The sequence below is a fragment of the Polypterus senegalus genome, chromosome 15 (assembly GCF_016835505.1).
Source record: "Polypterus senegalus isolate Bchr_013 chromosome 15, ASM1683550v1, whole genome shotgun sequence".
Lineage (NCBI taxonomy): Eukaryota > Metazoa > Chordata > Cladistia > Polypteriformes > Polypteridae > Polypterus > Polypterus senegalus.
This window is the reverse complement of record NC_053168.1, coordinates 34,153,245-34,223,087: the sequence shown is the minus strand read 5'-3', so window position 1 is coordinate 34,223,087 and position 69,843 is coordinate 34,153,245. Positions and strand designations below refer to the sequence as shown.

The 69,843-nt window shown below is 41.1% G+C and overlaps 2 protein-coding genes across 2 annotated transcripts in view; one reads left to right on the top strand and one right to left on the bottom strand.

The window, feature by feature from the left end:
* The first annotated feature begins 12,874 nt into the window (after positions 1–12,874).
* On the top strand, positions 12,875–55,921 carry LOC120515734 (CCN family member 4-like). Its single transcript, XM_039736999.1, has 5 exons — positions 12,875–13,186; positions 36,313–36,595; positions 37,071–37,325; positions 42,098–42,291; positions 55,090–55,921. The coding sequence occupies exons 1-5, from the start codon at positions 13,139–13,141 to the stop codon at positions 55,387–55,389; spliced, it is 1,080 nt and encodes a 359-aa protein (XP_039592933.1). The 5' UTR covers positions 12,875–13,138; the 3' UTR covers positions 55,390–55,921.
* A 13,290-nt stretch (positions 55,922–69,211) lies between these two features.
* LOC120515599 (protein NDRG1-like) overlaps positions 69,212–69,843 on the bottom strand; it is a gene marked incomplete at its 5' end in the record, with an annotated part of 9,577 nt that continues 8,945 nt past the window's right edge. Inside the window, one exon of the mRNA XM_039736709.1 lies at positions 69,212–69,843. This exon is cut by the window's right edge and continues 842 nt beyond it.

The following is a 69,843-nucleotide window of genomic DNA, read 5'->3' as shown; positions in this document are numbered from 1 at the left end:
CTGCTGGATCTCACACTCCAGCCCTGTAATTTTAATAAAGGATTACTTGTATGTATTCCATTTTTGTAAATTTCCAGTTTTTTTATGAATGTACAGGAGAAATGTATAACCAAAAGCTATAATATATTATGTGTTTTCACATATTCAGTTTTTATATACAGCGTATTCAGTTTATTTGATGCACAGAGCTGAGTGCCACTACAGATCAGATAACTGATCTGCTGATTGGCTAATTGGCACTTCATTTGCATGAGTGGGCTGAGCCATGTAGTTACATTTTTAAGAATAATTTTCCGAAATGGCTGAAGTTTGTCAGGGGCTCCAACCTACAGAGCTAAGTCTTTAAATAGATCTCTTAAAATAAATACAATGAACAGTAGAGAATATATTATGATAAGCACTCACTTGGCTATGCCTGTTGCATTTCTTTTTCTTTCAGGATCTGCAAATAAAAAAAGTGAAAGGTAATTTACACACACAACAGGAAAGAAGGTAAGAAACACTATTGTTTTGTCAGTACATCAGGTGTGTCACTGAGATATTGTCTGTTTTACCTTCTTTTCTCTTCAGTATGGAAATAACTTTTAACTTTTTTCTTATGAGAAATGCATGACTCAGCATGGTTTGTCATACTAGGGTCATATGCTCACCCTATTCACCCCTTTGTTCCCTTTATTACGTAGACCTTAACAAAATGACTCAAATCCCATACTCTTACCACTCTTTCAAGTACTGTAGTCCAGCACTGTCCCATCCATAACTCCAGGCAAACAGAGTAAAAGAACACATGTACTCATGTATTATAGATAATGAGATTTAATAGAAATGGTGCCATATAAAAGCAAAGAGAGTGTGGCATTACTGACCATACAACCTGATAGTGCTATATGTGTAGTTTCGGGTGCCATGTAAACTTGCATACATTTGATTCCTTCTGGTGAGCTCATTTCTAGTCAGTTGTCTTCAGATCATCATCTGCATAGGGCCAAGCAGCCTGTCTGAATGTGGTCACCAAGAGAGGGGTCTTCTCCAAATGGAGAAATGGCAGAGTGACAGACAGAGAGGCAAAGAGACCAAACAAATGCCAGTTGTGGACCAGTGGGGCATTGTGGTATAATTTGACTGCCCACATTCATCAAACAATCCATATTGCATCCGACTTCAAGCCAGTATTTATGTATGTGGTTCAATACCTCTGATTGCTTGTGTATGTGATTCAGTATATGCACCTGCATTTCAGTAGATCTGTACTCAAACAAGTACTATATTGAATTGCTCCTTCTGTCTTTACAAAGAAAGCCAAATGTTTATTCCTGCATTTGCATACCGTATATACTCATGTATAAGTTGAGTCTTGAAACACGAAAAATCGATCATAAAATCAGACCCTGACTTATACACCCGACTTTTACACATCTTCTTGTCTCCTTCAGTCTCGTATCAGTTTCTTAGGCGCATCGAATTTTGTTGTAGCAGCGCAGTTACCAATTTCTTTTGCTACTTCAACGATGTTTAATTTAAAACCAGCTTCATATTTTCTCCTGATCAAACGCTCCATCGTAGATAAGGGATTCTCTTACGATAAAGGTGTATGAGGGTGTGAGATACAAATTACTAAAATCAGTGCAAATGTCACTTCAGAATAGTTTGGATATTACCGTGAGGTCATGTAGGCAGAGAGAGAGGTTAGGAACAAACCCTGATACAGTACATTGCCGCACCCACATAGAAAAAAAAGGCTGTGTGCTCTGTTGTTACTCTCTCAGGTGGGTGTTAGAATATCATAATCCCTTGTACCAATAGCGTGAGTTTTCTGCATTCGAGTTTTCGCAAGCGACAATATAAAATACCAGAAATTCTACTGTAAAATCAAGTTATCAGTAATCAGTATATACAGTACATTATTCAGTCCACTGTGTTAGTGAAAATGTGAGCAGCCTGCCTTCCAGGGCTGTGCTCTTCTCTCATGGTTTGCTCCATTCACGATGTGCCGTTTCGCATGTTCTCCTTTTCCTATGACATAATGGAGCTGGCTGTGTACTTCATATTCCAGCTTGTGTGAAAACACATTGTTTTCAGGCGAGTTATATGGTTTTTTTTAATGTAATGGGGATAACTGGAGTGCCACCATTTTAAAGATCACACATAATGAAGCAATGCACATAATTTTACGTGTGCCATTTTTTTCTGCTGAAGAGAGACAGAAGTTTACATTTAGGCAGATATGCCCCGTAATGTTGATAGCAGCAGCAGGAGATGATTTGTTGAGGTATAAAGGATTTGCAAATACGGTCACCATTGAGCCAAAGAAGGTAAGTACCAATTTACACTTAGTGTACCGATGTTCTGCACCATTGCTTTTGGTGGAAATAAAGAGGTCTTTCACGTTTAAAAAAAAAAATCTACGATGGTTTCTGAATTGAATTTCAGAGCAACAAATGCACAGAACTTTTACAGTTTAGCTGTTTAGGAAAATTTAAGGAAGGACAAGAGGGTGACACACAAGCTGATGAGACAATTAAACATTCCAGTGGCGATTCCAGTGCTAAGCAGTTAGGTGGGCACAAAAATCTCCAGCCACTGCAGCCCTCCAGGCCTAAACTTGAGGACCATTTAAATGATGACTCTGTGCCTCAGCTTCAATGTTTTAATAAGGTGTGATTTCTCTTGTATATAGCACTCACACTGGAATCAGGGGGTCTCCTTGGTACAACTTAACAAGAACACTTCTTTCCGTTGAACTAGACACTTTGGGGTCGGCTGACCAACACGCAAGCACTTTTCAATCAGGGCTTCAACACTCCTGCTAAGAGGGAAGTGTCAAAGTAAATTGCATGCCAAACTAGAGAATGAGTTCAAATAGGAAAAGAGTGAAAACCCACCAGGCAAACTGGAGCCTCGTGGCAAAGCCTTTAGTTGGCTCATGGCGGCTTGCCCAGTCATAAGTTATCATTGAGAGTTAATCATTTAAAGAAGTTAGCAAGTCAGGCTGTGGCACGATACATTCTGTGACAGCAAAAGTCACAAATGGTCCTAATTACCTACATCAGTTTACTACTAGCAGAGCTTAGAAATCTCACAGATGAGATCTGAACAGCATAGACTCCTAATACAGCTCAACTAAATCATGTTAGTTACTTCCCCGTTATTGGTATGCACTTAAAAATGCACAGCATATTCATAAATATTTACAAAGAGATATTTTTACATAATATTGAATTTTTTTGTCTAATGCTGTAACTTGGGAAGTCATTGACTGGCACTGGAAATGGAAGCATGCCATAGTCACCATTACAGTGTAACACAAGCTCTCCTTTGGGAGTACTCCCCGCTTGATCAGCAAATGACTTGACATGAGAATACAAGCGAAACTGTTACCCAACACGTCTTGTTTGACAAGTTAGGAGAAATCAATCTGCACGTAGCTTTTACTCTAGTAACTGGAAGCTTGAAAATGGTTGGATCAGGAAGTTTGCAGCATCACAGAATAATATTTATGTGGGATTGAGAGTAAGCAGGCTCTCTAAACATATTGGCAACTACTGCATGTCGACCACCTAGGTGGTAAGACTTGATAATGACATCCCACTCACAGATCAAAAACACCAACAGTCATAGCTACCCATCAGTTGAGGGTCGGAACAGAAAAAAGAATGAAAACTCTCATTAGAAACAACTTGACTGACATGGGGCTCTTTATAGTGCATTAGCAAAATGCAGGAGCTCGCCGACTACGCCATCAGGTCAGACGATAGCACTAGAGGTCATTTTTAAGTCTTCCTCAGTGATGCCGTGTACTTTCATGTGTTCCCTTTTATTTTTCTTCACTTTTTTAGAGATAGTGTCACTGCCCACATACTTTCCAAACTCTCATTTCATCACAATTCACTGATAAGCTGTACCAGGTTGTTTCTGATAACAGATTTCTATCATCCTCATCTAATTTAACTATTTAGCTGCTGTAGTACATTAATAACAACGTGATAAAGGAGACTTGATTCAAAGACAAGCCTGGTCACGGTCTGTGTGAAGTTTTCACATTCTCTCTCTCTCTGTATTAATTTTCCTTTTTGCATATAGAAGACACACATCTGTGACTTTGAATGGACCAAATATGAGTAAGAATGTGTGTGTGTGTGTGTGTGTAGGCAAATCATCAGTCCCACTTCTATACTTAATAATTGATATGAGGTTCTCTGGTCAGTTCCCTCTGGGTTTAGTTCCTGCCTTTCTACTTGATGCTACTGGAATAGGCTCTGCTCCCCTGCAACCAAATTAAATGGTTTTAATAATAAATGGATAAATGAACGTTACTGGAGATATAAGAATTAGAGCTGCAGTCTCACAGATTCTGAGTTCTTGAGTTGCAATCTTGGCACAGTCACTGTCCTACCTGAAGTTAGCATGTTCTCATTACGTCTACATGTGTATCCTTAAGGCTCCCTAGTTTTCTTCATCCATTAAAATGACTTTGACTGGCAAAATTAAACTGGTGAATAAGTATGGATGTATGAGTAAGTATGCTCTGTGACGGACTGACACATTCTTCACAGTAAGTTCCTACCTTGGGCCCAACATGACGTGGGTAGGACAGCAACCCCCACACCTCCCCCAATCCACATAAGCAACCCTAATACTGTAATAACTGGTAATACTGTAATAACTGGTAATACTGTGATAATTGGTTTCTTTGAATAAATGAATGAATGAATTGGAGTGACATGATGGTTGATTGTCTCACAAAGACTGGGCTGGTAAACTTCCTCCTACATACTTAGCATAGTAAGTGACAGTTTAATTAGCAGCTCTCTGGGTTTTTGTGTATGAATCCACCCTGTGATGTTCTGGTGTCCCATCCAAGCTTGGTTTGAGGGTAACGGCCCCTCTTTATCGAAGTCTGAGCTGACATCTTCTGGTTTCTGTTGTTCCTGAAGCCGCCTCTGTTCAACCTGAGCTGTTGCATTGGTGTAAATCATACAAATACAATATGTAGCTAATGATTTTTCTTATTATACCGCAAGATTATGGCATTTCAACCAGAGCGTGAAAACTCCACAGTAACTAAGGGACAAATTACTGCTCAGTGAGCACTGAAATCTACTAAGGAAAATGCAATAATTCAGCAATGGAGAACATTAGTACTTAGGATATACAGTACTTATCTTAAATAGACAAATCAAATTATACACAGATGCACACTAAGCAGAAAAAATCCAAGCTACCTCGTATTGTATAAACATCAAGTGGAGCATCCGCTTCTTGTAACATATGCATACCGAGATATTGTGTATGAAAGACCACTGCAGCTCCACTCTAATCCTTATCTCCTGCTGAACAGCAGCTCCTTGTAAACTCTCAGCTTCCTCACGTCAAACCCCTGCACACTCTTACTGACTGATGGGCATCCTCTTGGTAGCTCTGCTGTGGGTTCATCAAAATAACAGGCTTGTCCTCGTATAGATAGAACTTCCTTCAATAAACTTTGCCACAGTCTCCACATTTCTTTTTTATGAGACAATCAGCTTTATCTGGTTTAATTGTTGAACATTTCACTTTTTATGGCACATGTCTGTTTTGTCTACCCACTTGGCTGGACGAAGGTGTCCTTTTCACTAAAATAATACTCTTTTGGTCTAATGGACCCATTTCTAACCTGCCTTTCTTAAGTAAAATTCTAGAGAAGGCAGTCATTTTGCAGCTATATGACCACCTCAATAAACCTGCTATTCTTGATAAGTTTCAGTCAGGCTTCAGAACAAATCATAGCACAGAAACTGCACTCGTTAAAGTAGTAAATGACTTGCGATTAAATGCAGACAGAGGCGATTTATCTGTTCTCATCCTCCTAGATATGAGTGCCAAATTTGACACCACTGATCACAGTATTCTTAGAAATCACCTTAGTCAGTGGGTGGGCCTCTCTGGCAGTGTCTTAAATTGGTTTGAATCCTACCTGGCAGGGAGAAAATTCTTTGTTAGTTGTGGTAATCAAATCTCAAAGACACATGATATTCTATATGGTGTTCCACAAGGCTCTATCCTGGGTCCGCTGCTCTTTTCGATTTACATGCTTCCGTTGGGTCAGATTATCTCGGGGCACAACGTGAGCTACCACAGCTATGCTGATGACACACAGCTGTATTTATCAATAGCACCTGATGACCCCAATTCTATTGTTTCCCTAACACAATGTCTGACTGGTATTTCTGAATGGATGAATAGTAATTTTCTCAAGCTAAATAAAAAGAAAACAGAAATTTTAGTGATTGGCAATAATGGATATAATGAGGTTATTAGAAATAAACGTGATGCATTAGGATCAAAAGTCAAGACAGAGGTAAAGAATTTAGGGGTAACCGTTGACTGTAATCTGAATTTTAAATCGCATATTAATCAGACCACTAGGACAGCATTTTTTCACTTAAGAAACATAACTAAATTTATATCACTGAAAGATGCTGAGAAAATAGTTCACGCGTTTGTTTTCAGTCAGCTAGATTACTGTAACGCACTTCTCTCAGGACTACCCAAAAAAGACATAAATCAATTATAACTCGTGCAGAATGCAGCTGCTAGAATCCTAACTAGGAAAAGAAAATCTGAGCACATCAACCCTGTTTTGATGTCACTACACTGGTTGCCTGTGTCATTCAGGATTGACTTTAAAATACTGCTTATGGTATATAAAGCCTTAAATCTTATATATCAGAATGCCTGACACCTTATATTCCAAATCGTAACCTTAGATCTTCAAATGAGTGTCTCCTTACAATTCCAAAAGCAAAACTTAAAAGAAGTGGTGAGGCGGCCTTCTGCTGTTATGCACCTAAAATTTGGAACAGCCTGCCAATAGGAATTCGCCAGGATGACACAGTAGAGCACTTTAAAAAACTGCTGAAAACACATTACTTTAACATGGCCTTCACATAACTTCACTTTAACTTAATCCTGATACTCTGTATGTTCAGTTCATCATAATAACTATTCATGGTGGCTCTAAAATCTGAACTGACCCCTACTCTCTCTTCTGTTTTTTTTCCCAGTTTTCTGTGGTGGCGACCTGCTCCACCACCACCTAATCAAAACACCGTGATGTTCCTACAATGATGGATTAAAACCAAGAAGTCTACATGACTATCATCATCAAGTCCTTCCATGAGAACCCTAACTACAAAGAGGACTGTTTCATTTATGTGAGGTAGAATGTCCCAGTGGGGACTGGGTGGTCTCATGGTCTGGACCCCCTGCAGATTTTATCTCCAGCTGTCTGGAGTTTTTTTTTTGTTTTGTTTTTTCTGTCCTCACTGGCCATTGGACCTTACTTCTATTCTTGTTAATGAGTTTTGTCTTATTTTTCTTATTTATTTATTTTGTCTTTTTTCTCTTTCTTCATCATATAAAGCACTTTGAGCTACATAATTTGTATGAAATTGTGCTTTATAAATAAATGTTGTTGTTGTTGTCTGATTGACTAATGAAAAGTACATTGAGTCGAATCAGGAGATGTGGAATCAATAATCACAGGGTGCTGTTAATGGATGCCCTAGCAGCAAAGGGAGATAACAAGATGCAGATTCTCACTGTGTCAGTGATGTTTACATTTTAATTCTTTTTTTGAAAAACAACCTAACTTTTGCTCAGCACATCATTAAACATATTCTAAAACAATCAAAATGCATTCTATTTATTTCAAAACTTATTTTTTGCTGATAAAAGCAAGTGTGTCAGAGTCATGATGGATACATGTCACTGGTTCCATATGTTTACCTGTAAGCCTTACAGCAAACAGATTAAGACCCTCACAGGCCCCAAGGTTTCAAAGCTCAAAAGGCCCCTCCTCATTTAACCTCCACACCCCCAGCAGGCACACACAAGCTCATGCTCAGTCGGGACGCCTGGAGAATGAAAGGACCGGGAGAGGAGCCGTACCTCCCCTGGAACATGACAAGGCAGCCACCGTGGTGGATGTTGGGGCCACGGGAACACGGCTTGGAAGCTCAACCTTGTGGGGACCTGTGGCCACCGCCAGGGAGTGCCTGGCTGGATCAGAAGCCATGGCATGCAGCACTTCCACCACACCAGGAAGGTCATCAGGGAGCACCTGGAGCACATCCGTGTGCATTATGAAAGGGGCCGCCTCACTCCATTCAGGGAGCCGGAGTCGGGAGGAAGAGGATGGAGCTTGCGAGTGGAGGAGTAGAGGCGGCAGAAGACTTGGGAAAAGAGAAAGGAAGGACTGAGCCTTGTGAGTTTGAGCATTGTGTATTGTGCCGAAGAAGAAAATAAAAACGTCAACTTGTGTAAGTGGGCCTCTTGTGTCTGTCTGTGCCGGGTTAAGCGCTGGTATAGCGCCATCTACTGTCACAAAGGACACTCTTAAAAATGAATGTCCCAAAGTGGATCTTCACAGGGGTGCTGTAGGGGAACCATTTTTGGCTCCCAAACGAACCATCCACATGAAGGTTCCAGAAAGAACATTTAATTATTTAGATTCGTAACACACTCCATACATCCATAGATGATAACAGATTTGTCAAACATCAATGGGTTCCTGATTTTAACAGGACTCTTGCTGCATACAGTTCAGGTTTTTCTGATCTGTTAATACCCTGCTAGGAAGCCTACCACCCATTAAAGATTCTGTTTTATGCACGTATTAGGAATCTTTCAAATCCCAAAGAAGCCTTTCCCAGGATGAAATCATTCTGCAAGGGACCATAACACACAGTAAAATATTATTAAGAAACCAGTGCTTTTAAGAGTGTAGTCACAAATGATGAACATCACGTATGTAAAAATAAATCAGGTACAGGGCTGAAGTAGGTAAAAGTCCATCCATTATCCAACCCGCTATATTCTAACTACAGGGTCACGGGAGCCAATCCCAGCCAACACAGGGCACAAGGCAGGAAACAAACCCCGGGCAGGGTGCCAGCACACCACAGTAGGTAAAAGTCCAAAATTTTATATTAGGTCAGCTTCACCTTCCCTGTTTGTTCATTTGTGTATTGCAATGAATGTAACAAATGTAATTCATGAGCGCAACATCACCTCTCCGAATAATCAACTCTCTTCTAATGCCATAGTTAATGAATGTCAATTCAATATTTTTAAAAGGCAGATGTGTCAAAAAATGATATGCAACTGAAAGTTTTGGGACCAAAATAAAAAGAAATAAAAGACCACAGAGGAATCCTTCAGTCATGGTTGCCGTTGTTGGGTGCGTCTCGTCGTCTGCTCCTTTCTCGTTGGTGACCCTGTAGTGGAGATATCAGCCCTCTCCTATCTTTAAGGTCACTCTCATTAGTCTCAACTGCAGTATTTACAGATTGTTCAAAGTTCTTGTTCAAATCATTATGTTGGAAATATTTTTCAGGAAAAACAGCATCTTTTGCTTCTTTCTTTTAAAATTTTTCATTTTGCTGCATTACTGGGCTCTCATTTTGAATGACCATCCTTTGTGCACTTTTCCTTTTTCTGCCACACGGTAACACAGTCCATGTACAGTTTCATAAACGTGACCCATTAGATGTGTGCTCTGATTGCGCCTTTTCTGCGTCAACCAGCCAGGGCTCATATTTTTCTTTTGAAAACTTTCTACTGGGGTTTGATTGGACAAGTTTATGACTGTGAGGATCGAAGTAGAATTGGGTTGTGTGCTGGATGGCAGAGTGCTGTGAATGCCAGTCCTGTCAGTGAAAACTCAAACTTTTCCGGTGATTAGGCATTTTTTTCCTTACATATGTGAAGGACTGCAGTGGGCTGGCACCCTGCCCGGGGTTTGTTTCCTGCCTTGTGCCCTGTGTTGGCTGGGATTGGCTCCAGCAGACCCCCGTGACCCTGTAGTTAGGATATAGCAGGTTGGATAATGGATATGTGAAGGATAACTTTGTAAGGAGGGCCACAGGGTGCACACACAAGTCACGCTGATGGCAGATAAAGTGCTTGTTCTCCCAAAAGTGGGACTATACACTGCCACACACGTGCACATGGAAGGCAGCTAAAGGGCTCAAATGAGGGTAAGTCCACACCAGACCAGGGGGTGGCAGAGTGCACTAACTCCTTCTCTCTTTCCTCTGCTGGCACTGATGACGTCACTTCTAGGTCTGATAACATTACTTCAGGGCCCGGACCCGATCACCTCATTTCTCATTTCACCTCACTTCCTCTGTCTAATCATAAAACCGCCATTTTGTTTCCTGCAAGTGAGTTCTGTTTTGAACTCAATGCCAATGATTGCTCATATTTTTGCAATTTTAAACCAACCTATATTATATGGGGCGGCTGCCCCAAACCTTTTTTGCAGTGTTTTGTCTCCTCGTTTGACAACACTTACTGAGAAAATTATTCTGAACACCTGTACACCCGCTTACCCATGCAATTATCTAACCAGCCAATCACGTGGCAGCACCATAATGCATTAAATTATGCAGACAGAGGTCAGGAACTTCAGTTAATGTTCACATCAAACACCTAAACTGGGGAAAAAAATAGGATCTTGTTGATTGTTGTTGCCAGACAGGCAGGTTTGAGTATTTCTGCAACTGCTGATCTCCAGTGAGGCCATTCTCCTCTGATCTCTCTCATTAACAAGGCATTTCTGTCTGCAGAACTGTCACTCTCTGGATGTTTTTTGGTTTTTGCCCCATTCTAAGTAAACTCTAGAGTAGGCGTCTCCAACTCCAGTCCTGGAGAGCTGCTGTGGCTGCAAGTTTTCATTCCAGCTCTTTTCTTAATTGGTGACCAGTTTTTCCTGCTAATTAACTCTTTCCCTTTATTTTATTTAACTTTTCTTAAATGGCACCTAAACATAAATTTAATGTGAAGTGAGCCAACAGATGACCAACTAAGTTTGGGCCTCAAACTCCAACCTTCATTCAGTTTCTTGATTTGAAGCCAATTCTCGTTGCTAATTAAACCCGTTATTTAATTCCATGGTGCCCATTCCGCCATGGCAAATGTTTCCAAAACTGTTGATTTTCTTCTTTAAAAATTTTTTGTGGTCCTGAGCAGATCAGCATTACTGAGGCCTTCACCTTTCTTTATTTTCAGTTATTGTGTGATGGACACAGGTTTTGTTTATGTGTTGGTACATTTTGTGTCTTAATATTGTTTGATTGCTAATTAAGGGGCCTGAGTCTTAAGTTGTGCATCAATTAAAATTAATGCAAATAGTTAATTAGCAGCAAAATCTTGTCAGTAATTAAGAAAAGGGTTAGAATGAAAACCTGCAGCCTCAGTAGCTCTCCAGGACTGGAGTTGGAGACCCCTGCTCTAGAGTTTACTTTGAATGGGGCAAAAACCAAAAAACATCCAGCGAGTGACAGTTCTGCAGACAGAAATGCCTTGTTAATGAGAGAGATCAGAGGAGAATGGCCTCACTGGTTTGAGCTGACAGAAAGGCAAAGGTAACTCAGATAACCACTCGGTGTGACTGTGGTGAGAAATAAGGATGAGGCTGATGGATGGAAGAAAGAGCCCACACAAAGGAGTTGTTGATATCAGTGGTAGTGAGCGTGTTCAGGCCTCAATCACACCACTTCACCTCCTATTGGGAATCCACGTTGCAAACCATGTGCAGGATGACGAGGCCTGGAACGAAGTTGCACCTCGTTGGTGGAACTATAGGTTGAGTCATTCTTAGTCACTTCTGACCTTTATGCCATAGGTGCTCTACCTATGATATGATATGATTCTGGATGGGATCATTTATCATGCAAACCATTATGCCATGTTAAAGCTCTGACTCTGTGGAGGCTGGTGACCAGAAAAACATCTCAGAATGCACAACACGTCTAACCTTGAGGCAGATGGGCTGCAACAGCAGAAAGACCACTCCAATCACAAACAAAAAACCAAGGCTGCAGTGGTCACAGGTTCTCCAAAACTGGACAGTTGAAGACTGGAGAAAATGTAGCCTGGTTTGATGAATCTGGATTGATTAAGAGGCACACAGATGGTGTTAGGGCCAGATTTTGGCACCAACAATATGAATCTGTGCACCCAACCTGCTCAACAGTACATCCAGGTGGAGGTGGTGTAATGGTGTGGGAAATGTTTTCTTGGCACACTTTGGACATGTTACATTGTTACGCCTATATGAGTATTATTGCTGACCATGTGCATCCCTTCATGGCTGTAATTTCCAGTTTTTCAGCATGATGATACACCAGGTCCTAAAGCAAAAGTCATTTCAGACTGGCTTCGTGAACAAACAATGAGTTCAGTATTCTTTGGCGGCCTTTCAGTCACTGGGTCCGAGTAAATTAGAACACCTTTGAGCTGTAGAACGGGAGAAACTCCGTTTGAACAAATCAGATCTGCAGAAATGATGTGACGCAATGTTGTCAACATGGACCGGAATCATCATCTTGTCAAAACCACGCAACAAAGAAATGAGGTTGTTTTGACTGCAAATCGAGATCCTAACCAGTTTTAGTACTGACTTCCTAATAATGTACTCTGTGAGCGTATCATGCAACTTGGGTAAAGAAGGGGATGGAAAAGAAAAGGAATAGAAAGATGGACTCAGCCTTACAGAAAGCAGCTTCGTTTTACGGCAATCGCAATTTGTGTGCCTCTTCAAATTGTGTCCTTTCTACACCACGCGACTGACGTTACCTTAAAGTTTTGAAATCCAGAAAATGCGCGCGTCTTTACGCCAATTAAAAGACACTCGCGTCGCAAATCGCGCCAGTTCATCGTCCGCGTTTTCGGGATGTGTTAAGCCAACACACTTTCTACCGGCGTCTTCATCACTTCCATGCTGTCAACACAGCCCTGCAGTCCACGTCGGTAAATCAGATCGTTTTCGTGTGCCACCCTCACCTCGCGTTGAACACTTCTGGCCCTTTAAAGTTTCAGCACCACTCGCTGCCGCAAATCTTTGCGGGGAACAGAGCAGGAGCAGGAGGAGGAGGAGGAGGAGGAGGAGGCGACAGGACAGGACTGGAATGGGAAAATCCGCGGCTTGTCTGGCCAGCCTGACGTCAGGAGCAAGTTTAATAAAGAGCCCCGCAGAGCCGCTCGCAGGCTGACAGTCCGTCTGAGGTGCGCCGAGCCTTGCGCCCCGCGGCACGTTTCATCTGAGTGGGACTCTTATTTCGGGGTTCAATGCATTTCATATTACGCTCCAGTTATGAGGCTTTACATGCCCTGGATTTTAATCATTGCCGGAATTCTGCAGGTGAGTGGATGTCAGCCTTATCACTTCTGTTGCTTTACAAAGCAAACGTTTTAACCAGCTGTTTTTTTTAAATATTTGCGCACTATCTCTCTGTATACATCAAAATCGGAATGATCGAGTTAAGAAAACCATTTGTCCTCTCAAAATTGAAATCCATTTTCCAAAACAATAATCAATGATTGGCTCCAGCAGACCCCCGTGACCCTGTAGTTAGGATATAGCGGGTTGGATAATGGATGGATGGAAAATCAATGAATGTAAATATGAATGAATCTGAATATCCGAAGAATACTTCTAGCAGCGTGACTTAATCGAGTGGTCCTGACACGAAGCCAAACTGCTGCACATTTTGGATCTCAGGACAACTGCTTTCATCACAGCTTGGTCTGTAAACGCCGAGTACATTTTTGTTTCAATGTCAGGAGACAGAGAATGCAACCTGAAACTGCACGACTGCCGCGACCTGCAGCTACAACTGCAGGGAGACCCTCACGCAAAACAAGTAGCCACGTGCGTCTCAGCCTCGCCAGCCTAAAGCCCCCAGGATTTAAGACCCGCTAAACGTATCGGCCTTTGAAGTACTGTGCTAGTGACATTAAAATATTAGAAAGAACGGTCCAAATTAGTTTATAAGTCAAGTTTGATTTTCCTAATCAGTCACATTACTGCCTGTCTTTACTTACTTGCTGTGGCTTTTTATACAGTAAATATCCATCAAGATGCTGCACAAGACGTTCATATGCCTGTCCCAGCCGCATCGGCTCAAGGCACAAAGCCAGCCAGCCAGGACAGGGAGCTAATCCATCCGTGCTTAATTAACCCGCCTGTTCTGTACAGACAGGGATGCAGGGTACGATAAACTGGCATCCTTGCACGTTTCGGCTATTCCTCCACTGCTTCCCCACTCTGGAGTTAAATTTAGAGATTCAGTCTGCAATATTCACTCACTTCAAGACCCTTAATAGACTTCTTTAGCAGTTTATTATCTGGTCATTAATTGTAGTCTCATGCCCTCTCTAAACGAGTGTGCCCAATAATGTAAAGATTTATGGATTCAACACGTCACCTGCTGCAGCCCCAGATGTTGTTACCAGCTGTAAAGAAATGTCACCTTGTATTAGTTTCATTTATACATTTATTAATGTATAAAGAAAAGGCTATGGATAGTTTATTATCTTACAGACAGACTAATTTATTTTGAAAAGAAAATAAGACCATTCGACCAGGTAACTTATCAGATTGGAGACTGCACGTTCTCCTTGGCTCTGCTTTCACTTTTGTCCAGATGTTATTCTCCGACATTAAAAGGGGATCGTGTCAGGTTAATTGAAGGCTCTCTATTACTGCGTGGGGGCGGGTATTGGCAAATTGACGGAGCCGTGACAGTTGATTTGACGGCGCTCCATCCACGTGTGATTTCCGATTTGAGCCCAATGGTCCGGTTCGCTACAACTCGGAAAATGGATGGATGAATGGAGGAAGAAATTGGTCGATTTCAAGCTGATAGCAATCCCCCGAAACACCGACAATCATTTCGGGGACAGGACAAAAATGAGTATGTTCAAAAACGCTCATTGGTCACGCGAATTAGTCAAACCTGTGAATGCCTAATCGGTCCGTCTTTTGTGTGCCTGAAATCAAGTTTAGCAATACTAATCACTGATAAAGATTTATGTTAACATATTTATTTCCATCAAAATAATATGAGTAAAAACTGAAAAAGTCATCAAATATATGGATTAAACTAATTGTGACTTTGGGGGATCAGCCAATTTTATTTATTTATAACATATTTCAATTGATCTGCATCCTTTTTGTTTTACGCACTGTCTTCCTTTCACCTGGGACAGCAATGCAGTTTTTCAGCTATTCGTTTCTTTTAAAGTAAACGTTATGTTTTGAACTACTACACTGTTGACCCCGATGGTGGAGTTGTCCAGTTGTTCGGAGTCTCAGTCTCAGATAACTGGCGGCATGGTGGCGCAGTGGGAGCCTTGCTGCTTTGCAACAAGAAGACCAGCATTCAGTATGCATCTTCTCCCTTTGTTCACGTCCAAGGCATGCAGGTTAGGAGGACTGATGATGCTAACTTTACCCTGTTGTGCGTGCGTGCGTGTGTGTTCTAATTATTCCTGCCTTGCGCATAATGCTGACTGGGATAAACAGCAGCTTCCCCGCGACCCTGCCCTGGATAAGTGGACATGGAAGATGAATGGGTGAATTCTCAGAGGGCTCTAGGCAGGGAGACAACCCTACTGTCCGCTCATCTGTGCAGTGAACATTCATGCAGGCACCTTCCACTATTCACAGGTATGCCAATTATGTTAAAAGAACAAACATACTCCATCTACAATGAAACGCCAGTTCGTAAGTCTGTGCGGCAGAGTCTGTACATCGTAAGAGTAGAAGAGTGAATAAATACGCAGTTAAGATAATAATTCTGATATGCGCGTGCAGACACGTTGCGCACCGTGAAAGGCGCTATATACCACGGCAGACCTATAAACACCTGCGTTATTGGAAGCACTCGTGCCGTTTGCACCCTCTCATTGTTGGTTTTGTTTGTCTGGCCAGCGGAGTTTCGATCTTGAGCTGTTTACTGTTGAGGCTTGCCAGAAGCTATAAAGGGCCGAAGATCTTTTGGTAATGATAGAGCTTGTCTGCCAAAATTGAAGTTAGCTAAAGCTGGGAATTAGTGAATTGGTAAACATTAAATGTTGCCATTCTTTAGATCCAGAAGCAACCTCGTACGGTGTACTCGTGCACCGTTAAATCCGAATGAAACACTATTTTAGACTTTGGCTAATCGGTTTATCCCAGACGTTTATATCAGAGCGCCCTGCATTGGAGGTGTCCGCTTTATCCGAGAGCGCTACGTGGCACTTACGACGCTGACTGAACACATTTGAACTGCTTCTGGCTTTTTATGTGTTGGCTCGCCGGTGCTCTGAACTTACAGTGTTGCTATTCGGCATTTGTTTTCTTTTTTTCCTGCAGTAAATTGTCACAATGGAATCATGATCCCAAGTCTAGCTCGGACGGGACAGATTCAAAGGAATCCGTACGCGTGTGCACAAAAAATAGCGATAAACTTACTGGAAATTGATGGGGGAAAAACAGATCTTGTGGAAAATGTGCGAACCTCACACGAAACGACACCCAAGATCGTTACATAACTTCACTAATCATTTTATAGATTCACTTTGAAATAGTGTATATATATATAATAGAGAGAGGGAGAGAAGTTTCTTTTTTTTGTTGTTGTTTTTGGTCGAATCTTGACTTGTGGGCTGTTATTAGCGGATTGTTTTCAATGCTTTTGCTACATTGTACTTGTCTGTCATTATGGGTCTGGCGGTGAGAAGCGCCAGCGTAGTGTAGAAAATGCTTTTGTGTTGCATTAGACACTGCAACTGAGAGTCTCTTCATTAAGCATCCGCAAGAGAAATGTGCAAATACGGTCCTGGCAGGCTATCGTGACAGTGACATCATGTACAGTTCAGCTTCTGATCAATGGCAAATACACATAGCAGCAGCCATCAAGGCTACTAGCACTGTCACTATGAGAGCCATGAAGTCACTGGATAACTGGTGACTCATACACTAGGAGCTCTTAATTTTAAATAGATAAGGAACTATATAAAAAGAAACTATAAAATAGATACTGTAGATTTGAAAGGCACTGTATAAATTAGGTAATATATATGAAATACTCAATATAAGATAGGCAGTCATGAAAGGCAAAATATAAAATACTGTACTGTATAAAGAGCACCATATAGATAGACGTGAAAGAAACTATAAAACAGATAACAAAGAACACTACATAAAACAAATATGAAAGGCACTACACAGTAGATTAATAGAAATATACTGTAGATTTGAAAGACACAAAATTAATTAGGTTGATAGGTACAAAGGGCTCTATATAAGACAGACAGACAATCATGAAAGCCACAATATAAAATAGATGTTGTATAAAGGTCAGGGTATAGATAGATAGATGTGAAAAGAACTATACAAAGTATAACACTTTACAAAACATCTGAAGAGCACAACATAGTAAAAAATATCGATAGATACCTTACTGCACAAATTAGGCTGATATGAAAGGCACTATATGAGATATTGTAGGTGAAAAAATAAACCATATAAATGGATATAAAAAGCATTATATAAAATAAACACGATATGCATGATAAACCTGGATTGATAGATGTGAAAGGAGCTATGTGAAGTAGAGCACTATACAAAACATATGGAAGGCACTGTATAATAGAAGATTGATAGACACTTTAGTTTAGAAAGGCATTATATAAATTAGACACCTATGTAGGGTACTTCATAAAACAGACAGCTGTGAATGTCAGTATAATACTATATAAAGAGCATTATATAAAATAGATATGAAGAGCAACATATGCAGAATGTATATGTGAAAGAAACTAAGTAAAACAGAGTACTGCACAAAACATAAAGACACTGTATCAGCGTTTCTCAATCTTTAAGTATTTGCGACCTGAGTTTTCATAACAGTTTTAATTGCACCCCTCTAACGTTTTTTGAAAGGAGCCCACTAATACCAATTTGTTCTTTTTTAATTAATGATATATCATAGATGCATATTTTATTATACCTACTTAACTTTTATCTAACTCTATATTTATTTTTTCTAGTATCAGAATGTAGTTTAAGTTAATTTGTTTCGGTTTCAATAGATGTATTTTTCATATTTTCGATTCTTGTTTTCTTTTTTTCACATCTTCGCGCACCCCTTTTTGTTACTTTGCACCCCCCCATGGGGGTCCGCCCCACAGTTTGAGAACCACTGCATTATATAATGGAAAGACTGATAGTTTAGATTAGAAAGGCACTATTTTAATTAAGTTAATATGAAGGGAAGTACTAAAAATAGATAAATAGCTGTAAAAGGCGCTATATAAAATAGAGCACTTTACAAAACATATATCAAGGGCACTATGCAATAGAATAGATTGATTGATTGATACTATAGTTTTGAAAGGAAAGGCATTATATAAAATAAATAACTGTGAAAGGCACTATATATAATAAACAGAAAGGAAGGCATTACATAAAATAGATATGAAGAGTGATATATGTATAGTAGACTGATAGTAGATTATTGATGTAAAAAAAAACAAAAAAAAAACTGCCTTTTCCATATTTAGAAAGGAAGAATCTTTTCCCCATTATCCTATGATCAGCCCTAAACAGGAGGGTCGCTTTTTCACTGCAGGCGTACCAGACAGGCATGTACTCATAAACCTCAGAACTGCAAAACTAATGATAAGAAATTCAACAAGGCGGCCTCATTTGCTGATGAGTTCATTTAGAAGCTGTCACCTATCCCAGTGTCCATGTTCAAACCTGTTTGATTTAGTCTGGGATTGCTGGTGCCACAGCCGACAATGTTATGTAAACAGAATTTTAAATCAAGTACCTTGTTAACAGGAGGAGGTTTAACTCTCTTTTTCGTGTTTTCCACATTCCAGTGTTGTTCTGGTGGCTGCTTTCAGCTCAGTACTGCTGCTTCTGAACTCAGCAAGTGCATTGCCGTAATGGATAGAATGTGAAGAATGTAACTGGGAGACATTTTAAGCTGCAATGAATGTGCAAATCCAGCTCTCCTAAAAGCTGTGAGGCAGCAGCACTAAACACTGTGCCACCATGCTGCCCATAACATTAACAATTTAATGTAAATTTACTGAGTGCTGATTGTGTAGAGTAAAACATCTTTGCAAGTGTATAAGAATGTTAATGTTTTCAGTTATTAACAGTGCAGTCTAAGCTGTAAAGCTGAATGTGTGCTTGTCCAGTATGCCACGTACCCCTGCTTTTGTTTGTCTAGCATACAGATCCACATTGTTGTACCTATCTCCACCAAATTTTGCACAAATTTCCCATTTGTACCGGGAAATACCACAGGCTGCATTTCTTCATGAAATTTAGATTTTGACCTCAGCCCGGGCAGTGCTGGGTTCTATGCTAGTATAAAATAAAGATTTCCTAGATCAAGCCAGCCTTGGAGCATATTATGCAGATGAAATCATATTTGATGTGGTTTCTTCCAATCAATAGTCTTTGTCATCAATTCATGATTTGGTTCACAAGCTTTATTAATGCACATAGTCATGCAATACATGACATTTTTTTTCTTTTCTGGTTGTTACTCTAGCCCATGTTGGGAGGTCAATTTAAATCATCTTTAGTGATGACAGCCTCCATGGACTTAGAGGTTTTAGGTATGAGTCACATATAGTTTTCTGATGGTCTCCACAGTCAATAAATATTGATAAACTGAAACTAACATAAGCTTGACTAAGGTATGCGACTCTGATTAGGTTCATCAAAAACATTTTAAGGCAATAAGGGACATAGTGGCACAGCAAGTAACTTTGAAACACAGTAGCAGCCTAGTGGCAAGCAGAAAGGGAGCAAGTTTTAAGAGGTACAACATGCAGGTGTCCTTCAGAATACACAAAGTTTCCTGGGCAAGACTAGGATGGGTTGTCAAGAGACCGCATGTTAGAAGAGTTTGTGAGGGAAAGGTGTTTGTGGTAGAAAGAGTCTTGATGGATGGTGACCACCTTTCAAAACACATGGACTGCCTGACAGCATGCAGAAAAGCAAACTGTTTCAAAAGAATATTCAGTAGGTCTGGTGAATGATAATCAAAATGCATGTTGAAGAAGAGGGAATGCAATATCAAAGGGCTCTGACTTGTTCTGTAGTGCCTGCCCCTTAGAATGTGTGTGTTCATGCTTTCTCGTCTTACATTCACAAAATAAAATGAAATGGGAGGCGCTTGGATGCACACTCTCAAATTTGGACTCTCCAGTTAAACTGACATTAATGTGTTTGGGATGTGCATGAAAAGAAGCTGAAGTATAAGCATCAATGTTGCAAACAAAGCAGGCACATCTATCCATCTGTTATATAGTCCCTCACATTTCTACCTATCTACAGTGGATTCATAAAGTATTCAGACCCCCTCTCTTTCTGCACTCTTTACTGTGTTGTAGATTTAAATTTAAAGGGATACATTTCCAACTTTTCTCTATCAATCTACACTCAATAACCCATAATCATAATGTGAAAATGTTTTCAGAAAGGTTTGCAAAATTTCAAAAAGTCAATAACTGAAATCCTTCCTTTACAGAAATATTCAGACCCTTAATTCAGTACTTTAGCAGCAATTCCAGCTTCAAGTCATCTTGGGTAAATGTCTACAAGCTTGGCATACCAGGATTTGGGTGCTTTATTCCATTCTTTCAGGCAGATCCTACCACGCTGGATGGGAAGCATCTGTAAACTACCATCTTCATGTCTCTTCACAGATTTTGTATGCAATTTAAATCTAAGCTTTGCCTTGGGCTCTTTAATGAGCGTGTCTCAAAGCCACTCCATTGTTTTGGCTGTATATGTCGTATAATTCATCATTGTCATATGGTGAATCATCGCCCCACTGTGAGGTGGTGTGTACTCTAGAGCAGGTTTTCTTTACAGACCTCTCTGTATTTGGCTGCATTCATCCTGCCCTCAGTTCTGACCAGTTCCCCTGTCCCTGTGCCTGAAACGCATCTCCATTGCATGATGCTGCCATCACCATGCTTCACTGCAAGGATTGAACTAGGCAGATGATGAGCAGTTTCTGGTCTTCTTCAACCTTAGTGCTTAGGGTTCTGTCCAAAGAGTTACATTTTTGTCTCATCAGTCCAGGGAATCGTTTACCTCTTGCTCCCAAAGTTCTTTAAATGTTCATAAGCCATTTATTTGAGAATAACATCTGCCTGGCGACTCTGACTTAAACACCAATTGATGGAGGGCTTCTGAGATAGTTGTTTTTCTGACTGGTTCTCTCATCTTAGCAGAGCACTTCTGAAGCTCTGTTCGAGGGAAAACTGGCTTCTTGGTCACCTTGCTAATCAAGGTCCTTCTTGCCCAGTAAGTCAGCCTGGCCAGAAAATCAGCTCTAGAAAGAGTCCTGGTGGTTCCAAATGTCTTTCAATTCACAATTATTGAGGCTGCTGTGCTCCTGGAACACACACAGGTTTATAAATAGCTTTACCTCCTAACTGTTATGAATGCCTCGCAACACCTGGAGGTCTACAGAGTGTTCCTTGGATTTCGTGGGTTGGTTTTTGTCCTGATATGCAGTGTGAATTGTGGGACCTCATGTACACAGGACATTTGTAAATCATGTCCAATCAACTCTCCAATCACACTCTGGACACATCCCAAGAACAATGTAAGCAAATTGAATGTACCTGACCAGAATATTGATGCCACAGCAAAGGGTTTGAATACTTGTATGACTGGGATATTTCAGTTTTTGATTTTTTTAAAAATTGCAAAACTTTTTGAAAACACATTTTCACCTTGTCACCGTGGGGTTGTTGAGTGTAGCTTAATGGGCAAAAAAGTCAAATGTATCCATTTAAAATCAAATCTACACCACAATGAAGTGTGTGAAAAGTGAAGGTGTTGGATTACTTTCTGAATCCACTATTTATCTATCACCTCACAATTCATTCTTGGTTCTCATAGTGCCAGAGGGTAGTAGTGTGGTGCATATTGGTTGGATGTGCAATACCTTCAGTACATTAAAATCCATGAATTGACAGGTCACGTCATACTTACAACCTTTAGAAGCAAGTCCTATGAAACACATACAGAGCAGGTTGGAGATAATGGAAGTAGGAAAATTCGGAAGTCTCAAAAAAATGAGAATAAAGATTGTATTAGTGCAAACAAATGGAAGATATTACTCGGTGAAATAACGGAACAGCAAAAAGAGATCACATGGTGTTTGAGGATGCCTGGGGGACAAGAAGGTGCTGTACAGGCTTGTACAGCACTGCACGAAATGCAGATCACGCAGCAAGCCAGCAGCTCATCGAGCAACAAGGAGGTAAAAAAACAAATTATTCGTTTCCCATTGTATCACCGTTTAAGAGGGGTTTCGGAGGAGCGGACGCGTCTCCTTGGGGTGCGTTCACAACGGCGCATAGCGCTGGTGGGGGTAGTGGTTGGCTAGCAAAGTGAGCAGGGGCGAAGTTTATTTAACAGAAAACATAAATTATCTTACCTTATGTACTCCTTATCCCTGTTTCCTCACCACTTAATTAGTTCTGCTCTCAGTTCCTGAAACCTTGTGGAAAGACCCTGAGGAAAAATTCCAGTAAAGTTGGTACTGTGAGTGCTGTGCAGAGTAGAGGCAGAACCTTTGCGCACTTCCCAGTTGATTTTGGGTTTCATCATGCGTGTGTTTTTGCTCCTACTCTGTTCAGTGCTTGTATGGACTGGGTGTTGGGCAAGGTCGTAGGGTGCAGTGGCTTTGGGGCATCTGTTGGTGAAGAGAGATTCACTAATCTTGACTTTGCTGACGATGCTGTGATCTTTTCAGGGTCAATGGAGGCTCTGATCAGGGCTATCGAGAGACTGAGTGAGGAATCTGAGTGTCTGAGCTTGCAAGTGTCCTTGATAAACACCAAGATCCAGGCCTTTAATGACCTCTTGGGTACGGCCATCAGCAGTGTGTCTGTCTGTAGAGAGAGTGTTGACCTTGTCTGGAGGTTTACTTACCTCAGCAGTGACATTCATGTCTCTGGTGACTCTTCCTATGAAGTCAGTAGATGGATCGGGAGAGCATAGGGGGTCATGAGGTCACTGGAAAGGGGCATGTGGCGCTACCGATATCTATGTAAAAGGACAAAGGTCTAAGTCTTTAGAGCCCTGTTGCTCCCTTATAGTTGTGAGACATGGACGCTATCCAGTGACCTGAGATGAAGACTGGACTCCTTCAGTACCGTGTCTCTTCGGAGAATCCTTGGGTACCGCTGGTTTGACTTTGACATTACCTGCATTGTGAGGGAGCGTCAGTTATGGCACTACAGCCATGTGGCACGATTCCCCAAGGGTGATCTAGCATGCAGCATTCTCATTGTTGAGGGCACACCAGCTCAAGGGGACTCCCATGTAAGACCTCACTGCAGCAGATATTGGGTCATTTCTGGGAAATGGGTGGACTGGACCGCATGTCTGCCTGGGGGTTGCTAACCGGGATCCCGAGCTGTTTCATTGTGTGGTGGGCACGGCAACACACTGTACCAGTGTATGCTACCCAACCTAATCTGTCTGCCTAGCACAATGCAGTGGCAAACTCATATACTGCAATATTTACCTTTCCATTACATCAATCCATTTAATCCAATTTAACAGACACAGAGAGTCAAGAAACAGTAAGTGTAGCAGAGTCGCCATTTTTGACCTTTAAACTGTAGTAAGAGTTGAACTCCATATATGCAATACAACACCGGATGTGTGCTTTTTATTCTTTTTTTTTTTTAAAGAAGCATTCTGAAGATAAAACCAGGGGTGTGTAACTTCAAAATTTCCCATTCTGCCTACATCGGGTCATCTGTCTTTTAACTAACCCGGTCAGTCTTACTCACAGTCTCTCATAGGCCGATCAGGCGCAAGGCGAGAACAAACTATAGACGGCGGGCTGGCGTGCCAGTCAGGCCCCTGGCATGAACACTTACCCATGTGGTACCAGACAGGAGTTCACAACGACCCGAAAATGTACAAAACGACAGAGATCTCGCAACAGTCATATACAGACCAAGGAAGAGGGCAGAACTAAATCCACAACCCCTAAGCTGAGAGCAGACTGCTTTACAAAAACTCAACCGTCTTCATCAGTAAGCCGCTGTCCGACACGCGCTGAGCTTTAAAGTGTCCATTAGCAGGCCTTCTTGGGAATGCCATATCATTTGCGTTAAAAAAAGGAAACTGCTGGGAATAAAAGATCTCGTAAAACCCTAAGGATCCCCCGGGGTAAAAGCGCGGACGGGCCGCGTGGTAGGTGGCTGCACCATCACGTGACGTGTTCCCGCTCCTTCCTCCGCCTTTATACTTGGCGCGCGCTGGCAGCTCCGTTTATTTATTCCACCCGGCTGGATACGTACGGGCACTTCACTCTAACATCGTCTTATTAGTCCTGGAAAACAGTAAAACCGAGCAGTTTAAAACGCGCGGTTAACTTTTATGAACGGAGGCGCATTCTAAAATAAAACCATAAATAAAACGTATGAAACCTTTTAACTGCATGGGTAGCGCGGTTAAAGGCGGGATCGCCCTGAGGAGATCAGGACAGCAGCCAGTCGTCGGGTTCACATCCTGCCTTGTGTGCTTCACCATCGCACCCACGTCTTTCATTTAAATTCAGCAAACTCGCTGCCCCAAACGCTGCTGTTAGGTTAGGCTCCAGTCGCACCCGCTAAATTAAACCCGCTAAATTAAAATAAAAGTTCTAGAACACTAATGGGTGGCTTAGGCATAGATGTACAGCAGTTGTGCAACACTATAGTTATGCAGTATAAAATTAGATATGTGTCCGTGGTTCGATCTCCGCAAGTGGAATCAAAGGTGCTTACATCTGATGAGCCCCAACTAGGACGAAACACGTGCCGGATACTCATTGTATTATTTGACAGGTATTGTTTATATATATAATTTTAATGCGTTTAGGTTTTTTTTTTCTCTCATTGCTTATCTTGATCATCATTTCTGACCTAATGTATCTTAAGACGCTGTGCGTTCTGTGACAGGTACTTGGATTGTGTTTTGCACCATTGGCGAGTGTTAACTATTTATTTCATCATCCATCTGTCAATTTTCTTAAACGCTTATCCGCTTCAGGGTCGCAGGGAGCTGGCGCCAATCTCAGCAGCACCGGCCGCACTGCAAAAACCAACCCCGGACTGAGCGCTATCAACACACAAACCAAAACCTGCTTAATCCAATACCGTTTCTGCAGGGTATTTTGATACATTGAGTAACATTATATGCTTATTAACATGAATATGTGGCCTCAGATGATCTGTGAGTGTAACTGACACCCACAAAAGACACATTTGCTGTTGGCTTTGTAGAGCTCGTTTTCTTCCCGGCCAATACAAATGTGTGGCGGTATCCGCATTAATGCCTGACTCAGCCTTATATGCAGCGTATCACCGCCCTCTTGTGGCTGTCTTTGGTATTACATTTTTTAACATAAGCGACGTGGGCAAAATTGTTTGGAAGTTCTACGGTTTGCCACACAAACAACGACCCTAGGGAAGTAAAAGCAGTTTGCTGCTGCTGGACAGTTTCTGGTTTTATTAATTTTTTTCTACAGTGTCCACAAACTTGGCCAGGTGTACTTGTTTCTGTTAATTTGTTTGACTGGCATCCCACCTTACTGTGATGTTTCAAAGTAAAACAGAGTGAATGACCTCAACCACTAGTACAGCATCACACACACACACACACTCTGCACACTGGGGTCATTGTTTTCTGCTGTTCTGCTAAGCCACAAGCGAGACATGTTTATTTTTTGTGTTATTACACACTAATGTGTCACTTGAATTGAACTGTAACAGAATTATGGAAACATCTGTGATGCACAGAGAAAAATCGGTTCACCCTGCCCAAAGGTCACCAGTTAAGATCACAGGCCACCTTAGATTATTTTATTCTGATGCATTACCAGTCAAGTAAAAATATGAAGTTATGAAAAAATATTTAAAAACAATGAATACAATTTAAAGACTATTAGTTCTGAACATGGTTCTGTATGGTCATTATGACCAGTCATAGACATCCAATAAAATAAAGATTTATTCTGACGTAAGACTGAAGCATTCTAACTAACAGAGAAAAGGCCATCCATCCATCCATTATCCAACCCGCTATATCCTAACTACAGGGTCACGGGGGTCTGCTGGAGCCAATCATTTGATGTAATATTTCACAAAATGGCATGACACAATTGTCAAAAAAATTTAACATGATCTGTTTGGCTTTAATCTTATGTACTAATTTGGACACTTCATATTGTGCATATCCTTCATTGCACTTTCACTGATCAAATGGAATTAAAGCAATACTCCACCTAAAAATTACTTTTTTTTAATATGTTACCCTGTACTTTGTGGTGGTGGCCAGTCTCATGTTTTCATACAGAATGGAGAGAAAAAAAGTTTGATAATACAAGCCAATGGCGGCCAATGTTGTGCAAAGGCAAATATTATGAGAAATGTCCTTGGAGGGAAAAAAGAAAAAACAACTCACAGTGTTGCATATTTCATATGTCAATTATACAGTCGTATGCACAAAATGTGCAAACCACAACCTTTTTTTTTCTAAAATATTTGGTTTGGTAGAATTAGCACACATCATAAACAGTAAGCCTAAAAAGCCTTATAGGAGTCACTTTTTGACTTGCAGGCCCGCCTCTCCACCTCATTCATTGGTCAAGAATCCTCCTGTCTTTAATTCAAAAAAATATTTTGAAACAGCTGGAGACTTTTTTTGTTTGTGCTTCATTGCTAAGGAATTTGCAGGTTAATTCCTTTTGCTTTGTTTTCTCTACTACATTTGGAGATGAGTATTTTGGCTTTGTTATAATTTTTAGCCAATGTCCTGGTTTTGGCTTTGGCTTAGTTTTTAGACTGTGTTCAGTATTCTGGTTCCAAATTAAATCCAACCTGTCTTCTAGTCTCTCAAGCTTTAACCATCCTGGATCCCAGAAAACAATGGGAGATTGCCAGCCTAGGAAAACAACATGCAAAGTCAAAAAAAAAAAAGTTAAAATAAATCAAAAGTCCCAGACACCACTGCATAATTGTTTTCAAGTGACAGTGGCAGAATGGTGATCAAGGGGGAAACAGCTTTGGAAAGGTGAGGTCAGGGTCCAGGTCCACTTGTAACTGACATATGCACTATTCATGGCAGGTAAAAAAGTTTAGTAGTCATTCACTGAAAATGATACCGAAAAGAAGTGGAGGAAGTTAGGGACAGCAAACCAGAAAAGAGACAGGAAAAAAATGGATTTGAACAGTGCAAACTCAAAGTCACATTTTTAATCATTCAAAATCAAGTTTGATCTCAAAATCATTTGTTCTGAGAAGAGCTTTCGGTGATGAAAAGTTAGTTATTTGATGTGTTCGAGGACTTAGTTAAGTTATTTAAAAGTTGGAGAATTTTCTGTTACTTATTTGCTTTATCAAAGAGACCAATATCATATTTTTGTTTTTAAATATTTTTGTCACAGTGGTATGGGTGACTTGTGATAGGGGTTTGCACAGAACTCCATGGCCCTGTTTTTACAGACAGGCCTAAGCACCGGCGACACTTTCACTGCCATTTCCATCACTGAGGATGTGCTTGTCAACAGGAGTGACTATCAGATATGTAAAAGAAGAAAATACTGAATAAAACATATATAAGTTGAAATAACCTCTCTAAAAGCTAAATCTGAAAGAGTTTTGAAGATAGGCGATGTATAAGAAAGAGCTGCTTTGAACAGAATCAGTTATAGTATTTGTTGACCCATCCATCCTCTAGACCGTGTTATCGAGGGCAGGTGGCAGCTGGAGCCTATCCCAGCTAGCAACTGGTGCAGACGAGAACAACCCCTGAACAGGGTGCCAGTCCACTGCAGGGCGAACACACACACACACACCGCTCTGGTCAACTTGTGTTTTTGTTAAATGTACTCTTTAAATAAAATTGACTTGACACACATCAGGGGATGGTTTAACTTTGCCAGTTCACCCAAACCTCCATGTCTTTGGACTGTGGGAGGAAATCTGGAAAAAACCCACGAGGACCCACATGCAAACTCCATGCAGGGAGCACCTGGGACACGACCAGTGGACTCCTTACTGTGAGACAGCAGTGTTACCTCTATGTCACTATGTGCCTAATTCATTGATTATTAACATATTTACATTAACTGTGGTCTTAAAAACCAGTGAAGAAAAAACATCCTTCATTTGAGACTATTTTACACAGCAGTGTACATCCGTAGGTGGGCTGTTCACCCCTCAAACTCCACCCATGAGTGAGAATAGCATTTGTAAATGATTTTGAGGACATTGTCAGCTGACTAAACATTCACACGTGTATAGTGTATTAATGTTGGGTAAGCGTTCAAATGCTCCTCTTTGCTCTGCAGGTCTTACCAGTCTGCAGCTTTTGTGGTGCTAGTAGCCCAAATTGGAACTTTGCCAAAGTAATCAAAGTTTATAGCATGTAAAAAAGGACAGCTTGTACTTTGTGAAATACTGTAAAACTAGGTAAGAATGTTCAAGAAAAAACTCTCATCAGAAGAATGTGAGCTAAAGGTTAAAAGGCGGTAAAATATAGCCTGAGGACAAGTGAAGAAAGTATGGTGTGTTGGGCTGTGTCCCCTGTCATTCGTTAGTAGTTAACCTTCTCTTTGCCGACTGTTTAACTCTTTGAGCGCTGAATATTTTTTCCAAAAAACATAGTTTCTGAAAAGCAATGGTTTCACACAGAAATCAACATGAAACATCTGTTGTTGCATGCTGTGGCTGCGAGTTTTCCAAGAATGTGCAGCAGGTTTGCTGCCAGGCTGTCTTCGCATGGCTGGGACGGCAGCAGCAGCGGTCACGGTCACAGTGCATTGCAAACTGGTTTTTACTTCTTACCATTGTTAAGTGGCAGTCCTCCTAGGGAACAGTGCCATAGGAGTGCCAGCTATATGAACCTGTTTCGCACCACGATTAGTTGGAGACCAGTCAGATGAAGCTGGAATCTCACATTCATTTTCGATTGCTTGTATCAAGATCGGAGTGTGGCAAGTCATAGTCCAGTTCAGAGATAGTAGGAATAACTTCATCCAGTGAGTATTTTGCTTTACGCATTCGCTCTGATCTCTCACCATTATGTCAGTGCCATTTTTGTGCCTTACTACTCACGGAAGCGCGGGAAATCTCGGTCAAAGCAACAAAGTTAACTTTCCTTCTTGCAACAAGAGTCCAACTAAAACATAACGGTTTACAGTTGATTACTATCGTCAACTACTCCTTTTGACAAAAGTTGACATCAGCCCTGAATGAGTTAATGATTTTCTTATAGCATTACGCAGCATGGTAGGTGTGTGTCAGCTGCTGTACATCTGTATAATAATGAGTTGGACCCTCATTTATACTCCGGACAGCACACACATATCAGACGTTAGACTCGACAAGTTGTGTGTCTCTGGTCGGGTATTCATCCAGGGTGGCTCAAACTCCTCACTTTTTCAATCTCCCCCAGGCACCAGCAGTTGCAGGGCTTGAACCTGAGACCTTTATGTAACAGAAGAGCCTTCTTAGCCTTTGTTAGTCTGCTAACCTGTTTTTTTAAGTTGTCCGGCTCGTTGTGTTCACCTTCCTGTGCCTGTTTTTGGTACCATTATGACTATTTATCTACTAACCTTTCTTACCCCTCATGTTCCTAGCTTGTTTCTATCAGGATGGAGCCTGGGCTCTGGACGCTGATCACTTCTTTTAAAGGTGGTTTGTTCTTTGGCTTTGCTTTTCCCTCTGTGGTGCATGGAAGCTGTAGTAGCCTGTGGTGTTTGGGATTTTTGGTTTATTTTAGCATTTCTCTGTTTATTTTACATGTTGCTTTCCTAGGCTACATCCACACTACCTCATTTTCATTGAAAACCTGTTTTTAAATTAAATCAATCTGCGTCCACACTAGCTTTATCAAATCATTTACAAAAGTTTTTCTGTTCACACTAAAATGACCGAAAACACATATGGCATAGTCATCTGGCTACAATACATGTATGCCAAAACTAGCTATCTTGGAAAGGGTTGGCAGCACAGCCAGCCATGGGATTTATCGCAGAACTGTAGCAGTCCATAAATTATGTTCCTTTTGTGCATGTACACAGCATTTAAACTGTACAAAACACAATGTAGATTCGTACAGGTAAGCAAAACAACAAGCATTATGGAAAGCAACTCTTCTATGCCTGTTATGTTGGAATATGTTTGTCTTCCATGAAGGGTGGCAAATCAAGGAATGACAATTTGTAACGATCAGCGTCAAGTCAGGGAAAAGTCATTTAATAAGTCATTTAATAATATTTTTTGAAAAACTGCATTTTCACACATTCACGCTACGTGTTTGGAATTATAAGTCTTTGCAGAGCATTTTCAAAAGTCTCAGTTTTTGGGGGTTGAAAAGACCTGCATAGTGTGGACAACAGGTTAAATATCTAATATTAATGTCTGTGTTTTCATACAAAAATGTGGTATTGTGGATAGTGTCCCAGACTAACAATCTCCCATTGATTCCTAGTATCCAGGATGGCAACAATGTCATGCTAGCACATAATGAGAACGGGCATGCAAAGTCATGGGATCCAATAGAGATGGCCTGGGAGACATGGTTAATCAACTCTTGTCATCTTTTTCATAGAGAGGGCTGACAAGACTGCTCTGTAATCTGAGTTCGAGTCCCATCACTGCTGCTGCCCCACAGAGGACGAGTAGCTGAGAGGGGGCATCATTCCTAACCAGAAACAATCTGGCACTGCTGCTGTCACATGCCAACTCCAAAGGGAACAGCAGTTATTCATCATTATATGATGGCTGATCTCTGCTCCAAATAATTAATTTAATTTCATTCCACAGATGATAATTGGATTGAAGTCAGGTGCCTGATATTGTCCAGTTCCCAGTTTCATACTCTTGATTTCGCTAGTCTTGTGACAGGCAGCATTATTCTGTTAGAAATACCAAGATTGGTGCACTTGTACCATAAAAGGGTGCAATTGATTCACAACAACATTCAGATATCCAGCAACATTTCAATATGGCTCTACTTACACTGTGGGATATGATGTGTATCACAAACACACACTTCATACTATTTCACTGCCACAGTCAGCCCACATGGTCTGCATTCAATGACTGCATCCATGGGCTTGTGGGGGTGTCTTCATATTCTGATTCTCCTAACTTGAATGAAGAAAGGTTTTCCAAAGCCTCCATTGTCCTATATTTGTGTTCGTTAGTCCTCCTGCATTTTCATGTTTCTGGCTTACAGGAGGGAAACTTGTTTGGGCCATTGGCTGCATTAAGGTACGGCGAATTGTGCGCTTTGATACCTTTATTTCACTAGGGCCAAATTTATAGTCAGGACACCTATAGGACACCTGAGTAGCATTTGTCTCAAGCCAAACCCAGAGTCAGAATGTATTTTATTTATTCAGCGCCTACAGGTGCCAAGCCGTCATGCAATAATGCAATCTGTTTAATCATGGAGCATCAAAAATGCGGTGGGAAAAGGATCTCTCACTCAACATCTCAGAAAAGGAGTGGAAAGTAGCAATGCTCAGAATTTAGTCAAGCGCCATATGCGCAAAACATACAATCATTTAACTTACAATTATCTATCAAGCACATCTCTCTCGTTTAAAATTGTCCAAAATGTTTCCAGGGCAAGATCCAACCTGCGAACGTTGCAATCGAGCTCCAGCCTCACTGAGCCATATAATTTGGGCCTGCACCAAATTAACATCATTTTAGACCAAATTCTTTAAATGCCTATCAGACAGCCTTGGCATCACAATCCCTCCTAATCCACTAACTGCTGTGATTGGTGGGCTCACAGAGGGGCTTAAACAAACTGTAATTGCCTTTAATTTACTATCAGCACATAGACTTGTCTTGCTGCACTGGAAGAATCCTAACTCTCCACTTTTAAGTCAGTGGGTAGCTGATGTTATATGCTGTTTGAAATAGGAAAAAAAATCTAATTCTCAGTTAAAGGATCTGTGCAAAACCTTTATAAAAACTGGCAGGATCTAATCAATAATATCTTAGAATAAGGATTTAAATTGAGGAAGCAGATTCTCATCCCTTTTTTTATTCTATTTATATTTATTTATTTACTTTTAAAGTTTTACTCTGTTTGCCTAGTTCTCTTTCTCATGGGTGGAGGTTGATTCGATTAGAACCTAGTTTTGTAAAACTTGACTTGCTTGCGTGGAATGTTTTTTTTGATTTTAAATAAATTCAATAAAAAAGCAGACTATAAGAGGGATGTGTTTTCAAAATCAGTGTCTTTCACTTTTGCAATAAGCACTTTTATGAAATAGGTGTTAGGTATTTGACTTAAACAACGCAATCATTTTTGGATTGTCCTCTTTGTTTTAATTTCAACAACACCATATTGCATTTATTATTTTTTCAGAAGCAAATCACATATTGTAGCCAGTAATTAGCTACATTGAGAAAAACATATTCTTTAAGAGGGTATGCAGTTTACTTATATTCTGTATTGATTCTATTGTTTTTTACACATATTTTTAGTGAATCTTAGAAAAATAATTCCTAATGGATGGCACACATGAACTGGCATCCAGACTGGGATTGTACAGGTTCCTTACCCAGCTGAGAGGCCAGTACAATGGAATGAACAGGTGTTTGTGCACTGATAAATCTTTTCTTGCGCACTACGTTAGGTGGCGGCCTCCTTGGGTTAGGATCCTCACTCAGATGCTTACAGGACTTGCTGGAATGTGTAGTTCCATAAGGCAGCCCTGTTGGGTTCTGAGGGGGCCACCAGGGGGCACTGAAGGTATTCACAGTCCTTACTTTTTGGGACTTCCGATTATCTCAGAAGTGCTTCCATTGGGCTGTGCCCCAGGACCAGAGGTATTCTAGGGTCTGGCGTAAAAGAGGCCGTTTGACCTCATCCAGGTGAGTTGGAGTCGGGTGGAAGGTGGACGAAGCTTGCCTGGGAGGTGTGGAAGAGAAAGAAGAGAGAAGAATTGTGTTGATGCCCTATTTAAACCCTTTGTGCAAGGTATTTTGTAAAAATAAACCTTTCATTATACTGGGACTTGTGTCTATGAAGTGGTGTCTTGGGTCTAGGGTGCTGCAATGTCCCCTGGTAATCACAAATTATTTCTGAAAAACAATAGTTGGAAATTTGTAGCATTATATTCATGATTTATTATACTGACTATTCCCAAGTACCGACAGTCAAACAGTTATCAAGCAATAAGCTAACTTTACTTTGGTGTCCCTGAGCAGTAGGAAGTCCTTTGAGATTCAGTATGGGACATCAAATTGGCTGTTATTCATTCAGTCATTCACCCATTCTGGCTGATCGATCTTCAGCCACCATCTAAGGAGTCCCAATGTATTTGCTCAGATAAATATAGACACAGTTCAGCGGCACCAGCCAGCGTAGAAGTGTGACTGCATAGGGAGCAAAGAACTCAAATCAGGATAAGGAAAATGCAGGCAGCTCCTCGTACAGTGTGTCAGGGTCACTGAAGCAGACCCTTCTGCTTTTTCCATCTCTTTGTTTTTCTTTCTCATGTTAATATATTCTACATATTTTAGAAGATATCTTGAGGTCACAGTAGGCTGCCATGTTTTTACCTACACCTTGAGTACAGAATTCAGTTTTCTTGCAGTTTCATATTTTCTTTTTTGCAGTGTTGATTAGAGAGTCTAAACGTACTCCCGAGATGAGCTGGCATCCCTTACTGGGCTGGTTACAGTTATTACCATCTATTGACTAAAAACTCTGTGAGCTCCTGATAATGTCGAGGGTGACACACTGGTCACTTTTACTGTCTCTAATTTCTAAAGAAGTGCTCGTCAAGTTCAGTCCCGGGGTTCCGCCGTAGCTCTGGATTTATGTTCCATTCATTTTGACAATCAGTGAGTCATTTTACCTGAAATTGAGCTCACTGTTTAGTTAGCTGGTCTTTTTTCTCTTACTAGCCAACCCGCGGCGTACCATACGCCACATAATCAGGCCGGTTTTTTAAGAATTTTTAAGTACAGGGAGAAAATTTAACATTTGCAAAATCGGTAATGTAATAAATCAGCAAGTAAAGCAACATTGTAACAATGCACGGAACGAACCAAGACACAATCGTCCGTGCGGCGTAGCGAGGTGGGAGGGGGGTGTGTACAAAGTGCAGGAGCATCTAAGAAGACGCATGTTTGTCGCGGATGCGAATTGCTGTATGTAGCGTGTAAAACAGTTTGCTATAGTGCACGCGGTTGTGCGTCGAAACCGAAAACTCATTTTTTAAAGACTGCTCACTTCATTGTGTTTTAACCTCAGTTGTAAAGGAATGTTTTAATGATCCCATGGGATACCCCTCGCAAGCAGTTTTACACGCTGCATATGGCGATTCACCTCCGCGAGAAACATGCCTCCATTAACAGTCAACGTGTGGGAGGGGGGTGTGCACAAAGGGTAGGGACGAAAACAGTGGGAGTGTATGAGTCGCACTTAGTGGCAATTCCACGGTTTGCAGCCCGAATGGGGTTCAACGGCTTACCCACACCTAGACACACGCTCAATCTCATGCATAATTATTTATTGATTGGTAAACACTTCTGGAAAGACACGGTTGTCTAAAACAGGTTAGTGTGAGAATACAACAGTAAGTGAATGAAAAGATGGAACTCTGGAGAGAGCAAAATACAACACAATAGTGAACCCACAGCATAACAAACGCCGAATAATTATTTATTGATGGTTGAACACTTCTGGAAAGACACAGGGACACCCCTCGCAAACTGTTCTACACACCGCATACAGCGATTCACATCTGCGACAAACAAACTGTTTTACACACTGCATACAGCGAATCACATCCGCGACATGATTTTTCCTAGATGGTCCTGTCGCGTCCAGCCTCGTTCTCGAAGCATACACACTGCCTGCTCATGTGCCTGGTCGCAAGAGAAACTCACGGAGAGCCGCCCACCAGCTGCCTGTGTGTGTGCCTCTGTCTGTCTCTGGCGCGGCTTTCTCTTGCGCTGCCTCTGTGTGAACCGGTGAGGCACAGAGAAGGTCAGCTGCTGACAGAGCGTCTCGACTGTTGTAGGGCCTACATTGGTGAAGCAGGTGAGACGGTAATGAAACAGAGGCACAGGGCTTATTGGTTTTTAAAGACTGATTCCTTCATTGTGCTTTAACCTCAGTTTTAAAGGCTTGTTTTAAGGATGCCATGGGATACCCCTCGCAAACCGTTTCACACGCTGCATATGGCGATTCACCTCCGCGAGAAACATGCCTCTATGAACAGTCAACGTAGCTCGGAGGTACATGACATTAACCTGACCTGCACTGCATGTGGCCTCTACGACAGGCGAACATAAATGACGCCATTTTTTCTGTGTCGTCGCGTCCGAGTTGGTGGGCGTGGCCCTGCGAGTTGTTGTCATATCCAATGGTCTTGGAGTTGGTGGGCGTGGCTCCTTCCTGTGTGCGCCATAGGTGTCTCACTTGTCGGCGGCTTAGTGAATCCACGCCCCTTCCGGCGTGATTTCCATGGTTGTCTTGCCTTAGTGAATTATATATATAGATTCTGCATTGAGAAAAGTGCAATTGAGTGTGAGATTTACATTTATAAAAAATAGTAATAATTTTTTTTTGTCATAGCTTTACTGCCTTTTATTGTTGTCCTATTAATTCACCTTTTTATAGGCGGTTTGCTCCTTTAATTTTATTATAACTAGGGGGCTTTGCCCCCTGCTCACTGTTCGCCAACCCCCCTATTCACGTCTCTGCCACTCACATTGTAAAGAGGGGGGCTGAATGCACCCCAAGGAGACGCGGCCGCGGTCTCCTGTGTATCTGTGCAACTCTGTGACCCAAGTGTGACAGCAAATATGTGGATATGACTTTCACCAAACAACAAATCTTTTAATTCTCGCGGATACGCCTCTTCATTGGGAAGAAACACTACTTTTCCCTGATGGCAACGCGAATTAGATGATCTACAATTCTCTGACTTAAAGTTTAAATCTGAAAATTATTTTCGATCTCTTTTTGTGTTCCGTTATTTCACCAAGTAATAATTTCCGTTTGTTTGCGCTAGTGCGATCTTTACTATCATTTTTTGGAGACTTTTGAATTTTCGTACTTCCATTATAACCTAACTCTGCATGTGTATCGCACCAACATTTTTGAATTCTTTACAACTTTCTACTTTGTCATCTACTGTTTGTCTCACGGGACGTGAAAGTGTCTCTCTGAGAAAGTCACGTCTCGTCTCAAGATTTTCTTTTATAGAGAGATAATGACACTTAACAAAGAGGAGTAGACACCATGACCAACAGATCAGAGCACAAAATATACAAATCCTGGATTCCGGAGCTGTGAGGCAGCAATGCCAACCACTGCACTATTATTCTGTCCATAATCCTGTATGTGCATTTTAAATCAAATTAATGTACACAGTTAAGTAATAGATTTGTTTCCCCTTTCCTCAGGCAAACTGTCAGAATTTAACCACCATGAGCCCAGCGATCCCATCAGCAGTGACAGAGGAGTACACAAGGACCCAGTACTGCAAGTGGCCATGCAAATGTTCAAAGGTGGCACCGAGCTGTCCTGCAGGGGTCAGTCTTGTGACGGATGGCTGTGATTGCTGCAAGACTTGTGCCAAGCAAGTGGGGGAGAGGTGCAATGAGGCAGACATGTGCGACTACCACAAGGGACTCTATTGTGATTATAGTGCGGACAAGCCTAGGTACGAAAAAGGAGTGTGTGCACGTAAGTCACTAAAATGTTAACGCTAATTCAGCACAATGCTTTTAGTGTATTCCTTTTGATTCTGTGAGCTTGAGGCATATTACATTAAGGAACTGAAGTTTAGTGAAGATTATGCTTGGAAAAAAAACAATACAATATATTTAAACAGGGCAGAGGAATATTTGGGCTCAAACTGTAGAAAATTTAGACAATCAGGTGTGGAGTTTTTATAGGTTTATAGAGTAATTATTGTCTCATGTACAGAGAGTACTGAACTTCTAAGGCTTAGACCTTATTATGCATATAAATACATTAGTTATTATTATTTATTGAATATTACAAATAAGCAGGTAAATTAACATACAGTTTATTACAATATAGCCAAGTTTCTGTGATGTCTCGTTTTAAAAGCTGATAGATGAAAAGTTGGAATGTATTTTTTTGTTTTTTACAAGGTGAGGATTTGGTGTTTTTTTTGTTTTGTTTTTTTTGACAGATATGGTTGGAGTTGGGTGCGAACACGATGGTGTCATTTACCAAAATGGACAGAGCTTTCAGCCGAACTGCAAATACAAGTGCATGTGCACCAACGGAGCCATTGGCTGTGTGCCCATATGTAGAGATTCAAGGCCACCGCTTGTGTGGTGTCAAAATCCTAAACGGGTGAAGGTGCCAGGAAAGTGCTGTGAGGAGTGGATCTGTGATGAAACCAAGAAGGTCAGGAAAACAGCCCCACGGGATACGTCTTTTGGTAAGAAGAAGATTACTTAATGAAGTCATGAATGTATAAGGCTTTAAACATACATACAGTACAGCATCACCAATCTGGAACAGTAGGACACACCATCATCTTTCTCAGTTTGAACTGTGCATTGTATGTTGTTTTTTTTTTCATCTTTTTTGTCTTTAGTTGACTGACTCCTCAGCTGGTGTCCATCAGTTTTTATATTTCTTAATTTTCTGAATAATCACTTGCCACCTCTGAGCTGTGGGTAAAAAGGAATCAACAATAGCACTAGCAGGTTTAAGGCACAAACTAACTCCAGATGGCAGTCATCATCAGACTAAAACGATGTAGAACAACCAGTTAGCAAACATGAAACGGGGGGTCAGGGGGGTTTAGGAATATGCCAACTGCACATACCCAGTGGCTAACCTGGAGATCCAAGATGGGTTCGTTGATTGAGTCAGTTAATTGATTGATGTTTTCACAGAATCCCTTCATCTTACGTCCATTGTGACCAGTAGTGGGCAGAGCAGCACCCCAAAACCCCAAACACAACTACACAACACAGTCCAGGGTTCAAACAGAACATCATTTTTTATTTTACGGTACCTCCAAATCTTTTCCACAATAGTACAATACATAATCTTCATATCTTCTTCCACTAATATAAACCTTCTTGTCTCCTTCCATACCTCCTATGTTGTCTCATCCACCCCCCTCCCGACTCTGACCACCCATAGAGGAAACTCTGCTTCTTTTATGCTGGATCAGGGAATACTTCTGGTGCCACCACATCACATCCAGGAAGTGCTTCGGGGTCATGCGGAAGTTCTTTAAAGTGGAGATGGCCATAGCATAGCAATTCCATTGCCCAGGAAGACTGCCACCTATTGTATCAGAGGAGTAAATAGGCCATACGATTTCCCCATTCTTAAGAAACCTTAATCCATCTCAGGCGAAATGCCGGCCCATGCCTGGTGTCAATGACACCATGTAAATTCGAGTATACTCAGTACTTTGTGAGCTCATTATTACCACATCATTTTGTACCAGATATGTTAAAACAGGTAAGTATGCTGTCAGGTATGAGGTAAGAATGTGAAATATGTGTGCTTCTACATCTATGCTCATGTTACACAATTAGGTGTGTGGTAAGAATTCATAATTACCTTCTACTTACAGTTTATGCATAGTTATAGAGTTGCTGGAAATAGAGAAGTCTAAAACAATGTGTTTTCAGTCTTTCCTTACATCTGTAGTTCCCAACCTTTTCTATGCACCACACCCCTAGAAAATCTTTGCTTAATGTTTGTATCACCAACAAAAGAAACTTATTTGAAGATGAAGAAGTCAAATGTGTAATTTTATAACTACAAACTGAACTGCATTCAGTACTACATGTGAACAAATTGAACTCAGAAGAATAAGGTTTTAAGTCTGTGCCTAAAATTTTAATATAAATTAAGCAATTTACCTTAATAAATCTTAATAATCTTGTAAATGTGTGTCCTCATGAAGCTTCGACACTCGATTGGCATTTCGGGCTATCCTATGAAGTATCAGGAGCCATAAGAAAAAAAAAACACGACCAACCATCAAAGGGTTTGGGGGACTGGAGACCCTGTAAAGGAACAGATGCCAGCACATCACTAAGCAATGAAACTCAATGACAAGCTTTGTCCCCCAATAACACCTGCACTGCAGTTCAAAAACAGATGTGGCTCAAAGGGGAAAATGCCATGGACTGCCAGCTGGAGAGATGGGCTGAGTGTAAGCAGCAGGTGTTGCATGCAAGTCAATCCCCCTTGTACCCCACCCCACCCCAACAGCAAAACTGTCAAACAAACCTCAACCTCAAGTGCTTCATGATGACTGCACTTGCACAGAAAACAAAACTGGACCTCGTCCTTCTCTACGAATCATTGAAAGGTGCAAATTCCTCTCTCTTAAAAAAGTTATTTGCCTTTCTGAACGCTCATGGAACTCACAAGAACAAAGAAAGCGCTTAACTTTAGAACACGTAACCATGTTTGTGAAGAAGTACCTTCAACTTAAAAAATGCCAAATGTATCCTTTAAATAATTGTAGTTTTTACAAGTGTATTTCCTTACTAAATAAAGTTCAAACTCCTTGTTAAGTATACCACTGCCTCTTATAGTGGAAATACAATGACATCATATGCTGCATTAAAAGAAGTGGGAGTTCAGGGTGATGTTTTTAGATGGGTGCAGAATTGGCTCAGACACAGGAAGCAGAGGGTGATGGCGTAAGGAACCTCATCAGAACCGGACGATTTTAAGAGTGGTGTTCCACAGGGGTCAGTGCTGGGACTGCTGCTATTTTTAATCTATACTAATAAAAGGCAAAGCCCTCACTCACTCACTCACTCACTGACTGACTCATCACTAATTCTCCAACTTCCCATGTAGGTAGAAGGCTGAAATTTGGCAGGCTTATTCCTTACAGCTTACTTACAAAAGTTAAGCAGGTTTCATTTCGAAATTCTACGCATAACGGTCATAACTGAATCCTACTTACGTACATATATACGTCCATAGCCTGCAGCTCGGTCACCGTGTGAGGCGGCATTACATCCCCCATCTCCACGCCTCCCACATAATTGACTGCCTGTCCATATAAGGCCATCCGTCGCTCCGGTCTCTTCATTCCCTTCCTTGCTTCGCCACAGTATTGATGTCTCCCTGCTGATAACTGCAGCCTTTTTATTTAATCCACGGCTTCTCTGCTGTTTTATTGTTCGTTTATTACGATTATAGTTATTGTGTAGGTATTTTAGACTTAGTTTACTGTTCAGGTACCCATTTCCTTTACCGTTCCAACCGTACCCCCATTAACATGTCTATTGAGGTGGTCACCATCGATCAAAGAACTGTCACTTACCGAAATTAAAACCGATTATGACAGCAGCAATCCAAGCTGTAAGAAAACAGTAAAAAGGAGGCGTGTCAGACGTTGTGGTACATTTTCTGATGCAGCTAGACGAAAACAACTTTGTGACGCTGCTGCCAAATACTCGCAGAAAAATCCACAAGTTAATAGACACGCTGTCGCTAAATACTCGCAAGCAAATCCACAAGTTAATAGAGACGCTGCCATTAAATACTCGCAAGCAATTCCACAAGTTCATAGACACGGTGCCGCTGTTAATACCGGTAATGCCTGTTAAACATCTTAGATTCACAAGTACCGATTTGGGTTGTGAACACTTCGATGAATGAAACCTGTTATCTTTACAACGGTTGACAAACACGGAATGTAACTTGAACACAACACGTCCTCCAAATACGAACCTGATTGAAAGAAATAATGATAATCAAATCTTTGATGACAGCAACACTCATAACAGTCACAAAACAATTACATTGACAATCATGTCACGTTATTTTTTAAAATGTTTTCATTTCTTTTTCATAACTTCTTTAACACACTACTTCTCCACTGTGAAGAGCGGGTATTTTGCTAGTATAAATATATAAATGATTTAGATAGGAATATAAGTAACAAGCTGGTTAAGTCTGAAGATGACACCAAGATAGGTGGATTAGCAGATCATTTGGAATCCGTTATATCATTACAGAAAGACTTGGATAGCATACAGGCTTGGGCAGATTTGTGGCAGATGAAATTTAATGTCAGTAAATGTAAAGTATTACACATAGGAAGTAAAAATGTTAGGTTTGAATACACAATGGGTGGTCGGAAAATCGAGAGTACACCTTATGAGAAGGAATTTAGGAGTCATAGTGGACTCTAAGCTATCGACTGATAGACAGTTTTCAGAAGCCATTAAGAAGGCTAACAGAATGTTAGGATATATAGCACGATGTGTGGAGTACAAGTCCAAGGAGGTTCTGCTCAACCTTTATAATGCACTGGTGAGGCCTCATCTTGAGTCCTGTGTGCAGTTTTGATCTCCAGGCTACAAAAAGGACATAAAAGCCCTAGAAAATGTCCAGAGAAGACCGACTAGGCTGATTCCACGGCTACAGGGGTTGAATTATGAGGAAAGATTAAAAGAGCTGAGCCTTTTCAGTTTAAGCAAAAGAAGATTAAGAGGTGACATGATTGAAGACATTATGACACAGTAATAGTAGTACAGTGGATCGAGACTGTTATTTTAAAATGAGTTCATCAAGAACACTGCGACACAGTTGGAAACTTGTTAAGAGTAAATTTCGCACAAACATTAGGAAGTTTTTCTTTACACACAGAACGATAGACACTTGGAATAAGCTACCAAGTAGTGTGGTAGACAGTAAGATGTTAGGGACTTTCAAAACTCGACTTGATGTTTTCTTGGAAGAAATAAGTGAATAGGATTGGCGAGCTTTGTTGGGCTGAATGGCCTGTTCTCCTCTAGAGTGTTCTAATGTTCTAATGTTCTAAAATCCAAACCATGTGACTAATAATGTCATAAAAATGGTGACAAAGTCCATAGAGCACAGAAATGACTACACACACCGTTAACTGCCTTTTGGTCACAAAGTGTTTCATCGCTAGTGACACAAAGCTTTTCCCCTCAGGTTCATAATGAGAGAGCACACCCACAGTTTTGTGATCATGGTTAGTCTTCATGGAACCCAGCAAGCACACACGTTTAAATATCCTAAATAAGCAAAATATTTCAAATTAACCACATAATACATTTAAAAGATTTCCTGTAAATTTTGATATGCTAAATATTTTGTGGATATTTTTTGTTCAAGTTCTGCTTTTTTGTTTCTTGCCTGTGTGATAGTAATGGTGAGTCTATCTGTTCTTTTCTCTTGGAACAGTGAATGAGGTCGAGAATGAAGTGTGGCATAAAAATTGCATTACACAGACCACCCCCTGGAGTCCATGTTCAAAAACGTGTGGAATTGGACTTTCAATGAGGATTTCCAACGCCAACGATCAATGTGAGCTTATCAAAGAGAAACGGCTCTGCAACCTCCGGCCATGTGAGGCAGATATAACCAAACACATCAAGGTAACCAATATGAAAATGTACAATGGTTTATTGGTTTTGCAGATGTTTGCTATATGGGATACTGGGAAAAAAATTTATTAAATAATACGGTAACATTTTGGGGCTCTATGCTACACAAATAATGCTAAGACACAGTGGTAGCGCTGCTGCCTCGCAGTAAGGAGACCTGGGTTTGCTTCCCGGGTCCTCCCTGCGTGGAGTTTGCATGTTCTCCCCGTGTCTGCGTGGGTTTCCTCCCACAGTCCAAAGACATGCTGGTTAGGTGCATTGGCGATCCTCCATTGTGCTTGGTGTGTGTGTGTGTGTGCCCTGCCCAGGATTTGTTCCTGCCTTGTGCCCTGTGCTGGCTGGGATTGGCTCCAGCAGACCCCCATGACCCTGTGCTAGGATTATAGTGGAATGGAAGATGACTGACTGACTGACTGACAGATTTTGATGATCAAACTTGTGACCAGTAAGGGGCATTGCAGCATCCCCAAACCTCAAACACAACTACACAGGCACCATTCCCTGGTTCAAATAAAAGATTTATTAATAAAAAAAACCCTTAACAACTGGTCTCCAATACACTGTAGCAGCTAAACTATACCTCATTCCTCCCGATTCCCAGCTGATGGTCTCACATTTAATAAAGTCGTAAAGGACAACAAGCAAGACAGACATTCACGACAAAGTCCAGAGCACAGTCCAAATATAGCGGCGTCAGATGCATTTTGGAGAGTAGAAAATCCTGTGAACAGTTTGCTGAGGTGAATATTAAGTTTGCCCTACCATTTCCTGAAGTGGTACAGGATGCGGTGAGTGGGAGCACTCCCTTAGATGAAGTTGCAACCAATCCTTTCACTCATATGAAACAGGTGGGCACGAGACAGAGCGTATATCCAGGAACCAGGAACAGTAATCCAAGGCAAACCACTGGTAATCCAACAGGTGAAAACAGCAACAGCAACACAATATTCAGATAAACAACAGCAATCCTCCTAGTGTATTGCAGATTCCTCCTTTTAAAGAGCCCTCCTTCTTCCCAGCAGCCCCCGTGTCCTTTGCTGATATCCAATAGAGCAACACCCTCAGGGCAGTTGGGATATGCAGTCCGTTACTTCGTAGCACTGCTACAATGCACAGTTATCTCTGCTTTCTTTTCCTTCCTCTTCTTTACACCTCCAGGCCAGCTTTGTCTTCCTCTTGACGGATGTGGCAGGGCAGTTCCTTTTATCTTGGCCCTGAGAGTACTTCCAGTACATTTTTATAACATTTATTCCTTTCAGAATTTGCTTACTGCTGTGCCACACTATCACCAGGGCCCCTTCAAGGGTACCCCTAGGCAGTGTTGGTTGCAAACACTCAAAAAGAGAGAACCAAAAGACTGCTGTCCCCCTTTAAGTTTCATGCAGTCAGATCTGTAACTGAAAGCAACAAAAGAGAAGACAGGGGGTCCTCGTTGGAGACCAGAAGCCTCGAGAAAGCATTATGGAATCAACAAGTGGTGAGGTTGCTCGGCATGCATTTCCAGGACTGAGAGGGATGGGGGGTCTCAAGAAGGAGTTTTCCGCCGTCCCCCAGGCCGATCCCTACTCGACCTATGCCTAGAGCCAGCCCTGACCATCACAATATAACAATCGGAGAAGAAGGCTCACTTTGCTTGGTATGTTATGTGCATGTATACATTGATAAAATCCATTTTGACTATTTTTCTACTCCAATTCCTCTCCTTGTCATCACTGACATTTACATGCATACTATAATTTTGTGCAGTTTTTCTTTTTCCCTTTTAGTCTATAATATAATATGCATGTAAATGGACCTGAAGAATGTTTCTTACTTTTCTCAATGCCATTTCCAGTTGGAACATATCCCACATCTCTCTGCTTGCACAAACACCTTCATTAACATAACTGTTTCTTTATGTACTATATTTAGTTTCACCGTTAAGCACCATTCAGGGTCTATTTCCTTCATTTTGTGCTCTAATCTCTTCTTTACATATCAATATTCCAGTTCTCACATTCTATTTTTTTTGTTTGTCTGAAAAAAATCTCCTTTATCTCAGATTTTCTCATGCTCCTCCAAGAAATTTAAAAAGGAAAACAATACTCTTGTAAGTAATTTACGTCAATGATTAATCCAGCTATTGATGCGAAAATGAATTACTTTCACACAAGGCCAGTTGGTGTTGGATTACGCTGCTCACTCAATAAATGACATAAATGAAACATGTTATTTGTTCACTTAGTGTCCTTTATTGTATTTTGGTTGAATACCTGAAAACATTCCTGTGTCAAACATTTATTACAATAAAGGAAATCAAGAAGGAACAAATAATATTAATGGCACTACCCAAAGTTATACAGTACAAATAGTAAGTTAATTGTCTGCTTGGGTTTTGAACACATCTTTACATTTTTTATATAATAATGTCTGCCATCTGCGGTGGGCTGGCGCCCTGCCTGGGGTTTGTTTCTTGCCTTGCGCCCTGTGTTGGCTGGGATTGGCTCCAGCAGACCTCCGTGACCCTGTAGTTAGGATATAGTGGGTTGGATAATGGATGGATGTCTGCCATTCATTCTCCAAAAACTCTTCAGTGTTCACCTTTGATTTCCTCCAGATGTGATGCTTAGAATTGAAGCCAGATAGTTCAATGTTGGTTTCATCAGACCAGTGAATCTTGTTTCTCACAGTCTAAGATTCCATCAGGTGCCTTTTTGCAAACTCCAAGCAGGCTTCCATGTGGCATCTGGTCACTGTGACATAAGGCCCAGATTAGTAAGAGTGTTGCAGTGGTGGTTATCCTTCTAGAAGTTTCTCCCACTTCCAGACAGGTTCTCTGGAGCCTGAAGTGACTCTACTTCGTTGGGCTCCTGAGCAACGCCCTTAACCTACAATTGCTCCATCCTGGGTATGAGGTTAACCTGCGTCCAGCGCTGCAGGTAGACCCTCCAACCTGCAGGGAAAAACCAGGGGTTGTTGGCAGAATTGGCACTCCAGCCACCATTAAAAAAAAACTCACACTGTTCCATTCCATCTGAACTAGTGTGGTGATGAGGTGTCACCCATCTCATGAGTCCTTATCTGGGATCCTGAGTTGATTTGTCATGTGGTGGGTGCGTCAATGCGCTGTATCAGCGTGTGCTCCTCACCTCTCTCTCCTCTCTCTCTCTCTGGAGCCAGAGTATCTATCGAGTTGTTGGTCACCTCTCTTACCAAGGCCCTTCTTCCCTGATTGTTCAGTTTGGCCAGGCAGCCTGCTCTAGGGAGAGTCATGGTTGTCCCAAACTTCTACCATTTAATAATTCTGGCTGCCACTGTGTTTTTGGAAACCTTCAATGCTATAGAATGTTTTTGGTAGCCTTCCCCAGAAAACAATCCTGTCTTTAAGCTTTACAGGTATTTAATTTGACTGCATGGCTTGTTTTTCTTTTATGCTTTGACACAAATTTTCAACAGTGAAACCTTCTATAGACAAGCGTGTGCCTTTTCAACTCCTGTCCAGTCAATTGAATTGGCCACAGATGGACTCCAAACAAGGTGTAGAAACATCTCAATGATTAATTAACACAATAAAATGTACCTGAGCCCATAATAGTATGAATACTTGAGTCAATGTGATATAACAGTTTTTTATTTTCAACAAATTTGCAAAAATTCCTAGAATCTTGTTTTGGTTTTGTCATTCTGGTGTATTGCGAGTTGTTTGATGAGGGAAAAAATGAAATCAAATGATTTTAGAACAAGTCTATAACATAATAAAATACGTGAAAAGTGAACGGGCCTGAATACTGTCTGAACGCAGTGTACATTGAGGCCATCTGATGACCTGTCGCCCTGTCCAGAACCATTTCCTGACTTGCACCTACCCATTGACTGACCAGTGATACAACCCAATCACACCCATCTTGTCAGGATTTCCTAGGTCAGTTACACATACAGTACTAGCTGCAGATCAAGACCAGACTACACAGTAAGAGGAGAAGATCTTCATGTCTAAGTTAGGTTTCAGTGAACAATGGAACGAGATCAATACCAATTGTAGTTAAGCTCCAGGTAGTCTTTTTTTGGCCTTGTGTTTCTCTGCGGTTTGCTCAGGTAGTTGTCTGATTGCTCATTAATGGTGGCACATCAACAATTAACATCTCACCCTCTTTTAGTTAATGACCTGCTGAAACACATTCCTCTCGAATTAAAAGGACAGAGCACAGGGAAAAGTACATACTTGTGTAAACCTCTTAAAAAATTATTGCAATCTTTAAGGTATATTAGTTCAGTTGTTATTACACTTCAAGCCTATAAAAAGGGCTTGAAATCCCAAGTGGAAAATAATGATAATGAGAGATACACAGTACAACAACAACATTTATTTCTAGAGCACATTTTCATACAAATGATGTAGCTCAAAGTGTTTTACAGGATGAAGAGAGAGAAAAAAGGTAAAAATTAGGCAATATTAATTAACATAGAATAAAAGTAAGGTCCGATGGCCAGGGAGGACAGAAAAAACAAAAAAGAAATTCCAGATGACTGGAGAAAAAAAATAAAATCTGCAGGGGTTCTGAGGCCACGAGACCATCCAGCCCCCTCTAGGCATTCTACCTAACATAAATGACCTCAATCAGTCCTCATGGTATTCAGGGTTCACATGGAAGAACTTGATGATGATGGTCATGTGGACTTCTGGCCTTTAATTCATCAATGTAGGGACATCATGATGCTTTGATCAGAACAGCAGAGAAAGTAGGGGTTAGTACGGATTTTGGAGCCACCATGAATGATAATGATAATTAAATGCATATAAAGAGTATCCGGATTAAACTAAAATGAAGCTATGAGAAAGCCATGTTAAAATAATGAGTTTTAGCAGTGCTCCACCATATTAGCCTGGCGAAATTCTATTGGTAAGCTTGGTAGACCTGGTTTGGTCTATTGGCAACATTAGTAGAATTATATCTGAAGCACAATTGTCTCCCTGTAACTAATGGGTGAGTCTACCATCAGGGTACCCACCTCAGGCCTCTGGTTGTCAAGGGGTCTTAACAGCATTTTTCTATTTCAGTGGTAGCTCACGCACCTCCACTAAACCCACGTAGGCAGTTACTCTACTCTATTATATTGCTGTCCTGTAATGTATGAGTGACCGATCACTTCATTCTCAGAGGGGGACCACCCCTGGCTCTTTTTATTTTTATATGTGAAGTTTATAGAGTGTAAATATACTGTATAATATAAGTATGTGGCACCCTGGGGCCTCTGGGAAGAGGGTGGGGGGGGGTCTTAATTTGGTCTTGCCGTAATTCATTTCCATTTTACTTAGATAATACAGAAGAGTTGACATGTGTCACTTATTGTGTGTCCAGCTATAATTAACATCTAAATTAATTTTAAAGCGTAGAAAATGCCAAGTCAGAGGTGGGACAACATTCATAAAGTATGTCTCACTACCGTACAGGCTTCACAGTATATAAAACACATATTGTGAGAGATCTCATATCAGTTCTGGGTGACACCTGTAAAGATAGCACCATAACACTTGGAAGAAATACAGAATGAACGAAAATGGCAGCATCTTTTCAACTTTCCAAATCGGTGGCTGAGCAATTTCTTAAGTAGGGATGTTTTTATACTGAGGAGTGACTGCCTTCTTATGTCTGTAACAGTCTGCCTGAGACGTGTGGAATTCAATTTGTAATGTTACTCACCATAATAAACCCTTTTAATTAATTTAGTACTCCACTTTGTTCCAGTGCTCTGACTCCAAGATGCCCATTTCAGCTGCACTTAGTCTTAGTCTTGGTCTGCTGCTGGTCCACATGTCTGAGACACTGCAACAACGCTAAACCTAAAAGGTAGTCTTGTTATTGTAAATGCATTCTAAAATCAGACCAGCATGGGATCGTCCTGAGCTCACAGCACACTGCAACTGGCCCTGTAGTGGAAGTTCATCACCACGAGTCCTCATCGCCCGGTGAGCTCCTTTTTAGTCAGTCAGTCAGTCATTTTCCAACCCGCTATATCCTAACACAGGGTCACGGGGGTCTGCTGGAGCCAATCCCAGCCGGCACAGGGCACAAGGTAGGAACAAACCCCGGGCAGGGCGCCAGCCCACCGCAGGGCACACACACCCCCACACACCAAGCACACACTAGGGTCAATTAAGGATCGCCAATGTGTCTAACCTGCATGTCTTTGGACTGTTTAGTGTGCACCTAATATATCCCCCTCTAGTGGCAGTTCTGAGCACAGCAGACCTACAAATCTCATCCTTTATATACTCAGCCATGTTGCTCTGTTATGCTGATCTTCACACAGATTTGTCCATTGCTTAAGGGTAAATGTGTGTTTGTTAAGTATAAATGTTTTTCCCTGTATACATGAATTATGTCCCTTTTTAAAATTTGGGTTTTTTATTAAACTTAAATAAATAATTTTCTGAAATGAGACATATGCTAAGCCAGCTCACTGTAGTTTATATTTTAAAATATTTATGTAACAGCTGTTCAACATTCCAAATGGAGCAGACTTTATATAATAAAGATTTCAGAACAGACATATTTGTGTATACAGAAATACACATGAACTGAAGACATTGCACTGAAATTTGTTTTTATAACAAACTTTGCCAGAATACATCTGCATTCTTATGCGTATGATTCATAAAAAATCCCACAGTTCCCATGTCCTGTATTTACATATTGTGCATAGACTTTTGTCACCAGACGGAAATAATGAGATTCTGTCTCGGTTAAATTTAAAATAAATGCCCTTGCAATGCTGAACCAAATTACTGTATTTATCTGCCATTTCAAAAGTGTAGTCCTTATGCTGATTAAGTGCATTTTACAGATGGTTTACAGTCTAAACATTTAGAGTAAATGACATTATATTTGAAACAAGTATATACTTTACTACTCCCGTGCAGTCTGTGTGGAGTTTATTTGTTCTCCCTGCATCTCTCTGAGCTGGCAATCAGAAAGTTGCCGGTTCAAATGCCGTAAATGCCAGGAGTGATTCCACTCCATTGGGCCATTGAGAAGGCCCTTAACCTGCAATTGCTCCGTCCTGGGTATGACGTTAATCTGCACCCAGCCCTGCATGTAGGCCCTCCAACCTGCAGGGTACACTCAGGGGTTAGAAGCAGGACTGGCACTCCAGCCACTATTAAAAACCTGACACTTTGTATTCCTTGCTTTGTGCACCAATAAACACACGTTATCGGCAATACACTAATAACCCAATTGTGCTCCACTCACTTAGAATCTGGAACCAATGTAGAAAGCATTTTAAGACGGAGAAGCTTCTTTCTGTGGCACCCCTGCAAAAGAACCACCTCTTTCAACCCTCACAAACATGTGCAGTTTTTAATATCTGGAAAAAATTTGGAATTAACTTGCTTAGGGATCTTTATATAGACAACGTCTTTGCATCCTATGAACAATTACATTCCAAATTTAACATTCCAGCTACAAATTTCTTTTACTATCTTCAAATCAGGAACTTTGTTAAACAGAACCTTCCAGATTTTCCTCATCTTGCACCCTCATCCACGCTGGAAAATTTATTGCTCAATTTCAAGGACTTAGACTCCATCTCTACAATATATAAAATCCTTTTACAATCCCTTCCTTTCAAGGATCCAAGAGGACACTGGGAAAATGATCTCTCAATTAATATATCAGAAAAGGAGTGGAAAGTAGCAATGCAGAGAATTCACTCGAGCTCCATATGTGCAAAGCATACAATTATACAGCTCAAAATTATATATCGAGCACATCTGTCTCGACTAAAACTCTCCAAAATGTTTCCAGGACATGATCCAACCTGTGAACGCTGCAACCAAGTCCCAGCCTCACTAGGTCACATGTTCTGGGCCTGCACCAAATTAACATTATTCTGGACAAAAATTTTTAATTACCTCTCAGACAGTCTTGGACTCACAATCCCTCCTAACCCATTAACAGCTGTGTTTGGGGTTCTTCCAGAGGGTCTTAAAGTGGAGAAAGACAAACAAATTGTGATTGCATTCACTACACTGTTGGCACGCAGACTTATTCTGATAAACTGGAAGAACCCAAACTCTCCTCTTTTAAGTCAGTGGGAAACTGATGTGTTATATTATTTAAAATTGGAAAAAATCAAATACTCAGTTAGAGGATCTGTGCAGACTTTTTTCAAAACATGGCAGGATCTAATCAGTAATATTTTGAAATAAGTTTATAAAGCACAGAGAATTTGCTGATTTAGGTATTTTTAAAAGCCTTAAATTTTACACCGTTTGGCTTGCTCTCTCTCTCAAGGGTGGGGATCGATCTGTTCTTAGCATAATTCTTTTTTTTTTTTTTTTTGTAAAATGTGATTGCTATGTATTGATTGTAATAAAATTAATAAAATAAAAAAAAAAAAACCTGACACTGTTCAGTGTGGTGCTGAGGTGTCACCCATGGCACGGCTGCACTCGGGTCCTCATTGGGATCCAAAGGTTGTTTGTCATGTGGTGGGTGCAGCAACGTGCTATATCAGCGCATGCTCCAACCTCTCTCTATCCTGCATCTCCATTGAGGAATGGTCATGTTGATTGATGAGCCTGAATTGGCTAACATTTAGGTGCCCAGTAACGGATGGACTGGCAGTTTGTCTATGGTTGGGTCCTGTCTTGTGCCCAGTGCTGATGGGAAAGACTCTAGTTATTCACAAATCAAACAGATTGAATTACATGGATTCAGTTGATGGATAGACGGATCTGCATTGTCATTTCTTCTTTCATATTTCATTCATACTGTGTCACTGGCAGCCTTCACATATGTCACAGTCTGTCAACTCCTCGTGGTTTAATATAACAAATGATAACAATTATCAGGAATTTTACAGGAAAAGTGTATTGTAATGGAGACACATTATTCCCAGTCACCACACTTCTGCTCCTTCCACTTAGTTTAGTAAATGAGGGAAGTGAGATACATGGTGTGGGATGGGGCCCTGTGTGTGACCATTAAAAGAATAGACTACATCCTTCCCCTTTATGTCAGGGTCTCCCAAACCTTTCTATGCCCCCACACCCCTAGAAAACCCCTGCAAAACTATTATCACTTTCGAAGATGAAGAAGTCAACTTTCTAATTTTTGAGCCACATACGGTACTGCAAGTGAACAAACTGAACTCAAAAAAGTAAGCGTTTAACTCAGTGCATAGAATTTCAATATAAATGGAGCAATTTACCTTTAGAAATCTCAGTAATCTTGTAAATGTAAGCTTAGACACTTGATTGACAATCGGGGGCTTTGGGTATCCCACAAAGCATCAAGCATAGCATGGAAATGGCACACAATCAATGATGAAGGGATTTGGGGGATTGGAGACCTCTGAGAAGCAACGGGTGTCACTGCGCCACAAAGCAATGAAACGCAGACAATGAGCTTTGTCCCCTGATAACACCTGCACTGCCTACCTATGTAAGATGTCAGTGCTGCACTACCAATGCCCAAGTTTACGGATAAAAACTTTTCAAAAATGTCTCTGTGGCCAGAGATTTTTTAAGGAAAGTATCTAATTAAAGTTTACACCATTTTTGGTTTTTTTTTAAACATATTTTGTTTTTGTCTAGACTTTTGTACTCTGAAGGGTGTGCGCATGGCAGGGCAGGGGTAGCAGTGCTGCACTGTAATCAGGAAGCCAGGGTTTGCATCCCAGGTGCTCCCTGTGTGGAGTTTGCATGTTGTCCCCATGTCTGCGTGGGTTTCCTCCGGGTGCTCTGATTTCCTCCCACTGTCAATGCTAAAGTGGCCTGTGTGTGTGTTTGCCTTGAGATGGACTGGCGCCATATCCAGGGTTTGCTCCTGCCTTGTGCTCTATGCTAGCTGGGATTGTCAGCACTACTAACTGCACTTCAGAAGAGGTCATCCACCTGAAGATAAGCATGTTTGGGCCCGGCTAGTCCTTGGACTGGAGACCATCTAGGAAAAGCTTGGGTTGCTGCTGAAAGAGGTGTTGGTGAAACCAGCAAGGGCCGCTTGCCCTCTGGTCTTTATGTGAATCCCAATGCCCCAGTGCAGTGACAGGGACACTGTGCTGTAAAAATGGCGTTGTCCTTCGGATGAGATGTAAAACTGAGGTCCTGACTCTCTGTGGTCATTAAAGATCCCTGGGTATCCTTCATAAAGAGTAGGGAGTATCCTGGTGTCCACATTAAATTGTCTATCATAGTCTCGTCTGTTGTGGCCCTCTAATCATTCCCTGTCTCTAACTGGCTATCTCTCTCACCACTTCACCACCTAATAGCTAATGTGTGGTGAGCACACTGGCACAGAAATGGCTGTTGTTGCATCATCCAGGTGGGTGCTACACATTGGAGGTGGTTGAAGTGGCTCCAATCTGTCTATGTAAAGTGCTTTTAGAAGAAAGAAAAACACTATATAAATGTCATTTATTATTATTATTAATGTTATTTTGTCCTGCAGTACCCACTCTCTTCTATTGGTGATCTATTGATGTTCTGGCCTTAACCAGTTTACTGGCCATGTTTCTGCCTTCCCTTTTTAAATATATTCATTTCCTGGTCATGTTTCTTTTTCCCTCTAACATTTTTTCCTGTAAAAACTCATTGCAATACCAATTCTGAGCTCTGGGTGAGCTGTATAGCGTTCATTTTTGAAGAATGCGAAGTTCACGTCATTGTAATTAAATGGCCGTTCTTAGAAGCCCTGATTGCGTTATATAAAACACTCCTGCAGATGGCATGCACTCTAACATTCATTTGTACAGCTTCGGCTTCCTCAGTTAAATCACCCAAGAAGGAAATGTATTGCTAAGCAGGCTGACACCTTTTAATTGTAATTTTTTTTCCACCTTAGATAATGTAATCTTCTTGCCATGCATTGTCCATCCACCTTAGTAGCTGTTTTGAATAGTCAACAGTCCTACTTGGGTGGAATTACTTCTACAACAGGAGGCTGGGTAAAGTAATTATTATTAATTATAGGAGGACCCCTATCATTTTTAAGCACTATTCACACAGGATTTGTTTTTTTACCAGGAGGTGCTGTAAAATCTGTGCTTGAAGTGGGCTTGTACGTGCTGATACTCCATACCGGTATTTCCCAGTAGTTAATGTATGTGTATCGGTGCGTACCATCAGTTCCGGCCACATTAGCAGACTTTATGACAACAATATGTCCATTCGTATTTCCAAGGGGGGGACCTGTTTTCTGATAGGGGATGCTAGCTCCTTGGTTGGAATAAGTTCTTTTTTAATTGTGGCGTCTTAAGTAACCCAAACCTATATAGATATAATATTAAAAGGCGATACCCCTCCCTTAGTGATACGGCAGTAAGAAATCACATAGGAGAAATAACTTGCTTTCTTTAATGACGATTTACGCAGCATTACAGATGAGGAAGCCGATGACAAGACTTTTCACCGAAGTGGGATCTCGATGAATACAGTCTGCCATTTTCGTTGCTGCGCTGGAAGGATTTATAGGATCGGATGACGTTATCTCCCATCCGTCCGTCGGCTTCAAAGGTGTGCCGGGCAATGTTCCAAGGTTTTACACCCTTTCTCCATATGCAGGCCCCCACTCAGGTAAATCATGGCATTCCAAACAAGGAAAAGAAGATTCGTGTCATGCTGACTCTGTCACACAGAAATAGTACAATGTCCATTTTCGTAGTTGGCCCTTTCTTGTCTTCTAATGCTTGCCTAGCAGTTCTAAATGATGAGCCCCTGTGTGCTAAATCTGGCCTTGTGTTAGCTGCACATGTGAGAAGAAGCAGAGTTATAAAATATTTTTTGTACAGAGCACAGTGACATATTATCAATCAATCAATCAACATTTATTTATATAGCACATATTCATACAAAAAAATGTAGCTCAAAGTGCTTTACAAAATGAATAGAGAAATAGAAGACACAATAAAAGATAAACATAAGTCAACATTAATTAACATAGAATAAGAGTCAGGTCCGATGGCCAGGGTGGACAGAAAAAACAAAAAAAAACTCCAAAGGCTGGAGAAAAAAATAAAAAAAAATTATTAAACATCTAAACTATTACATGACCCCATCCCTGAGTGTTTTGATATAAATTGTGCATATCAGTGTACCTTTGGACCTTCGATGGGATAAACCCTCCATTATTCAGAAAGCACAACAAAATGTACCGGTGCTGTTGTTATTTTCCACTTCATTTCCAGTTCATTATTACTGGAGGATCTGTGTAATTTGGTTTTATTGACATGTTGATTCACATGGGACTAGTAATCCGGGGTTATTTTTAACTGACTTTTTGTAGACGGTGAAAGGTTCCACAATGTTTTTACTGAGACGTCAATGTGCAGTTCGTAAAAAGTTGCTAACACGAGTAACTAAAATTACAGAGATCCTCCTGTAATAATCACTCTACTCACCAGCTTCTGGTGTAAAACTAATCCTGTCTGAATACGGCTTTAGGGGTGCCTTGGAGTAGATCAAGAGAAGCATTTTTAACACTGAGGCCGAGGGGTGCTCTTCTCTCGAATAACCGTGGGAATCTGGAACAATCTAGATGAAGCAAAAATATTAGACATCTGGATAAAATATTAGCTATTAGCAAATCAGTCTTGACAGACTACACTTATCCAGCCATCCATCCATCTATTATCCAACCCGCTATATCCTAACTACAGGGTCACAGGGGTCTGCTGGAGCCAATCCCAGCCAACACAGGGAGCAAGGCAGGAGACAAACCCCAGGCAGGGTGCCAGCCCACCGCAGACTACACTTATCATGTTTTCTTATTGTTCTGTTAAGCACCTCCATTTTATTGTGTGTTGCAGCCAGGGAAGAAGTGCCTGTCTGTGTACCGAGAAGACAAGCCCCGGAATTTCACCATATCTGGCTGCATCAGCAATAAACCATACAGACCCAAATTCTGTGGAGTCTGCACAGACAACCGGTGCTGCATACCTTACAAGTCGAAGACCATCGAAGTTCTCTTCGAGTGCCCAGATGGGTCTGTTTTTTCATGGCAAGTCATGTGGATCAACGCCTGTTTCTGCAACCTCACTTGTAAAAACCCTAATGACATTTTTGCAGACTTGGAGCATTACGTGGATTATCATGATATTGGAAATTAAGAACCTGAAAAGGGAAGTAATCTGTGCTTCAGAGTTTGCCCTCTATGGTGTAAGATTCTGTTTAAAGAACTGTCTGGAGGGGAGTTGCTGTCAATGAAGGCTTGGTGGGATGGTGGGAAGGGGAAAAATGGTGATGAAGGTCCTAAAAGGTCAAGATGAAGATATCAGAGACATCAGCCAGTTCTTTGAAGATGGTGTCTATAAGCAAGCTAGAATAAATTGAAGTGTTTCCTGCTACTTGCTTACTTCTAGAAATCCTATGAAGAAGTCTCTTTATTTTAAAAGAACTATGCATTGTGGGAAACGGCCCTTTTCCTAATGGAAAAAGAAATATTCTAAATGACAATGTTGTTCTGAATACAACAGGGCAGCTGCGTATGAAGCAAACCAAATTCAGCTATTTGTATTTGGATTTTATATTGTACCGGTTATATTTTATAATGTCAATGATGTGCTGTATCAGAATTTTTAACACATATCTCTTAAGACTTGCCACTGCAATGAAAATTTAATATATTGTTATGCTTTTCATTCTATGAAATGTGTTTTATGATGACTTTTTGTAAATTAATTAGTGCACCTTGATATTTCCAACCACCAATTCCCCCGATTGCCTAATCGTGTTCTCAGCAGAAATGCTAGATCTAATAGCACAATGAAGGGAGTTGCAATAGCACTCCTTGGGACACAAGATCAAATCCCACCCGAACCACTATACAAGCTCGCATGAGACAGTACAAAGAAAATGAAAACGAGCAGAAGAAGCGAATGTCAAAGAATGGGCCAAAGGTCAAAACTGATAGACAAGGAGATCTTCCATCAAAGTCAGAGCACAATCGAAAAACATCCAATTAATCCATTTTCCAACCTGCTGAATCCGAACACAGGGTCACAGGGGTCTGCTGGAGCCAATCCCAGCCAACAAAGGGCGCAAGGCAGGAACAAATCCTGGGCAGGGCGCTAGCCCACCACTGGGCACACACACACACACACCAAGCACACACTAGGGACAATTTAGAATCACCAATCCACCTAACCTGCATGTCTTTGGACTGTGGGAGGAAACCCATGCAGACACAGGGAGAACATGCAAACTCCACGCAGGGAGGACCCAGGAAGCAAACCCGGGTCTCCTAACTGCGAGGCAGCAGCGCTACCCACTGTGCCACTGTGCCGCCTCGAAAAACATTCATAGTCAAAAAGAATAGCAAGGATTAAGAAACCAGAAAGGACTAAATGATGATCTTTTAATGCAAGCTTTATATGTTGTGGATGACAGGGGGCGCTCCCTCTCCCCAAACACCTGACACAACACAGGTTAGGACATCAGTGTACTAAACAAGAGGATTTTACTCATGGGAAACTCTTACTGGCAAGTGTTCCTAACACTAAAAACACATTTCCAAATAACACAATACTAAAGCACTCAGCAACTCTTTGTCATCTTCCTCTCTCTGCCACTGGTCACTGCCTCCTCCACTCCTCCTTCCTCCCGACTCTGACTCCCTGAATGAAGACAGCGGGCTTCTTTTATGTTGCACCCAGGAGTACTTCCAGTGACCCGTTAGTGTGGTCCGGAAACACTTTTGGGTGTGGCAGAGGCACAAAAATAAAGTAGAGCTCTGCAGTACCTGCAGCACCCCCTTAGCGGCACCCATGTAACCCAATAGTCTGCAAACTCCAACCCCCAGCGAGCCCTGTGGGAATATGAGGCACCTGTAGAACCCAGGGGGGCCGTCATCTAGGGATCTGGAGGAGATAATGCCCTGTGAACACTCTCTCTCCCCCAGTCCTTTCATTAGGAACCGGGCAAGTAAGGGCACCGGCTGTTCTTCACAACGTCAAGCTCAGATATCCCAAAAATGCCCGGGGTGACCTTTGTATCATCACGAAATTGACGTCACAAATGAGCACACTCCGGGAAATGATAGAAAAAAATCTCCAAAGTGGCGGCAGAAACAGAAATCTAAAACAGTGGCACCCAAATGGGAAAAAACATTCACCTGGATCTTCATAGGCAGATGTGAGTGCCTGTCTGAAATAACTAGCATTTAATGAGTAAACAAGGACCACAAGACTGAAAATCAGTACAAGCAACAGGGAAGAAACATTTATAACAAGGGGAAACTCCAAAAATGACTTGGAAAAGAGGGATTTTCAGGGACCTCTGGAAAATGTGCTAATTCACAGGGTTTAGCCAACTGGAACTGAGAGACTGGTGAATTCCAGTATTTTGTATTTTATTCAAAACAACAAACAATTAAAAAAATAAATAAGTACACACGCTGCATGTAAACCAAGAGCGCTTAATGCAAAGTCTCTTTGGAACAGGTGAGGGCATGACTTTATTAAAAGTTTCTTACTGAAAAAATGGTGTAAAAAATATGTTCATGCTACTTAAAAAAGATATCCATCAATTATCAAATCGATTTATTCCATGTAATGGTCTTGAGGGACGGTTTTGGGCGCAAATCAGGAAGCAACTCTGGAAGGTGTGACAAATAGACCAAGTGTATACTCATTCATAACAGGCCAAGTCATCACTTAAGTGCAAATGAGAGTAATGTGGAGACAAAACACAACAGAATGTGGTGCAATCTCCACAAAGACTCCACTGTTCTAATAACAAGAACACGGGGACACAGTTGGAAACTTGTTAAGGGTAAATTTTTCACAAACATTAGGAAGTTTTTCTTTACACAGAGAACCATAAACACCTTGGATAAGCTACCAAGAAGTGAGGTAGACAGCAAGACTTTAGGGGCTTTCAAAACTCGACTTAATATTACTTTGGAAGAATTGAGTGGGTAGGACTGGTAAGCTTTGATGGGCTGGATGGCCTGTTCTCGTCTAAATTCTAGATTCTAAAGACGGAGATTGTAATATAAATTCTAGTGCGTAGTTTATGTTTTGAGGTTGCGGTGCTAATCATCATAACCGATAATCATGGGGCCTTGTAGATGTTACTGAGATGTTTACTTACTGTATATCCCTGAATCAGACACTGCGAGAATCTACGTTCAATTAATCAGGTGTTGTCATTCTTTCCTATTGAATTCTTATTTAAAATAAATTTATTGTTTTTATATTTTGAACCATCACATCACAAGCTCCTCCATTACTAGGCGGCTTATTTCATCACGGTGGATGTTATTTAATTCAATCCACACACCAGACAGACTGTCTGATATAAGCTTCAAAAAACATTTATCTGATTTCTCAATTTTCCAAAAACTGCATAATGTAGTACATCATAAAAATGTTATTCAAAGACAGAGAGTGAATAATTCATTGTGGAATGAATGGTACTTGTTTAACACCATTAACAAGCCAGTGAGCAGTCCTTTACTGCCCATGAAGCACACAGAATATAATCCTAAAAAAGTGGCACCCCAGAACCTCTGATGAAGTTACATATATGAAGGCTAGGGGCACTACTGAGCCCCAAACCCCAATCATGAACACACAAAACATTCAAGTTCAAATAAAAGGGTATTTATTACAAGAATACCTTGAACAACAATGAGCAGGTCTTCTCTCCTCCGTTCACTCTTCCTCTGTCTCTTCCGCACTGATACTCCTCCAAGGTTAATGGTGCCTTCCTCTGCTCCCAGCTCCGACTTGCCTGGACATGGCAATGAGGTCTCTTGTATGAAAGACCCGGGAATACTTCTGGTGCCAGGGCATCGCCCGTCAGAACCACTTCTGGGTCAATCGCAAGTCCCAAATGGTAGGGGGTGTAACTCCCTGCAGTAACCCCTAGCAGCACCCATGGACCCCAGCAGGGCTGCGCTATCGTACTACAATTCCCAAAATTCCTTGCAGGTGTCCAAATGGGTAGCGATACCCAGGGAAGCTGCCACTTAGCATATGGGGTTGGAGACAATAAGCTGGAAATACTGCCGCTTGACCCTATCCTTCTGTTTAATTGGCGTCCCAGCTCAGGTAAGGATCCCAAACCAATTCTGGCTGGGACTATGGTCTCAGCATGTTGTCTCTTACAGTTAATACTTGATGAAAAGAACAAAGAAACAAATAAGGCCCGATGGCCAGGGAGGACAGAAAAAAAAAACTCCAGAGGGTTGGAGAAAAAAGAAACAAAATCTGCAGGGGTTCTGAGGCCACGAGACCACCCAGCCTCCTCTAAGCATTCTACCTAACATCAACGCTCTCAATCAGTCCTCATGGTTTTCAGACTTCACGTGGAAGAACTTGACGATGACAGTCATGTGGACTTCTGGCCTTCAATCTATCAATTTAGGGATATCACGGTGCTTTGATCAAGTTGTGGTGGTGCAGACTGCCATCACAGAAAACCAGTAAACAGCAGAGAAAGCAGGGGTGAGTACGGATCGCGGAGCCATGATCAAAATGGTAATTAAATGCATACACAGAATATCAGGGTTACACTAAAATGAAGCTACGAGAAAGCCTTGTTGAAATAATGAGTTTTTAGCAGTTTTTTAAAATGCTCCACCGTATTAGCCTGGCAGATTTCAATTGGTAAACTATTCCAGATTTTAGGTGCATAACAGCAGAAGGCCACCTAACCACTTCTTTTAAGTTTAGCTTTAAAAGAAAATGCTGACACATTCCGGCTCCCTGAGGCATGTGCGCCATTTCAGGGTCCCTTCACCCTACCCTTATCTCTTGGATTGAAGATGAGACACAGCAACACTTGAGGATGTGCACAGGAGAGCAAGCAGGTGCACACCAGGACTTAAGGACATGTCATACTGTGACAGGCTCAGAGAATGACACCTGCAGAGGAGACTGCGTAGGGACCTCAGCCAGGCTTTCAAAATTCTCAAAGGCATTCGATTAAGTATATCGAGCAGAATTCTATCAGCTTATGGGTGAATCACGTAATCAAGGGAACCAGTGGATATTAAGGGGACGTGCATTTAGGACCAAAGCCAGGAAGCTCTTCTTGATGCAAAGAGTTGCTGGAGTCTGGACAAACTACTCTTGTGGAGAATGGACCTACTCTAACTTCAATCCCAGCAGTCCGAGTCTCAGGATGGGCAAGCAGGATAGACTTTATTGCAAAGATGCACAAAAGCTGTCTCAGTTCAGTGAAGTGAGTGCTGTTAGTTCAGTGGTACCTCATTTTATTACAATTTCTTACCTCACTCTGTGTATTTTTCTCACCGTTATCTGACTCCTACATTCCTGTGTTTTTTGCTTAGTCACCAATATTTTCTAATACCTAATAAACAATGATAAGTTTCTAATTGATCCCCATTATCGGCCACCATTTAATCCAAAAGACATATCAGCCACATGGCCAAAGGGGAGACCTCATCTTGTATTTACCCGTCACATTCATACCCTCTGATGTGTAAATTCTATCAATGGTTGTGCTTAATGGGCACAAATAATCTCCTAATGGACATGATTCCCTTTCCTCTATTATCTTATGACCTAAGAAATACAGTGCAGCCTTCTGGCCAGAGGAGTGTCCATCTCTTATTGACTTGGCTCATTCTAAAATCTGACTTTTGCAAATATTGGTGGCCTTCCAGATCACTTTAGAAAAGAGGTATGGGCATTAGCCATGAACTCTTACACTGCTTGAGGCTATCCATTACACTATTTACATGCTGAAGCTACAGTTAAAGTCAGAAGTTTACATACATCTAGGGTGAATTTTATAACCCCTCCATAGATTTTTAAATGGCCATATATACTCACGTATAAGTTGGGTCTTGAAACCCAAAAAATCGATCATAAAATCAGACCCCGACTTGTATGCCCGAAATATGCGACGCTTAATGTTTTTTTTATCATCTTCTTGCCTCCTCCAATCTCACACCAGTTTCTCAGACGCATTGAATTTTGTTGCAGCAGCGCAGTTACCAATTTCTTTCACCACTTCAATGAAATTTCATTTAAAAGCAGCTTCATATTTTCTTCCGATCAAAAACTCCATCGTAGATAAGGGATGCTCTTACAATAAAGGTGTATGAGGGTATGAGATACAAAAAACACAAAACAGTGCAAACGTTGCTTCAGAATAGTTCTGGTATTACTGGGTGGTCATGTAGGCACAATACATAGAAAAAAACAGGCAGTGCGCTCCGTGGTTACTCTCTCAGGTGGGAGTTACCATATTGTAATCTCTTGGAACAATAGCGTGAGTTTTCTGCATTCGACTTATACGACCAACATTATAAAATACCAGAAATTATACAGTAAGTCCCAACTTATCTGCTGGAGAACTTAAACGCGACTATATACAGTAATTAACTATACATTTGACATACCATTTAAGAGTAATTTTTCCAACAATATTCACAGATTATTAGATGTTCATAGGTTATTTCACTTTTTATTGACTACATCATAATTCCAATGGGTCACAAGTTTACATACACTGTTATCTTTGACATTAAACAGCTTAGAAATTTCCAGAAAATGATGTCAAACCGTTATGCAATTAGACAATTGGCCTAACTGGAGTCAACATGTGGATGTACATTAATGCCTACCATCAAATTCACTGCCTCTTTGCTTAACATAATAGAAAATTCAAAAATCTGCCAAGACCTCAGAAAACACAAATGTGGTTCATCCTTGGGAACAATTTCCAAATGCCTGAAGGTTCCATGTTCATCTGTAGAAACAAATATACTGAAGTATAAACACCATGGGACGACACAGCCATCATACTGCTCAGGAAGCAGACACAGTTTGCTCTTAGAGAAGAAGGTACTTTGGCACGAAAAGTGTAAATCATTCCCAGAACATCGGTAAAGGATGTTGAGAAGACTCTGGAGGAAACAGGCAGACGTTAACTTGAAAGTCTGCTCAGCAAGAAAGAAGCCACTGCTCCAAAGCTGCCATGAAAAAGCCAGACTGCAGTTTACAATGGCACGTGGGGACAAAGATCTTACTTTCTGGAGAAATGTCCTCTGGTCTCATGAATCCAAGATCAAACCGCTTGGCCATAATGTCCATTGTGTTATGTTTGGTGGAAAAAGGGTGAGGCATGCAAGCTAAAGAACACCATTCCAACGGTCAAGCATGGGGGTGGGAGCATCATGTTGTGAGGGTGCTTTGCCGCAGGAGGAACTGGTGCACTTCACAAAACAGATGGCATCATGGGGAATGAAAATTATGCAGATACAGTATACTGCAGAAACATCTCAAGAGCTCAGCAAAGGAAGTTGAAGCTTAGTCGCAATTGGGTCTTCCAAATGGACAATGACCCCAAGCAGACCTCCAAAGCTGTGGCAAAATGGTTTAAGGACAACAAGGTCAAGGAACTTAGGTGGCCATCCCAAAGCCCTGACCTCAATCCAAATGAAAATTTGTGGGCAGACCTGAAAAAGCGTGTACAAGAAAGGAGGCGTACAACCCTGCCCCAGTTACACCAGTTCTGTTTTGAGGAATGGGCCAACAGTCCAGCAGCTCATTGTAAGAAGCTTGTGGAAGGCCATCAAAACCAAGTGCTACCAAATATTAACAAAGCTCATGTAAACTTGTGAACCACTGGAATTGTGATATAGTCAATAAAAAGTGAAATACTCCGTAATATACTTTGTTTAAGACCGGCACAAAGTCGAGGTCTTAAACGATACGCCAAATTTATTGCTTGTTAATATAAAATCTGTGGAGGGGTTATGTATGAGTTTTAAAGAATTCACCCTCAAACCTCTGACTTTACCTGTGCCTATTCAATATATGATTCAACTTTTCATTTAATTAAGACTTTCATTACTCATAGTTTTAATTTCTATACAATCCAGACATGTAGCTGAAGCAGAAACCTTGACAACCTACAAGAAGCATCTGGGCGAGACATTGCGGCAGCTCAGCTATTAACTAAACAAACAAAGTTGATGGAATAAGGGTCTCCACTCATTTGTCAGACTTCCTAAGAGAGCGCATGCACTTTAAATAAAATATTGTGATATACAATATTTAACATTGCAGTTTGGCTTATTCTTGATGTGTCCTTGCTGGTCACAACAGCTGTGCGGCAGAAATGATGTCAGTCTCTGAGAAATCGCCCCTCCCACCCTGCATGGCTAAAGTGGCCTTGGGCTATAATCACGTGACAACACACGTCTCCATGTAGTGGTGGAGGAAACATAACAGCTGCGGTTTGGCCATCTTCCACATCCCCCTTACAGCTCTGATTTAGCACCAAGTGACTATCACGTCTTCGGTTCACTTCTCATGATGAGATTAAGTTAACGCTGCAGCCCTGGATTAGGCAGCAACTGGAAAGCTTCTTCTCCCCAGGAAGCTGTGTGTGGAATTGTTCCCGACTACACAGCAATGTCAATGTGGCACCTTGTGTGGCTGGTGGCAGAAGAGGGGGCGATATATACAGTAGGCATCTGCATGATTCCTCTCTCTGAGACCACAGAAATGCTCAGGCGATGACAAATTCATGGATGGAAATTGCAAATATCACTGGACAAAGACAATTGTTAGAAAACATGGAAAAATTACAAAGGGACAAATTTATCAAAGCCGAAGTGGAAGCTCCAGGGGGTGAGAAGAATATTGCTGCTATTCTAAATGTGTTGGGCTGGTTATCCACCTTCATTAAACACATAAAAATGAAGTCAAATGTATCTGAACGTGACGGAAGTTGTCTCAAGTTTCTTTAATTGGCAAGTATGCCTCATCAACCAAACACTGCAATCTACTGACTAGGAGAACACTGATGCACTGATTGAATGGGCTTCCACAAGTGTACTAAATGTGTTTTGGTCACAGCCTGAACACAACCTGAATAGGAAAATGAAAATGAATACAATCTGTAAACTGCAGGAAATTATGTCTAGGAGGAATTTGACAAACGCTGAAGCCGTATCCGACAAACGGAAATGCCCAAGGATGCTTGCCTGGAATGGAAGTTAGTCACTTTAATTTGAATATGAGGGCAAATCAAAAAGTCAAGGCAATCTGAATGAAAGCTGATGCAATACAACATGTTTGTGATGGTGCAGTATAGTGGGTCCGCGGATCATAAAGTTTGCTCAAGATTGGTATCTAAACAACTTACTGAACTGTGCAAAACAGTGTGTGGAGGTTGCGACCCAATTACTTAAAATTGTTTTGGAGTAAATGGTCACAGAAGATGAGACACTGTATGGGTCTGTCACTGTCAGTTGGAAAAAGCAAGAGACAAAGCTTGCAGTGGAAACACCTGGATTCTCCAGTAAAGAAGAAAATTAAGACGACCTTCTTTTGGGACATGAGGGGTCAATAAAAAGTGAAACATACTGTCCTATGCTTAGAGTGAAACTTGCAATTCACAGCAAAAGAAGAGTACTGCTGTCACAAACAGTCTTGGTAGTCCATGACAAAGCATCTCCCCATGCAATGGCCTCAATGGTGGACGCAATGGAATAGCTGTGGTTTGAATGTCTTCCACATCTCCCCTTACAGCCCTGATGTTGCACCATGGGACTATCACATATATGGTTCATCTCTGATGATGAGTTTATGGAAGGAGTGCAAACCTGGATTGAGGAATAGCCAAAAAGCTTCTTCTCCCAAGAAATGAAGACAATAGTGGAACGATACAAGAACTGCGGGGAGACCATGTGGAGAAGTGACATGACTGTTATGTTCATCTTATTAAAGGGTACTTTTTGATTCTCCCTCATATTTAAACTTAAAGCCATTTCTCCTATATATAACTTACCTGCCCCTTTCTCGACCATGCTACATTTGTGGCCAAGGTGTGGACTGTATTCTGGTAGGATCACAATCCACCTGTCCAAGTCCAACTCACTCTTCCTTCACCGAGGTGTGACAGATTAACGAAATACTCCACTCAATAGGTTACTTACCTGAAGTGGTTTGTAGCAATGCCTAAGAATAATTTTTAATTTCATGTTTTCATGGAGAACGGAAAAAAGGTTTTCTGATAGAATGGGAGTCTATGGAGACCAATGGCGAACAGCAGCAAAAAATACCAAAAACATCCATGAAAAAAATCTCATATTACTTGTGTTACATAATCCACATGTCAAGTCAACCAGTTGTATGCTCATAACTCACATGCATTTTTTTAAATAAAATATTGTTAAATGAATACTTCATAAAAAAATGTAAGTATGGTACAGTCAGTACTCTTAACCAATGATTGAGGGGAGAGGCAAATGAAATTTATCTCAATCTTCGAGAAACCCCGATAAGGTGCTTGATTTGGCTAGTGGACAGTGGGAGTTCAAGGCATGGCTGACGGCTGTAAAACTGCCTTCAACACACAAAGAAGTGGATTATGATGTTGAAAGTGGGATCTCTTGAGGTTCACTGTTGGGGATAATGTCCTGTTTAATTTATACAAATAAATCAAAGCTGGTCAAGTGTGCAGATGACACTATTGCAAATACATCAACATCAGTTGGACTGAAATCACTGGACAATAAAGTATTTCAAAGGTTTTGTTTCCTGAAAAATCTCTGGTGATCATCTCAACACACATATAATTTCAGACTGATTGTGTCATGTAGGAGTTGTGAGAAGCAGAGAATTAACTTTTATTGAATTTAATGTGGTTAATCAATTATACTAAACACGTTATTAGTTCAGCCGAGTTAAAAAGTTTTACTGATTTTTATTTGTACTCCACAGCTGACGCTTCGTTCAAAGTGTCCAACAATAGGAGGCCAGCACTGAGAGGATTCTGTTTGTAGTCAGGTGCCTTTAAGTTGTCAAGAAAATTTTCAGCAGCCTTGAAAAACTTCCATGCTATTTCCTCCAGCTTCACTTTGAACTACTTTGTCACCGATGAATGCGTTGGATTTGTTGTCCAATAAAAATGCCTTTCTTAATCCTGGCATCAGTTATTTATGGAAACATCTCTCTCAAATATCAAAATCCTTCCTTGTTCAAACTTGTTCATCAAGTTTTATTTGAAGAAGAGGCAAAAAGTCTTTTGGGTGGACAAGTGGTTTATCAGCCACACTCTTCTGTCCTGACCAAATGCTTAGAGTGGCCAGTTCTTTTTAGTGTAAAAAGTCTCTTTAGCATGTACACCTAAAACCAACGTTACATTACATCACTTGTGGCCATTGGGTACGTTGGGCTTGCCGACTGCAGTTATTGATCTTGTCACTGGGCCATGTAAGTTTAAACAACTGACAAAAATCACTGGGCAGGACACATTTAGTTACTGAAAGTCTACCTTCTAGCTCAGCTGTGCTACCCCCTTTTTGTGTCAGCCAACAGCATGCTGCCTAATAGGAGTCAGTACTGTACGAATAGTTAACAGATACGACAAGTGCAGCTGCAACCGCAAATATTCAGTTGTGGTACATACACAAGAGCTTCTGTTCTATTTGCAAGGTCCGAAACACCCACATTTCTTATTACTCGTTGCTGTATTATATGCATTGTACTTCAGGATGAGCATTCATGGATTGTCAGCTCTGACACGCACAGTGACTCCCCTACGACTAAATACGAGGTTTGATTTTGCTGGAGCAAGTCATCGACTAGTTGGAATGAGTTGCTGGGCATGTCAGAATAGATGAACGGCTTTCACAGAAGTACCCCACAACTGCCACTGACTCACCAAGATTATAAATTAAGGCTGCTACAAATGGAAAAAAAAAAAAAATCATATACATACACACACATATATATATACATATATATATACATATATATATACATACATACATACATATATATATATACTGCTCAAAAGAATTAAAGGAACACTTTTTAATCAGAGTATAGCATAAAGTCAATGAAACTTATGGGATATTAATCTGGTCAGTTAAGTAGCAGAGGGGGTTGTTAATCAGTTTCAGCTGCTGTGGTGTTAATGAAATTAACAACAGATGCACTAGAGGGGCAACAATGAGATGACCCCAAAACAGGAATGGTTTAACAGGTGGAGGCCACTGACATTTTCCCTCCTCATCTTTTCTGACTGTTTCTTCACTAGTTTTGCATTTGGCTACAGCCAGTGTCACTACTGGTAGCATGAGGTGATACCTGGACCCTACAGAGGTTGCACAGGTAGTCCAACTTCTCCAGGATGGCACATCAATACGTGTCATTGCCAGAAGGTTTGCTGTGTCTCCTTGCACAGTCTCAAGGGCATGGAGGAGATTCTAGGAGACAAGCAGTTACTTTAGGAGAGCTGGAAAGGGCCATAGAAGGTCCATAACCCATCAGCAGGACCAGTATCTGCTCCTTTGGGCAAGGAGGAACAGGATGAGCACTGCCAGAGCCCTACAAAATGACCTCCAGCAGGCCACTGGTGTGAATGTCTCTGACCAAACAACCAGAAAGACTTCATGAGGGTGACCCAAGGGCCCCATGTCCTCTAATGGGCCCTGAGCTCACTGTCCAGCAGCATGCAGCTCGATTGGCATTCGCCATAGAATACCAGAATTGGCAGATGCACCACTGGTGCCCTGTGCTTTTTACAAATGAGAGCAGGTTCACCCTGAGCACGTGACAAGTGAAAGGGTCTGGAGAAGCCATGGAGAACATTATGCTGCCTGTAACATCATTCAGCATGAGCAGTTTGGTGGTGGGTTAATGATTGTCTGGGGAGGCATATCCATGGAGGGTCACACAGACCGCTACAGGCTTGACAAAGGCACCTTGGCTGCCATTAGGTATCAGGATGAAATCCTTGGACCCATTGTCAGACCCTATGCTGGTACAGTGGCTCCTGGTGCACGACAATTCCTGGCCTCATGTGGTGAGAGTATGCAGGCAGTTCCTGGAGGATGAAGGAATTGATACCATTGACTGGCCTTCACGTTCCTGACCTAAATCCAATAGAACACCTCTGGGACATTATGTTTTGGTCCATCCAATGCCATCAGGTTGCACCTCAGACTGTCCAGGAGCTCAGTGATGCCCTGGTCCAGATCTGGGAGGAGATCCCCCACAACACCATCTGTCATCTCATTAGAAGCATGCACCGATGTTGTCAGGCATGTATACAAGAACACAGGGGCCATACAAAGTGCTGCATACAATTTTGAGTTGCTGCAATTAAATTTTGGCAAAATGGACTAGCCTGCCACAGAATTTTTTCACTCTGGTTTTGGGCGTCTTTGAATTCAGGGCTCTGTAGGTTGATCATTTTCATTTCCATCAAACGATGTGGCATCCTTTCGTTCCTAACACATTACCCAGTCTATATCAGTATAGATATCCAGGAGGATTTCTTTTTCCCATTGAGATCTGATGTGTTTTCAAAGTGTTCCTTTAATTTTTTTGAGCAGTTTATATATATACATATATATATATACATATATATATATATATACATACATATACATACATATATACATACATACATACATACATACATACATATATATGATAACTTGGGAGTTGTACAGTTGTCCCTGCTTACATTAGCAGATTAGCAGAAGAGAACAAGAAAGGCTAATATGATGATGGGTTACTTAGCATACTCAAGGAAGGTTAAAGTCTAGGATGTACTTGTAAGAATTCACATGGAATGTCTTCAGCAGATTTATTCTCCATATAAAAAAGTAACAGCATTATCTAAAGTTCAATGAAGAACAGGTAGAAACTTTTTAGTATCAGCTGCACTCAAGATCAAAACCTTTCAGCTTCCTTGTGGCATCATGGAACAGGCTGGTGCAGGCAACTTTATGGACATTCATGCATTGGATCATCAGTGGCAAACCTGAACACAAACAATTCAACCACTAGCAGGAGGTGAGCTACCCTCCACATACATAAACTGGACTGCAGATCTGTACCTTATCATTAAGCCTAACTTCCAAAGTCACACAGCATTACTAACCGGGGATGTAAAAATCTGTTATTTACCATTAATCATCAGAGGCTGTTTTTGCAAAGTTACAAATTTTATTTAGAAATAAATACAAATATTCACATCATTAAGAAAACAAAGCTTTACCCCTCTCTACAATTGTGCATCCTTACATATTTTGATTTTCCCCCCACTAAAGCAACAATCAAAAATGATTTCAGCTAAGCAGTATGTAAGGTATAAAGCTTATTAGTTCAGGAATTACCCCATCAAATGCTTTGACAAGATAATTACTGTAAATATTCTGTGCATCTAAAAAGCTTAAACTGTAAATCCTGGATCAATGGCACTTTGTTATTTTTAATCACAACTGCATAGAACTGCATAACTTACAAAGCAGTTCAATCATTAATAAATCATTTTCTGCATTTACAAAAAAATTCTAAAGAATTTAGCAACTTGTTACATATTTTGATCGTTTGGTTTGTTAATTAAGTTGCCACACAACCAGATGGTTACCAATGCTGGCATAAAAACCAGTCATCAGTGAAACAAGGTGAACCTTATAATCAAAAAACTACTGCTTTGAATGCTGCAAGATTCAAAAAAGTCAGAAGATAATACAGTTTGAGCCTCAAGCCTACAGTCTGCAAGCTTATAGTGTCAGTACTTCCATTTGAGTTACAAAAACACACTTAAAACCAGTG

What these genes read in the sequence shown, in the direction of transcription:
- LOC120515734 (XM_039736999.1), top strand. Translation starts at nt 13,139, where the DNA reads ATGAGGCTTTACATGCCCTGGATTTTAATCATTGCCGGAATTCTGCAG. An exon ending in TCATTGCCGGAATTCTGCAG is followed by an intron (nt 13,187 to 36,312) that starts GTGAGTGGATGT and finishes CCCTTTCCTCAG; the next exon opens with GCAAACTGTCAGAATTTAAC. An exon ending in ATATAACCAAACACATCAAG is followed by an intron (nt 42,292 to 55,089) that starts GTAACCAATATG and finishes TGTGTGTTGCAG; the next exon opens with CCAGGGAAGAAGTGCCTGTC.